General features: G+C 34.5%; 8 protein-coding genes across 11 annotated transcripts; 4 read left to right on the top strand and 4 right to left on the bottom strand.

Moving 5' to 3' along the window:
* Positions 1–1,521: 1,521 nt before the first annotated feature.
* LOC130723190 (uncharacterized) lies at positions 1,522–4,195 on the top strand. The gene is made up of 4 exons (XM_057574150.1): positions 1,522–1,680; positions 2,168–2,980; positions 3,370–3,528; positions 3,763–4,195. The coding sequence occupies exons 1-4, from the start codon at positions 1,672–1,674 to the stop codon at positions 3,997–3,999; spliced, it is 1,218 nt and encodes a 405-aa protein (XP_057430133.1). The 5' UTR covers positions 1,522–1,671; the 3' UTR covers positions 4,000–4,195.
* A 69-nt stretch (positions 4,196–4,264) lies between these two features.
* On the bottom strand, positions 4,265–14,722 carry LOC130723191 (endoribonuclease Dicer homolog 2-like). The gene is made up of 20 exons (XM_057574151.1): positions 14,513–14,722; positions 13,954–14,131; positions 13,750–13,863; positions 13,006–13,140; positions 12,128–12,265; positions 11,744–11,872; positions 11,535–11,655; positions 11,338–11,437; positions 10,898–11,093; positions 10,656–10,816; positions 10,277–10,495; positions 9,935–10,149; positions 9,556–9,827; positions 9,064–9,461; positions 8,878–8,981; positions 7,825–8,015; positions 7,249–7,458; positions 6,079–6,486; positions 5,557–5,841; positions 4,265–4,776 (listed from the first exon to the last, which is right to left on the bottom strand). Exons 1-20 carry the CDS (start codon positions 14,578–14,580, stop codon positions 4,423–4,425), a joined length of 3,996 nt encoding a protein of 1,331 aa, XP_057430134.1. The 5' UTR covers positions 14,581–14,722; the 3' UTR covers positions 4,265–4,422.
* A 2,944-nt stretch (positions 14,723–17,666) lies between these two features.
* LOC130722847 (endoribonuclease Dicer homolog 2-like) lies at positions 17,667–30,014 on the bottom strand. Of its 3 annotated transcripts, none has more exons than XM_057573697.1 (23): positions 29,922–30,014; positions 29,294–29,401; positions 29,013–29,190; positions 28,771–28,884; positions 28,323–28,457; positions 27,294–27,378; positions 27,099–27,163; positions 26,389–26,526; positions 26,005–26,133; positions 25,797–25,917; positions 25,601–25,700; positions 24,455–24,650; positions 24,213–24,373; positions 23,841–24,059; positions 23,506–23,720; positions 23,127–23,398; positions 22,632–23,029; positions 22,409–22,512; positions 21,486–21,676; positions 20,921–21,130; positions 19,544–19,957; positions 19,015–19,299; positions 17,667–18,196 (listed from the first exon to the last, which is right to left on the bottom strand). In XM_057573697.1, the coding sequence occupies exons 2-23, from the start codon at positions 29,362–29,364 to the stop codon at positions 17,855–17,857; spliced, it is 4,143 nt and encodes a 1,380-aa protein (XP_057429680.1). In that variant the 5' UTR covers positions 29,365–29,401; positions 29,922–30,014; the 3' UTR covers positions 17,667–17,854. The 3 variants fall into 3 exon arrangements, with proteins under 3 accessions (XP_057429680.1, XP_057429679.1, XP_057429681.1); XM_057573696.1 differs by having other exon boundaries at positions 29,294–29,396; XM_057573698.1 differs by having other exon boundaries at positions 19,544–19,951; positions 29,294–29,396.
* Positions 30,015–34,792: 4,778 nt separating this feature from the next.
* Positions 34,793–38,269, top strand: LOC130726846 (protein POLLENLESS 3). The gene is made up of 6 exons (XM_057578164.1): positions 34,793–35,215; positions 35,373–35,585; positions 36,469–36,617; positions 36,709–36,777; positions 36,867–37,543; positions 37,634–38,269. The coding sequence occupies exons 1-6, from the start codon at positions 35,006–35,008 to the stop codon at positions 38,035–38,037; spliced, it is 1,722 nt and encodes a 573-aa protein (XP_057434147.1). The 5' UTR covers positions 34,793–35,005; the 3' UTR covers positions 38,038–38,269.
* Positions 38,270–39,766: 1,497 nt separating this feature from the next.
* Positions 39,767–44,907, top strand: LOC130722712 (histidinol dehydrogenase, chloroplastic-like). Its single transcript, XM_057573533.1, has 13 exons — positions 39,767–40,032; positions 40,129–40,181; positions 40,594–40,666; positions 40,816–40,917; positions 41,337–41,438; positions 41,559–41,630; positions 41,703–41,765; positions 41,889–41,930; positions 42,574–42,633; positions 42,736–42,846; positions 43,426–43,596; positions 44,187–44,277; positions 44,461–44,907. Exons 1-13 carry the CDS (start codon positions 39,826–39,828, stop codon positions 44,736–44,738), a joined length of 1,425 nt encoding a protein of 474 aa, XP_057429516.1. The 5' UTR covers positions 39,767–39,825; the 3' UTR covers positions 44,739–44,907.
* Positions 44,908–45,251: 344 nt separating this feature from the next.
* On the top strand, positions 45,252–47,524 carry LOC130722714 (accelerated cell death 11-like). Its single transcript, XM_057573536.1, has 4 exons — positions 45,252–45,762; positions 45,905–46,077; positions 46,930–47,075; positions 47,315–47,524. The coding sequence occupies exons 1-4, from the start codon at positions 45,415–45,417 to the stop codon at positions 47,419–47,421; spliced, it is 774 nt and encodes a 257-aa protein (XP_057429519.1). The 5' UTR covers positions 45,252–45,414; the 3' UTR covers positions 47,422–47,524.
* A 149-nt stretch (positions 47,525–47,673) lies between these two features.
* On the bottom strand, positions 47,674–51,080 carry LOC130722711 (pentatricopeptide repeat-containing protein At1g51965, mitochondrial). Its single transcript, XM_057573531.1, has 2 exons — positions 50,235–51,080; positions 47,674–49,531 (listed from the first exon to the last, which is right to left on the bottom strand). The coding sequence occupies exons 1-2, from the start codon at positions 50,976–50,978 to the stop codon at positions 48,326–48,328; spliced, it is 1,950 nt and encodes a 649-aa protein (XP_057429514.1). The 5' UTR covers positions 50,979–51,080; the 3' UTR covers positions 47,674–48,325.
* A 575-nt stretch (positions 51,081–51,655) lies between these two features.
* On the bottom strand, positions 51,656–56,900 carry LOC130722713 (uncharacterized). Of its 2 annotated transcripts, none has more exons than XM_057573534.1 (11): positions 56,743–56,900; positions 56,527–56,604; positions 54,937–55,032; positions 54,760–54,835; positions 54,575–54,679; positions 54,408–54,481; positions 54,192–54,299; positions 53,962–54,099; positions 52,700–52,805; positions 52,302–52,507; positions 51,656–52,136 (listed from the first exon to the last, which is right to left on the bottom strand). In XM_057573534.1, exons 1-11 carry the CDS (start codon positions 56,812–56,814, stop codon positions 52,068–52,070), a joined length of 1,128 nt encoding a protein of 375 aa, XP_057429517.1. In that variant the 5' UTR covers positions 56,815–56,900; the 3' UTR covers positions 51,656–52,067. The 2 variants fall into 2 exon arrangements, with proteins under 2 accessions (XP_057429517.1, XP_057429518.1); XM_057573535.1 differs by having other exon boundaries at positions 54,575–54,670.
* Between the last annotated feature and the right edge of the window lie 4,383 nt (positions 56,901–61,283).

The raw sequence follows: 61,283 nt of genomic DNA, 5'->3' as shown, positions 1-61,283 counted from the left end.
ACGGATATTCATCACTTTCCTCTTGTAAAAAAAAAAAAACGATATTCATCATACTCACAATTTTGATTAGTTCACTATCATACCTTAATCCCCAAGATAATATATGTGGTGTCATGAGAAGAAAAATCAAAAGAAGACCATGGAATAAAGGAAAGTCAGACAACATTGCACAATACTTTTCAGGAAATTGCGCAAGCTTGTGTTTGACTGAATTTTACAAATTTGACATTCGATAATTATTTTTGAAAGAGACAATTGATAATTTTAATCTTATAAAATTATGAAAATAAAAATATATTTTCTGATTTGGCGGAATTCAATTGGTCGTATGTGTAAATAAATTTTACACTATCAGTGTATATTCCATTTATTCTTAAATATAAGCATTTTGTTTGCTGTACCATGGAAAGAAAAAGTGAAAAACACTAAGGGATTGTTTGGTTGGAGGAGAATGGAGGGGAGGGGAGGGGAGGGGAGGGATTTTTAAAATTTGATTTTGTTTGGTTCAAACTTTAGGAGGGGAGGAGAGGGGAACGGAGGGGAGCAAAATCCCTCCAATCTCAATTAAGAGGGGAAATAAATTTCGGACAAAAATAGCTCTACTCAAATTTAAAAATTCCAATCTTTTATCCTAGGGTTTCCCTTCTTCATTTCACGTTATTTTCTTCCTTCTTCAAACCAAACACTGCTGCCCCCTCTCCGATCTCTTTCTCCGCCGCTTTGATTGATCAATCGGTCATGTTTTTATCTATATAGCCCTTTTTGTTTGATTACTAGTTTTGTTTTTGTTACTGTGTGAACTTGATTGTGGGTCTGATATTTCACCTGGTTTGCTGTGGGTTGTTTTTTCCTTCATTGCTCCACTGGTTTGTTGTGTAATTATGCACCGAGTTTCTCCTTCTTCTTTGGCACTGGATAGCTTTTGGCCTAGTCCCACAGGGTGTTTCTTCCACGATGGTGATTGGTTCTCATCTTGTGATTGGATTCGTGGGGCAGCAGTAGGTGTTCTTTTGCGTTTTTCTTGCTGTTTCCATGTCCCCTGTTCCTTTCTTTCTTTTTCTTTTCATATGTTTTGTTTAAATTGATGAAATAGTTGACATTATTACTGGTAATAAATCTTGCAGTTTTGTTGATGATGGGTATAAAAGTAATTTTAATTATAAAATATCTTCCCACCCCTCATGAATCAAATAAAAAAAAGTTATTTTCCCTTCCCTCTCTTTGTGAACCAAACGTAATAAGTATTAAAATTTCTCCCCTCCCTTCCCCTCCCCTCCCCTCCCCTCCATTAAAATCCCTCCCCTCCCCTCCCCTCATTTGAACCAAACAGTATGTAAAAGTATTCAATATTGGAACCTGAGACCCAAAATTTAATAAGAAACAATAGCATATGTCAATGAAACCTGAGCTTTCTAGTTTTCTTTAATTCCTGGTATATGCGTAGCCTTTATATTCAAATCCTATTTGATTAGAAACATTCAAACTTCATATATTAATGTTTGGCAAAACGTCATGCTTACTTGCTTGGAGCATCTGAAAATGCACTATATATACTTCACCTATGCTATATAAATCTTTGTCTCAAGCTGGTAATTAACAGTACTTGAACAATCGTTTAGAAGTTGAAATCTCGTGCTTACTGTTATACTCCTTTCTCTTGCCAAAGCCCAAATGTTTGAGGTATGTATGCTCCTTCATATCTTTCATAAACATGTTTTACTTCTACCATGTCTCCACAATCCATAGGTTGACTTCATTAAGGCGAATGAACTTACCTATCAAAGCTAATATCACTTCCTTTGGTTGCTCATAAATTTGTCCTATTAGTAGTACTGGTAAAAATTATCATGTAAGATGTAAGTTTGTAACTGCTCCACTCATATATTTTGTAACTAACATGACAATTCATTGGTGAGATAGAAAATTAACACACCGTTTAAAAGTAGAGAAAATATTCATCCAATGTTTGACATGTCTTCTGTTTTCTCTTTCGAATATACTCACCTTAGTGAAAGCTTCAAATCCATATTTGTTTTAGTTTTCTACTTTGTTAGTAAAAAAATGGTTCGCCATATATAGTTTAAGATAACATCTTCTTAATTCAAAACCTTGATCCTTTTGATTTCTTCCAATTAATATTATTGCTAATAAAGAATATGCTAAACAGATCAACATGAGTTTTCTGTCTCGAGGTTGGGTGCTTTCATGGGCACTGCTACTTTTGGTGTACTCATCAGCTGCTTTTGGGAAGACTAAAAACAATGAGAAGTCAGCTGTTTTTCTATCTCCCATGTTTGAACTTGGTCCAGGATCAGTTGCTAATAAACTTTTCTATGATGTTGAGTTTCCAAGAGGCCATATTGCACTCAAGAGTTTCAATGCTGAAGTTGTTGATGAGGCAGGGAACTCTGTTTCTCTCCAAGAAACTTATCTCCACCATTGGATTGTCATAAGATACCATCATCTGAAAAATGTGACAGATCCATCAGATATTGATGTAGTGAGTAACAGTGGCTTGTGCCAAGAAGGTACTCTTAATTACTATTTTGGTGTTGGATCTGAAACAAGAGGAACAGCTTCCCACATTCCAGACCCTTTTGGGATAGAAGTAGGAAATCCTAAAGAAATTCCAAAAGGGTATGAGGAGAAGTGGCTGATCAATTCTCATGCTATTGATACAAGGGGTGTGGCAGAGAGGTTAGGGTGTGCTGAGTGCAGGTGTGACTTGTATAATATTACAACTGATGGAGATGGAAAACCCTTGGGTCCAGATTATGGTGGAGGTTTGCAGTGTTGTCCTGATAAGGCCCAGTGCAAGCTGAGGAAAGGATTTTTGGGTCCAAAGAGAAAGTTGTACCTGAAATACACAGTAAAGTGGGTTGAATGGGATAATTTTGTGGTGCCTGTTAAGGTTTATGTGCTTGATGTGACTGATACTTTGAACAAATCTAAAGGAATGAGTCCACAACATAATTGCAAAGTAAGTTGAATTCTCAAGATATTCTTTTATGCTCTCCAGGGAATATAAAATCATTGAATTAGGGAATTGGACCCAAACAACTTTTGAAAATAGATCAAATATATGCTACAAAGATTTTCAATTAGTTAATCTTGTTTCTTAAAAAATATTATTTAGTCTATAAGTTTACTTGATAGGTAGAAATTATACAAAAGTACCAACACTTAACGTACACTACAATTTTCTCTTTATCTCTAATTTTTTATCCAACCAAATCACATTATATATTATATTGATTACTTCTCTCTCGTGTTAAAAGTTTTCCCACCTTGTATTTTGTATATTTATATGTTATAGTCCACATGTGATTTCTTTGGGTGTAAGTGAGTACCAGAGATTTTTTGCTACAGATTGAGTATGATGTTAAACCTTGGAGCAAAGGCCATGCGAATGGTAGTGGTTACCTTGATGTGAAGAGAGCAAGCCTTCCAATACCAACTGGTGGTTATGTCATCTATGGTGCTGGTCATCTGCATATAGGTGGAACTGGATCAACTCTTTATGGACAGGTGACATTAAATAATTACAATCATTCTAAATGTTTGAATAGTACTTTCTAGGCACATGAATAATATACACATACCAACATGTGAGTAGTTCCAGTGGTACATATTTATTTCTCTTTATGCAAGGTTTCAAATTAGAGTCTTGTCGATGAAAAATAATAAACCGGTAGATATTTTAACTATATAGTGAATACTTGAGTAGAACTTATTTTCTGACATTTTGACTGACATTTTCAGGATGGGAGGGTTATATGTTCTTCATTACCAAGATATGGAACTGGAAAGAAAGTAGGAAATGAGAAGGGGTACCTTGTTGCAATGTCCACCTGTTACCCTAGGCCAGGTTCTGAAAAGATCAAAAATGGTGAAACTTTATCTCTAGAAATTACCTACAACAACAGCATAGGTCACACTGGAGTGATGGGGCTCTTCTATATCTTGGTGGCAGAGAAGCTTCCACACCATCACCTTTGATTATTATTATACTTGTTATGATTAAAATATGTTATGATATTTGTGGTGTATGAATAAGTAAACAAGTTATGATGTAAATAAAGTCAGATTGGAGGCTTGTAATTGGTAAGTACCTATAACTATACTAGTTGCACCTTCAGGATAACTCAACATTCTTTATATATGATGAAGAATGCAAAAATCTGATTATCAATCACTTCTTTGCGATGGAGTTACCAATCATATAATACTTTTGTTTATGTCTTTATCAAGTACGTTATTTTATCTGAGCTCTGGATCATATCATAACTCTCCGACTATGATCTATGAAATGAAAAAAATTCACAACTTATATATTATGCCTGATATTTACTTATCATCTATAACTAGAATGGCCATTTACAATTGCTCAAAAAATACAACACACTAGGCATGTAATGTACATCACTTGCGGTGTGTTTGCTGCAGCAAGCTCTTCAAAATTTCCTTGCAGGCTAGCTTCTTGGCTGTTCTTCTATCAGCAAGACCCCTGTACTTGTGCTGGTGAATGACCCCATCATTAGTTTCTACCTTTATTGTACAATTAAGAACATCCTCCTCGCGGTACAAGTCCTCTTTCAAAGTATAATTTCTTCTCTGGCATAGTATATGCAACTCTGCGGCGGGATGGAGCTTGAATGTTTCAGGTGTCACAAGGGGTTCCAAAAGAGGTCTTATACTTCGCCACACAACCTCCTTATTGTATCCTGAATCAACAAGAATTGCTCCAGCCAGAGACTCTATAATGTCCCCAAGTACCTATCAGACGAAGAATAGGAACAATCTCAGCAGTTACATAGAGAAGGTACTAAACAAGGAAATAAGTTACTATTTCTAGAAATGGTGCACGCCACCTAGTGTCCTAGCAAACTTAAAAGATTGCAAGAGAAGAATTGAAAACCAGAATAATGCTGCTGTCAAACTTAAAAGAAAAATGCCAAGAAGTTTGAATGTATTTTCATGAAACAACATACAAATGGATAACAATGATGAGTTTTATGCACTTTATCAGTTATTACACATAAAATATTCAACTTTGCTTACCCTGTTGTCTCCAATCAAGGTTGGTTTTAGGCATTCATTACAGCTTCCTAAAAAATCTTTCATGCTAGAAGAATTGCTCAAACTATAAATTAGCAATGTAGGCGTAAGGATATATCCACCCTTGATTTAATTTAAAATACTGATGATCTTAATCCATTAAATTTAAGAGTGGATAATACACTCTTGTACACTTTATAGACAAACTGACTATAAAAGAGCTTTACTTCCCTGCTCAAACGCTACTACTACCAGTAAATATAAAGATTAGCATTATTTCAAGCCTTCTACTACAATGACCAAATGCAACTTAGGTCATCCAAAGTAAAGGAATTCCTTAAGGAGGCAAAGTAAGTAATTATAGTCATTTATTTGAAAATCAATAGTTGAGATTGTGATCATACATACACGCTTTATAAAAAATTATGAAGTATAAATTTCAACCATTATTTTTGAATCAGAGGAGTCAAAACTAAAAACCAAATTTTAACAACTAACCTTAGGGAATGGTGTCTCTATGTCTATGTCCCATCCGAAAGTTGATGATGACGACAATTTGTAAAAAACCCCGAGGGCCTCATTAATATGCTTATCTAGATCTTGTGATACATGGAGTATGTGTTTATGCAAGCCAGCCTTAATGGAAGACCATGCATAACAGTCATTATTTACAGATGCTGCCCTCATGTCAGTTAACTGCCCAGATGACATTCCAGGATATTTCTCATACAAATGCACTGTAATGAGATAATCCAATATTGAGTCTCCAAGAAGCTTTAGTCGCTGCATGGCAAGGAGTGTGTCATTTAAAATATGAGATAAAAGAGAAACACAAGCGACAAGAATATACGGACAACAAATTTAATTGATAAAAAACACATGAGCGATTGCTATTTAATGAGGTCCACGATTCAATCAAGACTAGAAAAATGATAGGCTAATAAATATCGAGTTGATAAAAGTTCTTCCTATCAAAGATACATGCTACTTCCTGGTTTAAATATGATACATAATAAGTACCTGATAACATCTAGTCACCTCTGGCAACATGTATGAACCATGAGTTAGAGCTTCCACCAAAAGGGAACTGTCACGGAATGAGTATTTTAATTTGGATTCTAGCAGGCTGATGTGCACTAGCTTCTCTGCACAAGTGCTAAAGTGTCTCTCATAGGGTATGATATCAAAACAGACTTTAATACCAACCCAATCCATAAACAACAGGGCAGCATTTTCCCCACCACTGCTAAGGAAGGCGCCAATTAGTGCCTCAATAACATCAGCAATAATCTTCTGTTTTAAATTTCTCTTTCCACTAACATAAAATTTAGTCCCATCGAAAACCAACTCTTCCAATTTCAAACCTCCAGATTTATCACCCGGAACAATCCAAGTATTAGGATCAAAAGGCTCATTTCGTATGAAGCCCTGCAATTCGAAAGAACAGCAGCCAGACAAGATAATTAATATGTTTTCAAGATGACAATGCAGAACCGTATATCTCAACAATTCAACTGAGAATGGATCCAATTATAGTTAGTGCAATGTAATCCTCATGGCATAAGCATTAAAGTTCAGAGAACACATTACTCATGGTAAATAATGTAAATTTTACAATTTGGCCATCACAAATCAGAGAACAAATAAAATATAAAGCATGATAATCACCAAAATAGTTGCAATTAGGCAATTGATTCAAAGTTTTAGCCTCTTACAGACTTCTAATTGAAACACCAAATCACCTATTATTTGTCATTTTATCAGAAATCATACTGCAGTATGAAATAACCTATACATGTAAAGAAATAAACTTCCAAACCAAAATGCATATAAATATTCTATGATATTTTAGCTCAAAATTGGAAAAGACTAAAACCCAATTTTAGTCCCTACTAGATGCATCATTTATCAATTTATTTGTTCAAGAATAAATCTTGTCAATTAATTCCTTAAAATTTGGAATGCAGAAATATTTGTTCATTCCACCTATTCGTTACTAACAATATTTAATGAATGGAGGGACTTGAAAATTAGGTATTTAAAATTTAAGGATTTAATTGATAAAATTCATTTTTGAGGGACTAGAATGATAACAGATATATGGACTAAAATAGGGTAAGGGCAGCATCATAAGACCTGACATGCAGAGCATAAAAAATGTAATAATAATGTATCAATGAGAGAGGATACCGGAAGTCCACAGCTGCACCCTAACTTACACAGGGCAGCATTAGAAATGATCTTGTCCTTCTTCAGAGTAAGGAGACCTTCATGGTGATTCTGATATGTTTGGAAAAGATGTTGTGTGGCAGCATATTTTAGAAAAGAATCTCCAAGAGTCTCTAGAGACTCATAATTGAAGGTCTCCTGACATCTCTTTGTGGTAAGTGCTTCCAAGGCCTACAATGCAAAATGCAGATACCTTGAGTTCAAATTTCTTTAATATGTTTGACAAGTGATAAAAAAAAATGGAACACACAATCAGATATCACTGAGATAAACTAACCAAAAATGCTACTTAAGAAAGTTCCACTGGACCACACATTTAGATACTAGAAGAGGGTAAAAGGTCAGAAGGAATCTGTTTACATTCATTATCCAGAGTGACCTTCTTTCAAATTTAGTATTTCTTTCATAACAACTCGCACAATTATCAATTATTCGAAAAAAAATACAGTAAAATATCATTTTTCTACAACATTTTGAAAATATAAACTTTTAAGCTTATAGTGATGAGAAAATTTGAGGACTTCAATAGTATTCTACCTTGAGTGTGTGAATTTCATTCAACAAGCAGCTACCCATATACATCTTTAGTTTGTCAGCAACAAGCAACGACTCAAGTCTGTGCATGATGGACGGGATAAATGAGAAGGAATAAATGGTAATGAATGATATCGGTGACATGATTACACAACATAGTTCAGGAGGCAATTCAACAAATGTCTTGGTTGCTTCTGAAAATGAAAAACACGAAAGTTAGGATTCAGATTGGATTACACATTGGTAGTGCATTGAGACAGATAACGCTAAATACAGCTGCAAATTTTTCTACTATATTATATAATACAGCCATGACATTAAAAGGAAAAAAATAAGCATCATAATACTGCTAACTAAATTAGCAGCATCAGTGACGGCAAATACAAATCCATTTCATAATAAGACTATAAATAACACTTGGGAACAAGCAAGTTTAGACACTATTCGTAACAACCAAAGATAACCAAGTTAGGCATCATGGCGCTGCTAAATACTTAGACACCATGAAACTGCAAATTAAATTCTAGTTATTAATAGCTGTCAGTGCTAATAGAAAACATATTCTTAGTAAGACTAAAATTAATTGTGTTCCTCATACAAGGAGGACAGAGGCCACTTTAATATTTCCTGACTTCCACTCAATTATATCGCAGGGCTAGCAATGGAAGGAATACATTAAGTAAATTTCAATTAATATTAATAATGGCCACATAGCCAACCCTAATTTTAAGATTTAGGCATGATCAACTCAGGGCTTGTTAATAGCGCGCTATAGCGGCGCAATAGCCTATAGCATAGCGCCCTAGGGATTCACCGCTATAGCGCCGCAATAGAGCTCGAAGTAGCGTTTTTTGGGCTTGCCGCTACACTACGCTATCCGCCATTAACAACCCTCATCAACTCCTACTGTCCACCTATATCACCCCTATAAGATTTAACAAAAGAAATAATATCTTCCATGCATTTACAGACAACAAAGGTTTGTATAACCGGTCCAATCTCACTAGGCAAAGATTAAAAAACAGAAGAAACAAACTGAAAAATTAAAGATAAAACCTCTATCCTTCTCTTGTCTGCGTCCATGGCAGTAATTTTTAACTTGAAAAATGCGTTTGGCCGTAAGTAGCCGTTGATGTTCAAAATACAATTGTGTGCCATGACTGTAATTTGGAAAAGGATTAATCAGAACACAAGTAGATAAATTAACCTGAGAATACACATCAACCACAAATATTTACTTACTTCTTTTCAAAATACTTCTTGTACGTAATAACTTCACCACCCCTAAGTTCTAGAGGAGAGTTCCCATCCGAATTCGCCATACCAATGGTGATATAAATACAACCATTATGAGGAGTATTTACCAAAGAATTTTGCAGCATGCAACGGCAAGCTAGACCATCTTTGGTCCATATATTGGGTGTGTGATCCTTACAAACAATATCAGATGAATTTACAGAATGAACAGTACGCCAATCAATAATTGTTCCTTGGTCTTTAACAATACTTGGAAGCAGAAGATAATCAATCTCAAGACCATCTTCCAAACAGCACTTTTCTAAAGCAGTTTGCAGCCTATCCGTATTATGATCGAGAAGAATTCTAAGGACAGTAAGCTGGAATTTTTTACATAAAAAAACCTGTAACATTAAAACAAACAAACAATAACTTCATTGACTTTTCCCTACACCTGAAAATATGCTAGATACAACAAAAGGAGTAACAGAGAAATACCATATGTGGGGAAAGACGAATAGTTCCTTTGTGTATGAAGCTTACTGACAAGGTACCTTTGTCAAAACCCATATCAAATTGCATGCTTGCAATTTCTCGATTAAGCTCAGCTCTCGTTGCAAGATAGATGTCTTGAACAGTGATATCATAGCTAAAATTTTGTTTTAACTCTATCAAATAACAATGGTAGGTTGTTTCACTGTGTTTCAAGACCTGATTCACCAATTCCAGTGGTACATAACTTGGCTGTTTCTCATTGTAAGGTTCATTCCCTGTAAGAACAGTTTGAAGTTGAAGATGTTCAAAGAAATATATGGATAAACAGATTTTCATTTTTAAGTACTAATAATGAGGTAATGAATAGAAGACATGACGTTACCGAATTCCACCACCTCTTCTTCTTCAACAGCAATATCAGGAACAAGATTATCTGTCAAAGCTCCGATCTTATGAAGTTGCTTGCACGCTTCAAGACATGCAATATTCTTTAAGATCTTTCGGTCACTTTGTACAGGTATGTCCGGTAGAGGGCAGCTCTTAGGAAGATACAAGGTTCCAGTTTCTCTGTCCCACCTTGGAGTCGGCTTAAAGTACCTGAGATTTTAAATGTAGATGGGATAAATTTGGAAGAACTAGATAAAGAAAATGCAAACGAAAGCATATCTTAGATTCATTGAAGTGAAGAAAAATTAACATGTCATAAGGGCTGCAGTGAACTAACCCATCTCCAGGGAGCCGTGAGCAATACAAGTGTAATAAATCGATGCTAGAACTAAGATTGACAATAGTGCCAGTGCTTTCAACGCGATATGTTTCCTCATGGAATAGATCACTTTCTAAAGGATCGCATGGAAGTGAAGAGTGACACAAGGATTCCTTCCTTCTAATATCCCCACTAGAAAGGTATTTTTCTAGTCTTGAACATGTAACTGAATCCCCACTGTTATATCAGAACAAAATAAGTTGTGTGCGGAAATATTACGTCAACTAGCAAACCAGAGAGATTTGATATCATAACTCTGCATGCAACATGCTAATTAGCACTTGTCTAATAGCTAGAGTAATCACAATACTGGGGATAGAAAGAAAAAATATATAACCTCTTAACCATTAATATGTAATCAGAATGGCGCTTTCTTGCACGGCCACGGGACTGTGTGAAACTGCACACATTGTGACATGGGTTGAATCTAATAACCAAATTGCAACTTTGAACATCTAAAACCTCTTCAAAAATTGATGTTGCAACAATGATGTTGACCTGTATATCAAAATATTCCCCTTGATAAGAAATAGTGTGTGGTGATTAAAATTCAACAGATTATCTAAGAAAGCAACGTACCAATCCCTTGCTAAAATCTTCCACAATTTCCTTGTGCTCTTTCCTGGATTGATTTTGAAATCCAATTTTACATCCTGCAACGAACTTAGTCTTCCACCTATGGTATTTTGGAAGCTCCACATTTAACAGAGCCGGAAGGACAATGGTTGTAATGACCCTTTCCACAAAAACTATGCATCTAAGGTCAGTCAAATCCCTGTAAGTGTAGCATGTATAGTAGATCCATCAAAATTTATTCAGTAAAAAGATCGGTACATAAAATAGAAACAGATAAATTATTGATCAGCTAGTTAAAGCATTTACACATCCTATAAAATCTTCAGACTTTCTAATTACAAGGAAAGCCTAGGGACCAGACCTATCCACAAAAGTAACACACATACATAATTTCAAAACCACAGTAGAATTTGTTTGGATTGAAACCTGGGCATAAGGACAACCTGTACTCAAGTAGAGAGTCAATAAGACAGCAAACTTTGGAGGTCAACAGCTCCCTTTCCACATCATATTTCATATTGTCACCAATAGACCACTGAGAACCTGAGTAAGACAGCATTTTCTAAAATTAACTAAAGAAGGCAAGCAAAATATTTATATTTAATTAGGCTGATTTATTCATGTGTTGTAGAATCATTACTAGATGGTAAGTGAGTTTTCAGTTCCCGAACAGTAGCCAAACCAAATTTGTTAACAATTTTATTTGCAGAGTTTCCACATGAAAGACACCCAGTGTCATTGGAAGATAAGGACTCTGCAGCCTATCACAAAAAAAAACAATTGATGTCAATGATGCAACCATGAACATACATTAGAGTTATAAATTCACTTCAAGAGAAGGGTGAGAACCTTCAAAGTCAACCAAACACCAAGATCCTCCAAGCAATAAATTAAATCATGAAAGATCTGCATTATATTTTTTTCTGCAGACTCGGCTGCTGGTGTTGTGAAATCTGGACTTCTGAGTAAGAGTTCATGCTGAAGAACAAAATATCCACTTAAAGGTAACAGTCAACTATGATCTGATAATAAATGCACAGCATGTAAAGTGGTAACAAACATAAAACAAATAAATTATAGCAATCGTTCATTGATTTGAACACAACATGTTACTCAGTAAAATAAATGACACAAAGGCGTACTCACATTTACCCTTTTAGGACATGGGGAGTTTCAGGTTTTCTTAGTCGTTTAAGAACATACATTGAAAATTATTAGCTTAAGTGTACTTACCTGCTCTTTTAACATGTTGAGATTAATTGCTAATCCTTGAGACACAATTCCAAGTGCATTTGACTTATAAAACTTGAATTTTGGGGTTGCGATTGGTATGAACTCCCTGATTACAGCTTCACTTATACATGTATGAACCTTTGATTAAAATAAAATGTAAAACAAACAGCACATGACAAGATAAACAGTAACACAGAATTGTACTTCAATAGAAATAGAAAAGTGTAATAGTCACAAGAGTAAAAATTGTAACGGCATTGTAAAATAACAACTTTTAGCATTGGTGCACGTTTCAAGGCTTGAGCAGTAAGAACTGCTACCTACAAAACTAGGAAAATAACCTGTAGCTGCTCCATAAAAACAAAGGAAATAATTGCAACTATAAGTTGATGAAATGCAACTATTTATAGTCCAGAGTCCAGACCAATTCTTGTCACCATAAGTCGAATGTCATTTATATGCTAACATTTTGCTTCCAAGTGTATGAACAGACCTAAAAGTACTTTTCATTAGTTAGTTTTCTGAGGAGATAATTGCATACTGCACACATGACTTAAACAAACTTCTCATAAGAACTGCTTATTACTCATCTAATAGCTGACCTTCCAAAATATGGATGGCCAGTCTTGTTATTGACCAAAATAGAAGATGCAGAATATTTTGAAGTTGCCAATGAGCCACGGATCATATTGAACCACACCCCATATTTACACTAGCCTGATGGTAGAAGGTTTAATTCCCACTTTACCCCTCTAACAGGTCTTTGGACCTTATATTACCAATAGAAAAATAAAATATACTAGCATAGTAAGAATTAGTAAGAAATTCAAAGACAGAAACCAGTTAAATAAAAACTATGAAGAGGGGATAACACTTACTGTCATTATAAGTGAATAGGGGTGTCTGCCCCTTGTATGGTGGCATTCGTCTAGTATCAAAACCTTGATCATTTTTAGCTTCATAAAGCTATGCCTCAAGCAATCATTTAATATTTGAGGCGTCATGACAAGAACCTATAACATTCAAAAGCATTACTGACAGTGATTACCAATTATCTATTCACCATACAAAGATAAATTTCAGAAGCAACCATGAACTATCTATCGGTAGACAAGAAGCTTTAACTCAGTACACATTGCAAATAAAGAGGAAATTGCCAAACTAGACAACAACTCAGACACTACGTGCAAGCAATGAATTTCAATAGGAACAATCAGAGGGAAATACAGAATAGAGGTAAGACAGAGAAATTGCTCTGAAAGCACCCAAAGTTGCTCTAAGTTATCTTTTCATTTTTTGTCTCAGGTATTTTTAACTAAATCAACGAAAGTTAATTAATTATATGTTTGTGTAATATAGATGGACTATGTGGAATCCACAAAATCAATAGGAAATGGTCTATTTCTTGTTCTTTTGGAAGGGGGAAGAGATGGCAAGGGGGATTGCATATGCATAACACAAGCATATAAAGTTGAGAAACTGCAAATAGCAGACACCAAAATGGAGGGGAAACAGGAACATGTCACACATAACACAAACGGATAGATTATGGTAATTCAAAATATATTCATATAATAGACAAGGACATCTTTTAGTTCTGATAGATATACAAAAGCCCTCACCTCGTGTTTCGCTATTTCTTGTTTCCACCTATCAGCATCCCATAAATCAACACGCGAATTTCCCCAATAGGCTCCCACTTTTAAATCAGTGTGAGCTTCCAAGGCTTTAGCTTGCTAAAGTTTACAAGCCAATGACAAGAAGGGTGTAGCCATCAAAAAAATGCAACTCAAATTTGCAAAGCCATAATTGAGAAAGTGACATACTTGACCAACCAACACAACTTTGGGAACCAAGAACACTGCAATGAAAGGCGAAGGCTTTCGCAGTTGATAAGCATAGCTGCGAAGTAGCATGATAGCTATCAAAGTCTTGCCTGAACCAGTCTCGAAGTACACTATGGTATTTTCCCGGATAGCTTTATCCAATGCTTCAAGCTGATAGCTACAGAAAAAGAAAAAAATTCAACCCCAAAATCAAAGAGAAGACATTACATTTTACAATCTCTCTCAAGGAACCAATTACCCAAAAACACATGAATGAATGATTTTATATTACATTTCTAACACACCCCCTCACGCAAGAGTCTACTTGTAGTTGAAGCGTGAACAGTGCACAGGCCAATCTACCGTATGCTAAAATTCAAATTTTTATTTTATTTGAAGAATTTAGGGTGCAAACTTCGAACTCTCTATCACTTGGTCATAGACTTAAGCTGTTAGGTAAAGACTACTTACTTGAATGGTTTTATCTACATTTCTAACCATGTCTCCAACAACACAATCAAAATGCATGCACAACTCAATACTAGAGCATGATACTCACCTTCTAGCAAATGGAAGAGCATCTGAGGTGACCTGGTTATCTATTTCCATCAGAAGTGCTTCCTCCATAGTTTCTTTGATAAATCTACAGTCAAATTCTCTTGTTATGGAAGAGATAAAGAGCAGAAAAAATAAAAGAAAACCCCAGATTGAGCAAAAGGGTTGCTAGAGGGAGACGAAAAGGTACAAGCTTTGGCTTCAGATGAGAGAAGTGAAAAGAAGATGAATGTGACTAGTTCATGTCATTTATCTTCTTTTTTATCTGTGTTTTCAACACATCACATTGACATGATTTCTCTTTTTTTCTATATTTGTGAAGCACTCTTTTGTTGTGTATTCAGAGTGGGTGTTGCTTAGAAGGGAAAGCTCATGCAATGCTCACCAATCACCATTCAACATGTGTTTCAATTCTCACACCACAAATACTCTGTTTTTCCATTAATGGATGCAATGCTGCTAATGGAAACCAGAAGCAGAACAAAGAATCAAAGTATATGGTGGACTTTGATATAGAAATTGAATGCTCATCTTGTGACGCGTCTTCTTCTGCCATTTTGCTCCTTTTGGTGCGATGGTACCGGATATACAGCACTGCACTGTTTCATATGGAAACGGCATAGATGATAAAGACAGAGTTTCAAACCAGCATGGTAAAGTTTGGTCAGCTTTTTTTCTCAGAATAAAATTGTTCAAGTGTAAATTAAATGGAGCAAAAGTAAAGTAAATTGAGGTGGAACAAGCATTGTTAGAAAACTAGAACAACAAGGTGCAGCACGATCGGTAGATAGTTTGACTCCTTAAGCATTTAGTCTAAGGTTCGATATAAAGAAGCATGTGTTGGGAAAGGTCTACCCACTTAATAGAATCTCAAACAAAACAAAAAATAAAACTCAAGCAGTTTTGGTGGTTCGGTTTGGAATGACATCAGTCATTGACAAATGGGGTTTAGTGGCAATATTGGCGTTGCTAAGATTCTTAAAGTTTAGTAAATTAGTCTTTCTTAGGGTTCGGACTCTGAACTCTTCATCTTTCATCTCATCCAACTCTTATATCTCTTATCTTTTACCACTTGAGTTACCCTCCAGGGACAAATAATTAATGTAATGTGGAGATAAAGTAAAGAAATGCACGTATGAGTAATGATATATACACACCTCATTTTTTAAACACTCCATTTCCACCTCTTTTTATTTCTATCTCTCTCATCTTATCATCAATCACATCTCATATTTTCTCTCTCTTACTTTTTCTTTTCTTCCTATCTCTCTCACCATTCCACCTCTCCACCTCAAAAAAGAGGTGTGTATTAAACATTACTCATGCACATATTGTAGAATTTCTCTTCAAAATTGAACATTGTAAAATGCAGAGTAGAACCACTTATTTTACTCTATCTAGGCTAAGAAGGTCGTAACCAAAGGAGATGGATGAACTCTCTCTCATCAAACTTTCTCTTGAGCATTTTTTTTTCTTATCAATTCATGCTATAACAAACTGAGCGTATATTATTATTATGTTTTATTCTCACAAACTTTAGAGTTAGATTCAGTGACGAAACACAGTCTAGCTCTTATTAGCATTAGAATGATGAATTTTAACTTTAAACCTTCGTCGCCCTAGGCTTTTATAGGCTTTATAATTATGTGTGTTTGCTTAAAAGTTAAAAAAAAGTAAAAGCACATTTCTTCAATAAAATTCGGTCATTTGGTTCCATTGGAGTTTTTGAATCAGAAAGAAGGAAATGTGCTTTTTGAATTCAATCAGCCGATACCCAAACATGTTCCACCTCTAAGACTTTACCTATTAGAATTATGTTTCGTGATTAATTAGGTCATTAAGTAGCATATTAATCGGTTCATTACTATGCGGGTAGGGATGGCAATGGGTCTCGGACCCATTGGGTACCCGCTCAAAATACCCATAATGGGTAGGGTAAAAACCCGCTATATGGGTATGGGGTTGGGTATGGGTAATTACCCGCAAAAATTAGTGGGTACGGGTGCGGGTATGGGTAGTATAGTACCCAACCCGCCCCATACCCGCACACACTTTATTAATTATTTTTATTATATATACACACTTTGAAATATATATATCAACAAACTAAATTAAAGTTATAAGTTTCTAAGTTACTCTTTTAAAAATGAATGGTTTTACTTATTAAATATTTGGATAGTCTTTTGTATTTTTAATTAATGCTCTTTATTTTATAATAGTAGTTATATATTATTTTCTTTTGGATAATGAAAATTAAATATTCGTTAACTAAACTGTGGGTAATGGGCACGGGTACGGGCATATAGGTACTCAAAGGGTACGTGAACGGGCATTCAAATTACTACCCACGCGGGTATGGGACGGGTACAAGTATCTTTTGAAAACGCGGGTACGGAGATGGGTACTATAGTACCCTACCCAGACCCTACTCATTGCCATCCCTATATGCGGGTTACTCACGAGCACTTAATTCGAGAATTGAGCATCCCTCCATTCCACGCATAGTACACTTCTTTTCTTTTTATACTAGATTTCATACTTACTAAAACCGCCGATAGAGATACCTTAAATTGGACTATCATGAGTGGTAGCTCGATAGTCACAATACATTTCAAAAGCTCTTTTGTGAAACAAATTGAAACTAAAATTTAATTGAAAAGTATATATTTATAGTCAAACACATTTTAAAAACATTTGTCTTATTTTAGTTCGTTACGGTCAAACATATTTTATTATAAAATTATACTTGTGGTGGTTCATAAACGTGAGATTTTCTTATAGTCCAATGCCAGAGCGCAACATGGATAAGAGGTCAAAAATACATTGAAAGAAAAGAAAAAAAAACAGCATATATTGATTATATTCAATAAAACCTGAGCTTTCTTAGTTTTCTTCGTAAATTCGTAGAGTTCATTCAATCCTATTTGGTTAGAAACATTCAAACTTCAAACAATAATGTTTAGTAAAACGTCATAGCTTACAGCATCTGAAAATGCACCATGCTTCACCTATATATAAATGTTCCTCTCAAGTCTCAAGGTTAACACTTGTGAACCATCGTTTTAATTTTATTTTGGCTTAATTATATTTTCAGTCCCTTACTTTAAATGATGTGTGATTTTGGTCCCTTTATTTTTTATAGCTAATCAAGCCCTCTATAAACAAAATTAAACAAATTTAGTTCTTCTTACGATTTCCATATGTATAAAATCATTACATCTTCATTTTCTTTACAAATATTTTACAGTCTAGTTATTTATTATCTATAACTATAAGCCCAGTTACAATTGCTCAAAGAATATACGCATACAAGGCATGTAAACATCACTTGAGTCTTGAGGTATGTTTACTGCTTCAAGCTCTTCAAAATTTCCTTGGAGACTAGCTTCTGGGCTGTTTTTCTATCAGCAGGACCCCTGTACTTGTGCTGGTGAATGACCCCATCATCAGTTTCTACTTTTATTATACAATTAAGATCACCGCCATCTTCACGGTACAATTTTTTATTCATAGTATAATTTCTTCTCTGGCATAGTATATGCAACTCTGCGACAGGATGGAGCTTGAATGTTTCAGGTGTCACAAGGGGTTCCAAAAGAGGTCTAATACTTTTCCACACAGCCTCCTTATTGTATCCTGAATCAACAAGAATTGCTCCAGCCAGAGACTCTATAATGTCGCCAAGTACCTATCAGACAAAGAATAGGAACAATCTCAGCAGTTACATAGAGAAGGTACTAACAAGGAAATAAGTTATTATTTCTAGAAATGGTGCACGCCACCTAGTGTACTCACAAACTTAAAAGATTGCAAGAGAAGAACTCAAAACCAGAATAATGCTGTTGTAAACATAAAAGAAAAATGCCAAGAAGTTTAAATGTATTTTCATGAAACAACTTACGAATAGAATACAATGACTTTGATGCATTTGTCAGTTACCCATACAATATTCAACTTTGTTTTCCCTTTTCTCTCCAACCAAGGTTGGTTTTAGGCATTCATAACAGCTTTCTAATAAAACTTTCATGCTAGAAGAATTGCTCAAACTATAAATTAGCAATGCAGATGTAAGGACATGTCCACCCTCGATTTAATTTAAAATACATAATGATCTTAATCCATTAAATTTAAGGGTGGATAATGCACTCTTGTACACTTTATAGACAAACTCACTATAAAAAAACTTAATTTCCCTGTTCAAACTCTACAACTACCAGTAAATATATAGATTAGCATTATTTCAAGCCTTCTACTACAATGACCAAATGGAACTTGGCTCATCCAAAGTGAGGGAATTCCTTTAGAAGGCAAAGTAAGTAATTATAGTCATCGATTTGAAAATCAATAGTTGAGATTGTGATCATACATATGCACTTTATAAAAAAGTATGAAGGATAAATTTCAACCACTATTTTTGAACCAATGACCCTAACTAACTACTTAACCCTATAAAGTGGCTCGAGTCAAATCCAACCAAAAGAACTACACCAAATTTTTACAACTAACCTTAGGGAATGGTGTCTCCATGTCTATGTCCCATCCAAAAGTTGATGATGACGACAACCTGTAAAAATTCTCGAGAGCCTCCGTGATATGCTTATGTAGATCCTGTGACACATGGAGTATGTGTTTATGCAAGCCAGCCTTAATGGCTGACCATGCATAACAGTCGTTATTTACAGATGCTGCCCTCATGTCAGTCAACTGCCCGGGTGACATTCCAGGATATTTCTCATACATATGCACAGTAATGAGATAATCCAATATTGAGTCTCCAAGAAACTCTAGTCGCTGCATGGCAAGGAGTGTGTCCTTTAAAATATGAGATAAAAGAGAAACACAAGCGACAAGAAAATGTGGAAGACAAATTTAATTGATCAAGAAGAATGTGAACAATTGTTGTTTAATGAGTTCCATGATTCCATCAAGACTCGAAAAATGATATGCTAGTAAATATGTTGTTGAGAAAAGTTGTTCCTATCAAAGATACAAGCTAATTCCCAGTTTCCACATGATAGATAATAACAACAAGTACCTGATAACATGTAGGCACCTCCGGCAACATGTATGAACCATGTGTTAGAGCTTCTACCAAAAGAGAACTATCACGGAATGAGTATTTTAATTTGGATTCTAGCAGGCTGATGTGCACTAGCTTCTCCACACAGGTGCTAAAGTGCCTCTCATAGGGTATGATATCAAAACAAACTTTAATACCAACCCAATCCATAAACAACAGGGCAGCATTTTCACCACCGCTGATAAGGAAGGCACCAATAAGTGCCTCAACAACATCAGCAATAATCTTCCGTTTTAAATTTCTCATTCCACTAAAATAAACTTTAGTCCCATCGGAAACCAACTCTTTTAATTTCAAACCTCCAGATTTATCACCAGGAACAATCCAAGTATTAGGATCAAAAGGCTCATTTCGTATGAAGCCCTGCAACTTGAAAGAACAGCACCCCAACAAGATAAATTAATACATTTTCAGCAAAGTACAGTTTCAAGATGGCAATGCAGAAACCTAAATCTCAGCAACTCAACTGAGAATGGATCTAATAAAAGCTAATCAGATAATGTAATCCTCATGGCATAAGCATTATAGTTCAGAGAGCACATTACTCATGGTAAAGAATGTAAATTTTACAATTTGATCATCTCAAATCAGAGGAGATTAATTTCTATGCACTGACAGTGTGAATAAGTTTTACACAGTCATTCAATCACATCCCTCCATTTTGCTAGCTCATAATTAATTTTGAATTTAATAATATTTAAAATAGAAAATGGAAGGTTGTGATTGAATAATTGTGTAAAACTTTTTACATTGTCAGTGCATAAAATTTAATCTCAATCAGAGAGCAAATAAAATATAAAACTTGATAATCACCAAAATAGTTGCAATTAGGCAATTGATTCAAAGTTTTAGCCTCTTACAGACTTCTAATTGAAACATTGAATCGCTTATTATTTGTCATTTTATCAGTAATTATACTGCAGCATGAAATCACCTATACATGTAAAGAAATAAACTTATAAACCAAAATACAAATAAATATTCTATGATATTTTGACTCTCAAGATGAAAAAGACTAAAACCCCATTTTAGTCCTTATTAGAGGCATCAATTATCAATTTATTCCTTCAAAAATAAAAATTGTCAATTAATTCCTTAAACTTTGGAAGGTTGAAATATTTGGTCATTCCACCTATCCGTAACTGACAATATTGAATGAGTGGAAGGACTTAAAAATTGGGTATTTAAACTATAAGGATTTAATTGATAAAATTTATTTTTAAAGGACTAGAATGATAACAGATATATGGATTAAAATAGGGTAAAGGCAGCACCATTAGACATCATAGAGCATAGAAAATGTAATAATAATATATCAAAGAGAGAGGATACCGGAAGTCCACAGCTGCACCCTAACTTACAGAGGGCAGCATTAGAAATGATCTTGACCCTCTTCAGAGTAAGGAGACCTTCATGGTGATTTTGATATGCCTGAAAAAGATGTTGTGTGACAGCATATTTTAAAAAAGAATCTCCAAGAGTCTCTAGAGACTCGTAATGGAAGGTCTCCTTACATCTTTTCGTGGTAATTGCTTCCAGGACCTACAATGCAAAATGCAGATACCATAAGTTTAAATGTCTTTAATATGTTGGACAAGTGATAAAAGAAAAAAGGAACACACATTCAGATAATACTGAGACTGGACGTTGAAAGTTACAAAGGAATGCACATTTAGATACTGGTTCAGACAGTAGAGGGTAGACGGAGAGAAGGAATTTTTTACATTCATTATAAGAAAAAAATACAGTAAAATATCATTTTTCTGCAACTTTTTGGTTCGTAAGGATAATCAACAAAAAATTATAAAATTGTCTATTTTGGGAAAAAGAAGAACTTGAAAATATAAAATTTAGATTATAATGATGAGCAATGTGTACGAATTCAATAGTATCCAACCTTGAGTGCGTGAATTTCATTCAACCAGCGACTACCCATATGCATCTTTAGGTTGACAGCAACAAGCAAAGACTCAAGTCTATGCATGATGGAAGGGATAAATGAGAAGGAATAAATGGTAATGTCTGATATTGGTGACATGATTACACAGCATAGTTCAGGAGGCAATTCAACAAATGTCTTGCTTGCTTCTGAAAATGAAAAACATAAACATTAGGATTCAGATTGGATTACATATTGGTTGTGCTGGGAAACAGACAACCCTAAATACAGCAGCAACTTTTTTTTCGTATATATTATATAATACAGCTATGATATTAAAATGAAAAAATTAAGCATCATAACACTGCTAACTAAATTAACAACCAACTTAATAAGGCTGTAAATAGCACTTGGGAACAACCAACTTTGGACTGATATATATGGCACTGCTATATATTTAGACACCATGATACTGCAAATTAAATTCTAGTTATTCATAACTGTCACCACTAATAGAAAACATATTCTTAGTAAGACTAAAATTAATACTTGGGAACAAGCAAGCCAGTACAGAGGTAACATTTGAGAAAGCTGAAAATTATGTGCCTCATACAAGGAGGACAGAGGCCACTATAATATTTCCTGTCCCAAAAATCAGTTAACCTGACTTCCGCTCAATTATATATCATAGGGCTAGCAATGGAAGGAATACATTAAGTAAATTCGAATTAATATTAATAATGGCCACATAGCCAACCCTAATTTTAAGATTCAGGCATGATCAACCACCTACTATTCACCCATACCACCTCTGTTAGATTTAACAAAAGAAACAATATCTTCCATGTATTTACAGACAACAAAGGATTGTATAATTGGTCCAATCTCACAAGAAAAGATTAAGGAAGAGAAGAAACAAACAGAAAAATAAAAGATCAAACCTCTATCCTTCTCTTGTTTGGGTCCATGACAGTAATTTTTAACTTGAAAAATGCGTTTTGCCTTAAGTAGCCGTTGATGTTCAAAATACAATTGTGTGCCATGACTGCAATTTAGAAAAGGATTAATAAGAATACAAGTAGATAAATTAAACTGACAAAAAATAATGCATCTGGGTAGATAAATTAACCTGAGAATAAACATCAACCGCAAATAATTACTTACTTCTTTTTAAAGTAGTTCTTGTACGTAATTACTTCACCACTCTTAAGTTTTAGAGGAGAGGTTCCATCCAAATTCATCATACCAGTGGTGATATAAATATAACCATTATGAGGAGTACAAACCAAAGAATTTTGTATTATGCAACGGCAAACTAGACCATCTTTGGTTTGTATATTGGGTGTGTGATCCTGACATCCAATCTTAGATGAATTTACCGAATTAACAGTAAGCCAATCAATAGTTGGTCCTTGCTCATTAACCATACTTGGAAGCAGAAGATAATCAATCTCAAGACCATCTTCCAAACAACACTTTTCTAAAGCAGTTTGCAACCTATCCATATTATGATCGAGAAGAATTCTAAGGATAGTAACCTGGAATCTTTTACATAAAGATACCTGTAACATAAAACAAACATGCAAACAATCACTTCAATGATTTTTCCCTACACCTGCAAATACGCCAGATACAACAAAAGGAGTAATAGAGAAATACCATATCTGGGGAAAGATGAATGGCTCCTTTGTGTATGAAGCTTACTGACAAGGAACCTTTGTCAAAACCCATATCAAATTGCATGCTTGCAATTTCTCGATTGAGCTCAACTCTCGTTGCAAGATAGATGTTTTGAACAGTGATATCATAGCTAAAATTTTGTTTTAACTCTATCAAATAACAATGGTAGGTTGTTTCACCGTGTTTCAAGACCTGATTCACTAATTCCCGTGGTACATAACTTGGTTGTTTCTCATCATAAGGTTCACTCCCTGTAAGAACAGTTTGAAGTTGAAGGCGTTCAAAGGAATTTATGGATAAACAGATTTTCATTTTTAAGTGCTAATAATGAGGAAATGAATAGAAGATATGACGTTACCAAATTCCTCCACCTCTTGTTCTTCAACAACAATATCAGGAACAAGCTTATCTGTTAAAGCTCCGATCTTATGAAGTTGTTTGCATGCTTCAAGGCATGCAATATTCTTTAACATCTTTCGGTCACCTTGTACAGAAATAGCCGGTAGAGGGCAGCTCTTAGGAAGATACAATGTTCCAGTATCTTTGTCCCACCTTGGAGTCGGTTTAAAGTACCTGAGATTTTACATGTAGATGGTATAAATGATGAAGAACAGGATATACAAAAGAAAGCATATCTTAGATTCATTGAAGTAAAGAAAAATTGTCATGTCATAAGGGCTGCAGCGAACTAACCCATCTGCAGGGAGCCGTGAGCAATACAAGTGTAATAAACCAATGCTAGAAATAAGATTGACAATGGCTCCAGTGCTTTCAACACGATAAGTTTCCTCATGGAATAGATCACTTTCTAAAGGATCACATGGAAGTGAAGAGTGACGCAAGGATTCCTTCCTCATAATATCCCCACTAGAAAGGTATTTCTCAAGTCTTGAACATGTAACTGAATCCCCACTGTTATTTCAGAACAAAATAAGTTGTGTGCGGAAACTTTACTTCAACTAGAAAACCATATAGATTTGATATCATAATTCTTTGTGCAGCAGGCTAATTAGCACATTTCTAATAGAAATCACAACACTGAGTAGTAACAAAAAGAAATTTAACCTCTTAACCATTAATATGTAATCTGAATGGGGCATTCTTGCACGGCCACGGGATTGTATGAAACTGCACACATTGTGACATGGGTCGAATCTAATAACCAAATTGCAACTTTTAACATCTATACCCTCTTCAAGAATTGATGTTGCAACAATGATGTTGACCTGAATATTAAAATATTCCCCTTGATAAGAAATAGTGTCTGGTTATTAAAATTCAACATATTATCTAAGAAAGCAACATACCAATCCCTTACGAAAATCGTCCACAATTCCATCATGCACTTTCTTGGATTGACTTTGCAATCCACAATTATTTCCTGCAACGAACTTGGTCTTCCAGCTATTGTATTTTGGAAGCACGGCATTTAACAAAGTCGGAAGGACAATGGCTGTAATGACCCTTTCCACAAAAACTATGCATCTCAGGTCAGTCAAATCCCTGTAAGTGTAGCATATATGGTAGATCCATCATAATAGATTTAGTAAATATCAGGATGAGATGAAAAGATAACTACATAAAATAAAAACAGATAAATTGTTGATCAACTAGTTAAAACAATTTCTGTCCAATATGTATGAAAAAAAAAATTGGAGTTTCACATATTAGGTCACAATGCAAGATCTATGTGAATAAAACCAATAAAAGGTAGGGATGTTCAACACATGTCCCTACCTGAAGCTTATAAAGTCAGGTTCTAGAAATTAGACCAGATATATCTAGCAAAATTCTAGTCACGCCTTCAAGTTGTACCAGCTTTGCAAATTCAAATCAACATTTTAAAAATTGAGGTTATTTGAAACCTTTTATTGAAGTCTTTATAGTTCAATTTTTTTATAATTAGATCAGTAAAAGTTGTCGCTCTTATAACATGTAAAGTTTAGGCCAATGCCAACTCATGGTTACATGTAATTGTAATGATGCTATCTAGTTTGTCTTCCAATGCCGGCAATGTTGCGTCAACAAGATACGAAGAGTCAGCTTCCGAGAGCACCAGAGGGGGGAGAGAGATGGAACCCTCGTAACACCTCTATGTTTGATCCACAAATGTGTTAGGCAAGAAGCTAATTCATGGATTGCAGCTGTGTCACGCATGATGGAATGCCTGGAGACTAGAGACAGTAATAGAAGTAGTAGCTATTGTGCTCCAACTAATTTAGAGGATGGTTCAATTCAAATATCAAAGGATCAACATTTGACAGATACTTGTGACGTGGACGGTCCTATTGAGAGACAATAACACTAAAGCATCTTGTGCTGTTGGTTCTAGTTCAATTTAAGCATATAGAAGGAAAGCCTAGAGGCCAGACCTATCCACAAAAGTAACCCACATGCATAATTTCAAAAACTGCATTAGAATTTTTGGATAGAAACCAAGGCATGAGGAAAACCTGTACTCAAGTAGAGTGTCAATAAGACAGAAAACTTTGGAGGTTAACAGCCCCGTTTCCACATCATGTTTCATATTGTCACTAATAGATCGCTGAGGACCTGATAATAAAACATTTTCTAAAATTAATTCAAGAATGCAAGCAAAAAAATTCTATTTGATTTCACTGATTTCCTCACTCATTGAAAAATCATTACCAGATAGTAAGTACGTTTTCAGTTCCTGAACAGTAGCCAAACAAAACATTTTAACAGTTTTATTTGCAGAGTTACCACATGAAAGAGGTCCAGTTTCATTGGAAGATAAGGACTCTGCAGCCTGTCACGTAAAAAACAATTGATGTCAATGATGCAACCATGAAGATACATTAGAGTCATAAAGTCACTGCAAGAGAAGGAAAAGAACCTTGAAAGCCAGCCAAACACCAAGATCCTCCAAGCAATACATCAAAGAACAAAAGAACTTTGTTATTCTTTTTTCTGCATACTCGGTAGCTGATTTTGTGAAATCTGTACTTCTAAGGAATAGTTCATGCTGAGGAACAAAATATCCACTTTAAGGTAACAATCAGCTATGTTCTGGTAATAAATGCACAGCATGTAAAGTAGCAACAAACATAAAACAAATAAATAAATACAAGAAACCGTTCATTGATTCAAACACATAATGTCACTTAGTAAAATGAATGACACATAGGTGTACTCACATTTACACTTTAAATACATGGGGAATTTCAGGTTTTCTTAATCGTTTCAGTACATTGAAAATTATTAGCTTAAATGTACATACCTGCTCTTTTAACTTCTTGAGTTTAATTGCTAATTCTTCAAACACAATTCCAAGTGCATTTGCCTCATAAAACTTGAATTTTGGGGTTGAGATTGGCATGAACTCCCTGATAACAGCTTCACTTGTACATGTATAAACCTTCAATTAAAATAAAATGTCAAGCAAACAAACAGCACATGAAAAGATCAAACAATAACATGGAATTGTACTTCAAAAGAAAAGAGTACTTGTCAGAAGAATAAATTTTGTAACTGCATTGTCAAATAACAACTTCTTAGCATAGGTGTGTGTTTCAATACCTCTAGGTTACATTAACAAGAGTCTTAAGCAGTAAAAACTGCTCCCTACAAAACTATGAAAATAACTTGTAATTCTTCCATAAAAGCAAAAGGAAATAACTGTTACAAATAATTGAAAAGTATCAAAAAAAAATAACAAATAAGCTAATATAACATTAGTTCCATTTTGCATACGTCTAGACATAAAACCTATAACTTGGAAGAATAGCATCACTAACAGTAGGTAGGCCCTATCAATATTCAATAATCTCTGTAATGTATCTAATTTTGGTAGAATTTAATGCACCAATGTTTGTACAATGGTAACAATAAGATAAGGGGATAACATATTGCCCCGGAACACAATAACATGCATAGAAAGAAGAAAGAAAGAAAAAATGTACGGAAAGAGAGAAAATGTAAAAAAACAACCTTTGAGTGCATTAGAGTCATTAAATCCCGAATATATTTTGACATGGTCAACTCAGAATTTCCAGCTGTATTAAAAAATAACAGAGAAGAAAAATAAAATTCAACATCAGAGAATAATTATCATAGCAAAAAATAAAGTAGGAAAAAACTAGCAATGCAAAGAGAAAAGTAGGAACTTTCTCTAGGATTGTATACCTTTCGACTTAACTGGAGATGCAGTCATCCCAAAAATTCGAGGGAGGTCAGATATACCAGATTGTAATTGGTGATGATAAAACTCCTGCATGTAATCAAATCATGCAAAGATAATGACAACTTGGACAGCCCAAACTACAACCTCATCATGGAGATGATGCATAATAAGGTGATAGCAGCTTACAATACTTGATTGTAATTGCTTTCAAACGAAAGCAAACAACTCTTCCAAACAAAAAATAAACTGAAAAACGTGACTGCAGAACAATATCACCCGTTATAATTATAACCTCATTCATAAAAGCAATATGGTCAATGGTACAGAAAATTTTTGAACGGCATGCATCGGATCAACCACTGTACTACACCTTATGGTCAACATCAAGTCCTTTTTCAAAAAAAAAAATTAAAAATCTAATAGTTTAGAGTCCACACCAATTTCAAATTTTTTAAAAATGTAATAGTTTAGAGTCCACACCAATTTTTGTCACCATAAGTTGATGAAAATGCAACTATTTAGAGTCCAGACCAATTATTGCACCATATGTTGACTGCCATTTATATGATATCATTTTTCCGTCAAGTGTATGAATGGACCTAAAAGTCCAATTCATTAGTTGATCTGAGGAGATAATAGCATACTGCAGACATGACTTTAACAAACTTATCATAAGAGCTGCTTATTACAAATCTAATAGCTGGCCAGTCTTTTGTTGTTATTGATATGCAAGGCATAGAAGATGCAAAATATTTTGAAGTTGCCAATGAGCTACGGCTCACATTGAACCACATCCAGTATTTACACTAGCCTGATGGTAGAAGGTTTAATTCCCACTTTGCCCCTCTAACAGGTCTTTGGACCTTGTATTACCAAAAGAAAAATAAAGAACCAAAAACTTAGATGGGAAGTTGCAACATTTTAATGAAGATCACATCCTAACCAAAATATACTAGCACAGTAAGAATTAGTAAGAAATGCAAAGACAGAAACCAGTTAAATAAAAACTATGAAGAGGGGATAACACGTACTGTCATTATGCGTGAATAGGGGTGCCTGCCCTTTGTATGGTGGCATTCATCAAGTATCAAAACCTTGATCATTTGTAGCTTAATAAAGCTATGCCTCAAGCAATCAAGTAATATTTGAGGCGTCATGACAAGCACCTATAAGATTCAAAAGCATTACTGACAGTAATTACCAATTATCTATGCAGCATACAAAGATACATGTGAGAAGCATCATCATACTAAAATAACAACTGGTGCATGTAATATTCAGGTCAACCAAATATTAGAAGACAGAAAGTGGCCGTCTTCTTTTCCATTTAATTTAAATATAAAATTTGCAGCCATGAACCATATCAGTAGACAAGAAGCTTTAGCTCAGTACACATTGCAAATAACGAGGAAAGTGCCAAAATTAGAAAACAACTCAGAGACTATCTTTTAGTTCTGATAGAAATACAAAATCCCTCACCTCTTGTTTCTCGATTTGCTGTTTCCACGTAGCAGCATCCCAGAAATCAACTCCCATATCTCCATAATACATTCCCACTTTTAAGTCGGTGTGAGCTTCCAAGGCTTTAGCTTGCTAAAGTTTTTCGAGCCAATGACAAGAAGGAAAAGGAGCAGGGTGAAAGAACAAAATTCCTCAATCAGCCCATACCAATCAAAAAATGCATTTTCAAATTTGCAAAGGCATAAGAGAAAGTGACATACTTGGCTAACCAACACAACTGTGGGAACCAAGAACACTGCAACGGAAGTAGAAGGCTTTCGCAGTCTATATGCATAGCTGCGAAGAAGCATGATAGCTATCAAAGTCTTGCCCGAACCAGTATCCAAAAACACAATGGTATTTTCCCGGATTGCTTTATCCAACGCTTCAATCTGATAGCTACAGAAAAAGGGAAAAAAAATTTCAACCCCAACATCAACTCCAGCAACACAACCAAAATGCATGCACTACTCAACAGTCAAGACTAGAACATAATACTCACCTTCTAGCAAATGGAAGAGCATCGGGAACGACCTGGTTATCCAATTCCATCGGAAGCGCTTCTTCCACCATAGTTTCTCTAATTCTTTGATATATTGGTATATCTACACTAAATTCAAGGCAAATATCACACAAAAGTGATCTCTAATCTTGTAATTGAAGAGATAAACAAACAGCAGCAGAAAAAAGAAAAAGGTTTTGTGAAAATTTGATGAATGTGCCTAATTGATGAGTGTCATTATTTTCTCACACCCCTTTATCACATCATTCATCACTCACTCACTACTATTCCATTATTGGTGAAACACTCTATGTCCTTTGTTCAAAGGGGGTGTGTGCTCAGGAGGGAAAGCTATAAAGCCTATAACATCATCATCATCAGGCATGTTCACCAATCACCATTCAACATGTGTTTTTGCATTAAGATTATCTCTTAACATTCAAATTCACACAAACCCTTTATTTTTCTTCCATTAATGGATACAATGCTGCTAATCTACAACGTTTTCTGCATAGACAAACCATAACCAGAAGCAGAACAAGGAATCAAAATTGAAAAGTACATGTACTATTTGCTTATAGTGAATTTTTTTGATAGAATTTGAAATTGAATTTGAATGCTGTTTCACCTTTGTGCCGAGTCGTCTTCAAAAGTTTATGTCTTTCTCTTTTTCCTCTTCTGGGTGCGAGCGAAGCGATGACTCTGGTTGCACTGCACGACACTGCTTCATGTACAATAGAATGTCAGAGAGAGTAGAGTATATAGCGGTTTCAAAAGATTCCGTGACATAATAATTAAGTGTGTTTGGATGCAAATTAAACATGAAATTCAAAGTACTTTTTTTCAGTCTAAAGTGGGAGAATTATGTTTAACTTTTTAGCTTAAAGTAAATACTAATATCCGTGTTCCAAACATAACATAAGTACAAAAGTTTTTTTTTTTACCTAAAAAAATTGGGCCAGAATAAAATTGTTGAAATGAAAACTAATAAATAAAGAAAAAGTAATTAAAGTGTGTGACATCTAGATGACTAAAAAAGTGCAACTATCAAGTCAAGTATTGACCAAAAAATAAAACTATTGACCAAAAAATAAAAAGTACAAATATAATACAATCACTTTATAAAAATATATATATATATATAATACAATCACTTATTTTAAGACTAAATATTAGTATACCTATTAAATGTGGTTAATATCTATTTACTAGCACGAGAAAACAGGCACGACTGAACATGATGGAGATAGTAAAAACAACGTGACATTAGACGACCATACATCATTTTCCTTACTAGTAGCTTGAATTTCATGAAGGTAAATCAACTTTTTTTTCATGAAATCACGCAGCATTAACTTTAATTACTATTATAAATAGGTTTCAAAAAACACAATTACTTATATAAATAGACAATTAGAATTTTCTTTTTGGTTTTCTTTTTTTTGTTACAGACAATTAGAATATAGATCATCATTTAAATTTTGTCAGTCAATTAAAATTATTAGTATTAATTGATTGATTTTCCACAATTATTCAACAAATTAGTAGTACTTAAATTTCTTCTATTGAACAAATTAAAATAATTATAAATGATGATTAAAAATATTCAGTATTAATTTATTGATTTCTTTTTATTTTCTACTTTCCTATATAACCAAAACAACAACAAAAAAGTCTATTTTTGAAAAAAAATTAATTGATTAAAATAAAAAATTTGCCATTTCTATATCTAATTCCTTCAAATTCTTGATTTTTTTTAATTAATTAACCAAAACATTTTTTTGTCAAAATTAAACTAACCCTATTTTTCAAAAAGAAAAACCAACCTATCATGTTATTTATTTTTGTCAAGCCTAATCTTATTCTAAATTAACTAGGCCCAGAGGCCCAACCTTCAGTCCCTAGAACAAAAACACAGTGAAGCTTCTCCTAAAAGGAAACAAGAACCATGAAGCTTCCAGAAAGCTGGTGGTAAAGGTGTTGCAGTAGCACCGCATTCATTGCACACATGATACCAATATCATGTAAACAAAAATATAGAAATATAATAGGATCATTCATGATTCAACTAACAAGCACAGAATATATATGAGATCAAAATTGTCATTATCATAAATCAAGAAATTAAAGGAAGAGTTTAGCATAATGAATGAATGAATATGCAGTTTTTAATTTACCTCTCTAGAGTCTGGACTCTGAATGAATTCCACCTCCATTTGTGGGCTTCTGATTTGGATTCCGGCACCCCATTCACCACTTCTGATTTGTATTTCTAAAAACTTGAGAATTACAAAGAGTATATTGTGTATTTGTGTATACATACACAACAGTGATCTGATCAGATTTAAAAGTAACAAACCTCTAACAAACCTACTAACTCTAAGAGGACTAACTGACTAACAATAAAATATCCTATTGATATGGTACATTCAAATTTAAAATTTAAGGCCAAGATTATTTAGACCATCCCTATTTACTATCCACATCATCCCCTTAAGTGCAAAAATACATTTATATCCCAAATATTTTAAAAAATAACTGCTCCAATTTACAACAAAAAAACCCTAATCCCACCATCTCTTTCTCATTCTCGGCCATCATGTTCATTATCAACCTCATCAGAAGTTCCAGTTGCCATAATGCTCCTAATAGGCAACTAACTTCACCAAGTCAAACACCAAAACCAGAATCTGAAACACAATTCGTAATTTAAATTACGGTAACCTCCGCTACTTAGATAGCGGAAGCTACCGCTACTTAAATAGCGGACGCTACCGCTACTTAGATTGCGGACGTTACCGCAACTAAGTTAGCGGACGTTACCGTCATTTAAGTTGCGGTAGCGACAAAACGTCCGCAGTTTAAATGGCGGAACGAACTAGAACTCATATATTCTACCCAGATTTACGCGAAAAACAGAAGAAAAAAAAATTCCAAAATCACACATATTTTTTTGAGCTTCTATTCTTCTCTTGATCTCACCCACTTATCTTCTACACTAATTTGGAGCTTCAAATACCTCTAAGGTGTGTGATGTATTGATTTAGAAGATGAAATAGGGATGGGAAAGATGAGAGTGGAAGAGGAAGAGGAAGAAGGAAGAAGAAGGCGAGGTTGGGAGAGTTTTTTTTTTACTACTTTGCATGTTTTCTATGTTGGGGGTATTTTTGGGATTACAAAAATAAGGGGATGGTGTGGATAGTAAATAGGGAGGGTAGTAGGGTACAAATAGTCTTGGCCAAAATTTAAACTTAAGTTAATACTCATACACTTCAAAAAAATAAAAAATACACTAGTCATTAATCATTGAGATGTCAATTTGGGTTCCATCCCGCGAACCAGTCCAAACTAACTCGACTTGAGGACAGGTTGGGTTGGTAAAAATATAGCTCGAACAGACCTCAGTCTAGTCGACCTTATTTAACTCACAAGTTAGCTGCGATCTCGTAAGACACCTCCATTGTTAAGAACTGGAAGACTTATGAGTTGGGAATGAGAAGGTTCAAAAATCAGATTCTTGGAGGTTCAAAATTCAAAAGTGCATGTACTATTTGCTTATGGTGAATTTCTTTTATAGAATTTGAAATTGAATTTGAATGCTCTCTCACCTATGTGCAAAGTCGTCTTCAAAACAAAATTTAGTATGGTATTATAGTACTCATTCTCACACCCACGTTTTCAAAAAGTACTCGCACCCGTTTCCATACTTACATAGATATCAACTTAAATGTCCGTACCCATGTCCGTTACCCGCAAATTAGTTAGTGAAAATTTAACTTTTTTCAATAGAAAATCAAAATATAACTTATTAAAAAATAAAAACCATTAATTAAAAATTCAAATGATTATCCGAATATTTAAGAAGTAAAATAATTTGAACAAGTATAAATTTTACAAAATGAATATTGAAGCTATAAATTTAGATTATTAATGAACTCCTAAAGTTGTCGGTTAATAGGTTATTTTAAAAATAAGTGAAAATAATGATGAACCATATATATATATAATATTAACACTTTACCTGTGTATTTGTTAAAAATAAGTGAGTATAATGATGAAGAGAGAATTGCACAATCTAAGTCTCACTTTAGCTGAAATTGCTAATTTGGCAGATAATTTTTTCCTATTTCTTTTCGCATGTTCATAGGGGTGTCAATAATGTAGCTCATGTCATGACTAATTTTTCTTATTGTATTATAGTTAGCTCTTTGTGGCCTTGTGGAACATTCTCCCGATAATTTTTTAATTCAACTTTCATTTTACCATAAAACAGTAATGACATAATGATTTATAAGATAAAATAATGAACTTACATTTAAAATTAAATTTAAAAAGTTCAAAAAAGATCAATGGACAACATTTTGAATAAATGGTAGATGATGCACATCTCCTGCCTGACATGCAACATGCAACGGTTTTCAAGAATATTAATTTTTGAGTTACTCTTAAAGTAAATGAATCCACCTAAATAAAAGTAAAAATAAAAATATTTAAGAGAACTTATTTAATTCATGATAATATTTTATTAGTAATACAAGAAAAATTCAAAAAATAAAAGCATGGGTATTTGGAAAATTTAATCTGATTATACTGATTATTAGTATTTAATCTCGCACTATGCACAAATGGAATAAGAGTATTTTGTCGGCATACATCATACATTTTCATATTTTCTCTCTCATTTTTTTAATACGTATATCACTTTTTTTTTTTTCTAATTCTAGTTACATTCTAATTCTTTTTTTTCTAATTTGTTATGTTCTGAATCAATATGCCAAAACAATTTAATCTTCTAGATGTACATATGAAAAACATAAAATAACAAATCAATTATTTAAAGCTATTTGATATCAATTTTTTATGACATATTTGATATAGTTTTGAACGTAACATATTACATTCATTTTTATTATTATTTTATATAAAAAATAACCATAATCATAAAAAAAATACTTTGTCAACATACATCTTAATTAATCATAGAAAGGTCACAATTGACTTTTATTAATTATTTTGATGTCATTAAAAATATTAAATATCAAATTAATGCAGTAGTTATTTTAAAAAAAAATCAAAATTTATTTTTATTAACTATTCTAATGTTATTAATAAATATTAAATGCAATACTAATACATTAACTCTTTTTGAAAATATGTAATTATTTAATATTTAAATTACTAAAAAATTCGAAAATATAAATATAACATCATCTACCTACTAACTATAGTATGAGAAAGAAAACTTATAAGTAAATACTGAAAGACATATAATGAGATGGTGACACCTGTCGGAGTTGTCACATTTTGGTTTCGGAAATAATATATATAAGTATAACATAAGATTATTGTGGGAAGCTATTCATTTTGGGCTAGAATGTTAAGCCCAAATCCAATATGGGTCCCCCCAATGCAAGCTGTGGCCCAATAACTCCAACGGCTAGTAATTATAAAACGGCTAGTTTCTTTTCCAAATTTCTTTTCCATCTTCACCTTCGATCATTGCATTGCAGTATTGCACCACTCATTGCTCGCGAGTGTGTGTGTTCTCTTCTCCTCTCTTCTCTTCAACCCTCTCTCTCTCTTTCATCTTCCAACGCTTCAAACAGTTCAGATAATTCACACAAGAACGAAGAAGAAGAAGAAGAAGAAGAAGACGAGTTTCATTGAAAAATCACAGTGTCAATTTCTGGTTGAAATCTTCTTCATCACACAATGCCATTTGAAAGAAACTCTCCGGCAAGGTGCTTCATGACGCCACCGCCGCCGCGGCTTTCTTCGTGGAGGTCGACGCCTTCACGCTCTCCCATCATGATGCCGCTTTCAGAGAGAAAGAGATCATCACCGAACAAAGATGATCCTTATCATGTGATTCACAAGGTTCCTGCTGGTGATTCTCCCTATGTTAAAGCCAAGCAGGTTCAGGTAACTTTTCTCCTAATACCCTTTTCTTTCTTTTTGAATTTTTTCTCTTGTGTCACTTTTCTTGCTTCAGTTCTTGAAGTTTCTTGTGATTTTTATCAGTTTTACTTTGTTAATGGGGTTTGTGCAATGATGTTGATTCTGAATGGTTCAATTGCAGTTGGTGGATAAGGATCCTGGGAAAGCCATTTCACTGTTCTGGGCTGCAATCAATGCTGGGGACCGTGTGGAGAGTGCTTTGAAGGATATGGCCTTAGTCATGAAGCAACTGAACCGTTCTGATGAGGCAATCGAAGCTATTAAATCATTCCGGCATCTGTGCCCTCCTGATTCCCAGGAATCCCTAGACAACATCTTGGTTGAACTCTACAAGGTGAGAATTCAATTCTCTTTTACATGTTGCAGGTGTTACCATTCATTAATTTAGTGAATTGATTTCATTTAAATGAATTTGAATAATCTTGAGGCTAGGCCATTATTTAACAACCTGGGAAAATTAACATTTCTGCATGAATCATCATTTACACATGCACTTGAATGATTTTGAGGTTAGGCCCTTATTGAATAACCTGGACAGATTAACATTTCTTGCTGGAATCATATTTGTTTGCAAAAAAATGAGGCTAGTTAGACCCTTATTAATGAATGTGAATGTGACATAGTAGAATTGTACTCATAAGAATGTGGAATTTGTATCTTTAAGTAATAAGTAGGAAACAATTTGGAGAAAGGATTCAAATGGCTATCATGTTGTGAATTCTCATTTGCATTGTAGGACTTTTATCACAAATCTTGTTTTCCATCCGAATTTGACTGCTGAAGGATTTTAGACTGTTTTCCATCATTTGCATGCACTTAAATGATCTTGAGGCTAGGCCCTTATCGAACAACCTGGGAAGATGAACACTTCTGCAAGAATCATCATTTACATGCACTTGAATGATCTTGAGGCTAGGCCCGTATTTAATAATCTGGACAGATTAACATTTTTTTCTAGTTTCATACCTGTTTGCAACATAATGAGGCGCTAGATAGACCCTTATTAGTAAATGTGACATAGTAGACTTGTCCTCGTAAGAATGTGGAATTTGTATCATTAAGTAATAAGTAGGAAACAGTTTGGAGAAAGGATTTAAATGGCTATGATGTTGTGAATTTTCATTTGCATTGCATTACAAATCTTGGTTTGCAGCTGAATTGACTGCTAAAGGATTTTAGAATCATGTGTTTAACAGCTTATGTGTATGTTGGTACAGAGGTCAGGAAGGGTTGATGAAGAGATTTCCATGCTTCATCACAAGTTGAAGCAAATTGAAGATGGTGTCACTTTTGTGGGGAGGACAACCAAACAAGCAAGATCACAAGGGAAGAAGATTCATGTAACTGCTGAGCAAGAGATATCACGGTACATATTTTTCATCCATGCTCTTTGGTCAAGTTTATAGGCCTTGTACCCTTACTTGACATTGAACCTCTCTCTGTCTCTATCAATGTAGGATACTGGGGAACTTGGCTTGGGCTTACTTGCAGAAAGGTGACTATAAAGCTGCTGAAGAACATTATAGGTTACCTTTTTAGATGAAGTGATTTGCAATTTGATATTTTATTTTTCTTTGAATAGTAAAGTAATACTTCTATATTTTTGTTTGTCCAGAAAAGCACTGTCTTTTGAGGTTGATAGGAACAAACAGTGCAATTTGGCAATCTGTTTGATGCAAACGAACAGGATTACAGAAGCAAAATTTCTGCTCCAGGCTGTAACCACCGCTTCTAAACATAGAAAGATGGATGATTCATGCGCTAAATCTTTTGAACGCGCTTCGCAAATGCTGATGGATATGGAGTCGTCATCGTCACAGTGCTCTCCACTAAGTAACTTGAGTGGAAAGAGCTCTGACATGGTTCAAAGTAGGACACAAAATTGGTCTGTGACATCTGAGGGGGAAGTATCTAATGCCAGGAGGAGATTGTACGAGTCCCCTGAACCAGCAAGAAGAGACCTGAAGGTTCCTTACACAAACACAAAAAAATGTTCATGGGGCTTCAATAATGGACCTCAAAGGGAAACTTGGGGAGATGTCCATTCAGATCCAAAACCTTCATTTGGGATTCCTTCTACACAAAATAATTTGTCTTTACCTGCCAATGGAAAGTGGAATGCGAGGACAATGGTAAAGCGTGAAGATAAAACAGCTATTGGTTCTGGACTATACACTTACTCCAATACAGAAACAGATAGAAAGTTTAAAGAGGACAAATTTGCTGTAGAATCAAATGACATGGTTGTGAATGGTGCCAATCAATTTGCAAGTTCTATTGGCACAGACCAAAGTAAGTGTTCTGAAATCTCTATCAAATTGTGCTGTTATCCTTTTTGTCAATTGAACAGCTCTTTGATTAATCTGCATGAACTTGCCTCAGGAAGCATAAAACCAGTGGAGAAGAAGAGCTGGGCAGACATAGTAGAAGAAGAACAAAATGAAGGGCATGACTTCTTTGGGGGATATACTAGATTTGATGGTCAGGAAGGTGCTCAAGTGTTTAATAAAGAAAATGAGAACTCAAACATAGTCTTTCAACGTCCTTGGCCGCTTAGCGAGACCAAATGTATAAGCAAAAAGCTTGAGTCCATGGACTTGAAAGATGGACATCATGGATCCGGCACTGTAATTTTGTCAAGGAAGCCAGCAGTAAGGCGCTCTCTGTGTTTCAATCCTGAACTGGCAAAGGAAAGGGATTCATCATTGTCTGAGGAGAAGAAACCACCAAGGAACAACAGGCTGCAGGTTTTCAAGGATATCGCTCTTCACCCTGAAACCCCATGACCCTTTAGCAGTGAACAAATGTCCTTGTGGATTGAGAAGGATCCAACTGTTGCACTGTTAAGGCTTTATTGGCTTCATTATAGGACCATGGCTAGCTTTTATATAAGGCATTTTGCTGATTAGTTAGCGGATTCTTTCATTCTTAATCATTTTTTTATTTGCAAAAACAACCTTTGTAAATCCATACTCATGTTCCTATACTGTAAAATAACTTTTATCAGTTGTATTGAAACTTGAAGTTCTCAGTTTGGTTGGTGCTTTATACTCACAGATTGTGCTTCAACTTGAATAGTTTCAAAGCAAAAGAATATACTTCTATTGGTTCCTGTCAGGACATGTTGGTCCTAAGTTGTTACAGTTATCAAATATTGATTGACATAGTACAGCAGAATGTATGAAGTGGTGAACAAATTATTTGCCTCTAGCAGTGAACAAATGTGCTTATGGATGGAGACGGATCACACTGTTACACGGTTAAGTCTTGTAGGCTTAATTTACAGTATCATGGTTGGCATTTGTTAATTAGTTTAACTTCTTCTGCTTCCTCAAAGATATGGAAAAACTTCAGAGTCCTAGAGAATATTGGTTCTCAGATGTATGTTAATTTTGACATACTGGTAAATAGAATGTATTAAAAATTGAAAACTCTTATAACAAAAGTGAAAAGTAGCTTATTCAATGTCCTAATAGTGTTTAGGCAGCTATTTCAGATAAAAGCTTATTTGACTACTTGCAAGTTTGTTGGGCCAAAGTAAAGTTTTTAGTAAATATGTTTATCTTACTAGCATGCAGTGTGTGAAAAGTAGCTTATTCAATGTCCTAATAGTGTTTAGCTAGCTAATTCAACTAAAAGCTTATTTGAATACTTGGCAAGCTTGTTTGACCAAAGTGAAGTTTTTAGTAAATATGTTCATCTTACTAGCATGTAGTGTGTGAAAAGTAGCTTATTCAATGTTAGTGTTTAGCTAGCTATTTCAGCTAAAAGCTTATTTGACTACTTGCAAGTTTGTTTGACCAAAATAAAGTTTTTAGTAAATAATATATTAACCTTACTACCATGTAGTGTTTATAAAAAGCTATTTCAACTAATGTTTGAGCTTATAATTTATAGCTTATTGTTTATATACTTTACCCTTACAATTTTACTAAAATTCCTCCATTAAGTTTTATATTTTGGGGAAATTTTTATTTTTTGAAAATTTTTATTCAATTTTTTAACTACCTTATTAACTAGTTTTATTATAAATATCCGAAATTTTGTGTGCAAATAATATAGAACAAAATTAAATTTAAAAAAATAACCTTCATAATATTATAAATATAAGAAAAAATATATAATTAAGTTTTTTTTATAAGCGATATAATTAAGTAAGTTAAATGTAACAAAATATATCAATTAAAAAAGTATGTTTTAAAACACTCTACTACTCAATTGAGTGAAAATCCTGAAAATAAAAAAGATGTCATTGATATAGATTTATGTAATAGAAAGATGCAATTAGTCGTTAAGCAAGTGGTTGAAAGTTCGATTTATAACCCTTGCAAATGAAAAAAACTTTGTACCAACAGTAGACGAATGATTAATCTCATAGTCATCGACTTTTGATGATACATGTTTAACCTCGAAAAAAGAAAGAAAGATGTAATTAGAAGAAAACTAGTGACCTTTGAATGTGTCTATATCAAATTAAATTTGATTAGAAAATATTTTATTACATAAAAAGTTTAGGTTATGAAAAAGAAAAAAAGTCTATTGGCAAGAGAAGAAGAGCAAAGAAGAGTGTTTCAATGGAGTCTGCGCTTACAGCTTCTAACTGGAACCGTTGCTTCCTTCATCCCCTCAACACCACCACCACCACCAGGAGGCCCTTCTCCGCCACCGCTTTCCGCGTCCGCTGCTCCATCAAGTCCTACCGTTTGTCCAACCTTTCTCACTCTGAGCTTCTCAGCCTCAAAACCCGTCCTCGCATTGATTTCTCATCGATTTTCAGTGTGGTGGGTAATTCAATTCGCCCCATTATGTTTTCTCTCTTTGTTTTCAAATGGGGTTTTGTTTTTCACTCTAAAAATTTATGCTTTTTGTCTTTTCAGGTTAACCCCATTGTTGATGATGTTCACCAAAGAGGGGATGCTGCAGTGAAAGAGTAGCTGCTTTTTAATTCTTTACTCTCTTCTTATTTTAGGCACCGTTTGGGAAAACAGTTTAATTAAGCTCTTATGGTCATAAGCGCGCTTATGACATAAGCCCTTATTCATAAGCTATTTTAAAAAATTTATTGAAATAAATTGAAAATAAGTTATATATAAGCATAAGCTCTTTTTCATAAGCTATCATAAGTAGCTTATGAAAATAAGCTTAAAACAGCTTATGACATGGTAGGCCATAAGTTGTTTGCATAAGCTCTCTCAAACACTGGCATAAGCGCTTATGCTATCAGATAAGCTCAAATAAAAGCTCTTCCAAACGGGGCCTTAGTCGTTATTTGATTAAATTGTTTTGTGTTGCAGTTTATATCTTCATTGTGTAACTTCAGCTTCAACTTGGTGTTTTTGTAGATATACTTCAAGGTTTGACAAAGTTGAGCTAGATAAGATAGTTGAAGTTGTCTCGGAGCTCCCGGACCCAGTGGTATATTTGTTTGGATATGCAAAGTTATTGTTGTCAATTGTTGAAGTTATTTGCTGTTATTATATTCCCCTTTTTTATTTTAGTGAGTGCTTGATAGTTGATACTGATTTGGACGGACGCTATGTGGTTCTTGTTTTTGCCTTTTGCAGCTTGATCCACCTGTTAAGGAAGCTTTTGATGTCGCCTACAGCAATATTTATGCCTTTCATGCTGCTCAGAAGTCAACTGAGAAAAGTGTTGAGAACATGAAAGTATGTCAATGCTGATTCTTGCTTCTAGCCTAGGTTAGATGGGCTAACTAGTGGCTTAATGGTTCAAGTGTGAATTGACACTTAAACGTAAAACTTTGAAGTATTCAATGGCAAAATATGAAGAGTATCAGTATTGCTAATTGCTGTAGATATGTATTATGTTAGGCTTTTGTGAAACTGCTATTGGAGCACTAGGTCATTGCAGCATTATCTAGGAATAGTTAAATAATACTAGAAAGATCAAATGTATAGGTTATCTGTTCCAGTTGTGATGATTTGTTTCCCTCTCCTTGATTAGTCTGTTTTCGAATATTCATCTATTTGTACATGTATGCCATGCCATCTGATTGTCATGTCATGCCTTCATGTTTGCTCGTTCTCGGTCTTAGTGTTATCCAATAGTTTTCTGAAAATCTCAGGGAGTCCAATGCAAGAGAGTTGCTAGGAGTATTAATTCCGTGGGTCTTTATGTTCCAGGGGGAACTGCTGTGTTACCTTCAACGGCCTTGATGCTTTCAGTTGTAAGTTGAATAAATATTCAAGTAGCTGTTATGTTGTTCAATATCCTACAGTTTTATTGTGTATATTGATATTTGTCTTTCCAGATTTAGCTGAAGTTTTTTTATTTTGTTGTGTACCAGCCTGCACAAATTGCTGGATGTAAAACTATTGTTCTTGCCAATCCTCCAACTCGGGATGGCACTACATGCAAGGTATTTGTCTATATTGTATCAAAATTATAATTACGATGTTGTTCTGTTATTCTGACCTATGTTTTCCTGCAGGAGGTACTCTATTGTGCAAAGAAGGCTGGGGTCACTCACATTCTTAAAGCTGGAGGAGCGCAGGTTTGAAACCTGATGATATATTTTACCCCTTAACATTTTTTGTAATTTGAATCTAATATCCTTATGAATTTCATTCTATTATATATTAATCTTTGGTTGATATGACATTTTCTTCCATCGTAGGCCATATCTGCAATGGCTTGGGGAACAGAAACTTGTCCAAAGGTAGGTAGCTTCTCATTTAACTCATCTTTTTTGTTGGGGCTTCTCTATTAGTACTTATTGAGTTCACAGCTCTTTGTTGTTATTTTTTTGTTTTGTTTTAGTATACCATAACATAACCCTAATTGCATTGCAAATTCATGATTAGATATAGTGAAACTCATCCCTTGATGGCTATTGGAATCCCCCCCCCCCAGATGTCTTGATGCATGCATTCTCAATTTGTGGTTAATGGTAACATAAATCACAGAGCCTGATGAATACATGGTGACCAAGATGTTATGTAAGAAATTTTCTGATATTCAAGCAGGAAATTAGATACAAGGGTATGCTTTTTAAAAAACATATTTCAATTTTTTTAGGATAAATATATAGATTTTTATAAAAAATGCAAACCTCACAGAGAAAGGAGTTTTAGAGCTCTTATCAGAATCTAGAATGAGTAGTCGAGTAGCGTCTAAAAAAAGCTAGAAGTGCTGTTGTTTTATAAAAAAAATCTTTACACACCCTAAATTTATTATGTAATCTGGTGATAAAACAGCACTTAAGAATTAAGATGTAACCTTTACTTTTCTAACTAAGAATCAATGTACTTATATTCATATATTTTTCTATAAATTTCAATCATATACTGAAACTTTTGCAGGTTGAAAAGATTTTTGGCCCTGGAAACCAGTATGTCACAGCTGCAAAAATGATACTTCAAGTAAGTGTATCTTACATTGAAATCTCCAAATATTAATTACATTTCACACTTTGAATCTTAAGCTTCTTCCTCCTTTCTTTACTTTTTCAAAATCTTCTGCAGAACAGTGAAGCCATGGTTTCAATTGACATGCCAGCTGGTCCATCTGAAGTTTTGGTTATTGCGGACAAGAATGCAATTCCTTCTCATGTAGCTGCTGATTTGCTTTCCCAGGTTTAATGAGTTTTAAGATGCTCCTTTCCTTTCCTTTACATTATTCACTGCTTCTCTTTAACCCTGTTAGGAAGCAAACCCGCGCTCTAGTGTAATTTATACATCATCTAGCTTCTATATCTAGTTTCTACGTTATGTTGTTAGTTTTCCAAAGTTTAATAAAGGATAAATTCATAATATTAATGTGTGGCATATCAATATGGAATTAGTTGAAGATTAATCACTAATATCTAGAAAAAAATCAGCTTTATAAACTAAGGAGATGGTGCACATAAGGATTTCTTCTTTTGTTTGTTTAGAATCTGATTCTGATCAGAGTTCTCTTAATTGACATTGCATGCAAAAAGACCACTAATTGGAACACCCTTTCTCCACTAAGGCAGAAAACCTACCAACATTAAAGCCCAAATGAACCCTAAGTGCTTGACCTCCATAGAATAACCCAAGGCCCAAACCTGACAAAGACCCAAATAAACCCCGTTTTTATTCCCCCAAACACACTTCCAGATTGAGTCCTAACTTTTTTTTTGACTTTCTTTTACATTGCTGATATCTATGCCACAAATTTACAATTTTCAGGCTGAGCATGGCCCTGATAGTCAGGTAGTTCTTGTTATTGCTGGAGACGGTGTGGACCTGAATGCAATACAGGAGGAACTCAGCAAGCAGTGCCAGAGTCTTCCAAGAGGCGAGTTTGCCTCTAAGGCACTGAGCCACAGTTTTATTGTGCATGCACGGGATATGCTTGAGGTCAGTACTGTTGTCCGAGTTTCTGGCTGTATTATACCCACTAAAAACAGTTACAAGATAAGAACAGTAGGTGGGGAAAGTGGAAAATACTTCCTTTGGAACCTATAATACAGACGGTTAGGCCTCTTTGTTGCATAGTGTTATACATAACATAAGTTTATTGTTAGAAAAATATCAAGAGAAGAATGTGAATAGCTAGGAACGACTAACTCAACGCTTTGTCTTCCTATGTCTATATTTATACTGAAAAATAAATCTCAGCACAACAAAGATAGTCCCAGGCTCCCAGCCCAATCATGCAAAATAACCTAAGAAACACATGTATGGAATATTACATGTATCAACTCATGTAATATTTATGAAGTTTGAATGTTAGGGTTTTCTCTTGATATGCCAGAAATTCAGAGTTCATGGCTTTCTTTGGAAGAATTTAGAATTCAGCCTGAAATTATCTGTCAGTTTAATGTTTATTTTTTGAAACAATTAATTGTTTAAACTTGAGTCCTACTTCTCCTCTAGCTTGTTAAGTCTCAATTTATCAACATCTTTATTGGAGTTTCAGAAGTAAATGTTACTTTTCCATCTTCCAGGCCATTACTTTCTCAAACTTATATGCACCTGAGCATCTAATTATCAACGTGAAGGATGCAGAGAAGTGGGAGAGTTTTATTGAGAATGCAGGTAGTATAGCCTATAGATTTTCATCTAGTTGCTCCATTTTTAATTTATTTTTCAAATGTAAGCTCTCATTTCTGCAATCTCTGACATGGTCCAATTCCTGTTAGATAGCCACATTTTGTACCTGTAAATTGTAATGGCAATTCTACGACCCTAGATTTTAATGTCTTCCAAATGCCTCTGCAGGTTCTGTGTTTTTAGGGCAGTGGACACCTGAGAGTGTTGGTGATTATGCAAGTGGGACAAACCATGTCCTTCCTACATATGGATATGCAAGAATGTATAGTGGGGTGTCATTGGACTCATTCCTGAAGTACATAACAGTGCAGTCTCTCACAGAGGAAGGTCTAAGAAGGCTTGGGCCATTTGTAGCAACCATGGCTGATGTTGAAGGTCTTGAAGCCCACAAGAGAGCTGTTACCTTGAGACTTCAGGACATAGAAGCCAGGCAGGTTCAGAGATGATGAATCAATCCATTGTTCTCTATATCTTCTGCAAGATGCTAGCTCTTAACTATTGGCTATGTTTATGTAGCATTTGTAACTTAAATGTTGCCATTTTACATCTATGTAACAATAATTGCATTTTTACTATAATAATAATGTTAATGTCCAATTGATTGATCTTTGGTTAGATCTAATCTAAACTTCCTATGCATAGGGTGTAATAATTTATTAAAGTCACTCTTATTTCCATAGAATCTTCCATTAACTGTGGCCCCCCTATGACTGTTTCCATCACTAGGAAGTACCCACCAACTTGGACCAGTTCTTGTGGCAATGCAATTCCGCTTCCATTTTATATTCACACTCATCTTTTCTTACATCTTATTTTCACATTTGGGTTTTCCTAACTTGTGATAACGTCCACCATACGCATACGGTTTTCCAAACAGAAAGTGGGTGTCTCCTTCCAATACCAAATGAGAAAAGAAAATGGGACCTTCAATTCAAAGTCATCCATGACTATTGTTAGTCTAGTTACACACACCATTCAAAATTTGTCACTTTTTGCATTCCGTGTATTCTGTTCTATATGCTTCACTACAAAACAATACAAGTACGAGATTCACGTGAAGGATGAAGTGAGGGGCACCATATAATATAAGGAAAATAAAGAGAAGGAAGATATTATTCTTCCATGGCTGAGGCTGCAGCAGGTGAACAACTTCACCGTCAGAGAAAATTTGGTGGTGTTCTTCTCACGTGCTTCTGCGCAAGTGCATGCAGCAAGGAACAGCTGCAATTGGCACCTGAGGAGGAGGATGAGATATCAAGTAGAAGAAGAAATGGACCTTCCACCACCATTAATGAAAGGCCTCTTCTGAAAATCGCTGAAGCGTTCAAAGAGCTAGCCAACGTTATCAGCTCCGGCGACCGCTCTGATGTCGAGGTTGCTGCTTTCTCACGCGCGTGTTCTTTCGTGACTCCCCTTTTTGGTAGCATAGGCTTCAACTTCAAGTTCATAGAGATGGATTATGTTACCAAGGTACTGTATAATATATCAGATCCGCTACTTCTCATTTTTCTTTTCATTTTCACTATGGATGTCTGTTTGAGTGTTTGTACTACATATGCGAATGTCTACAAATCATTTTCCTTCATAATAATTAGTGTACACACGCATGCAGGTTAATGATATAGCAGAGGCATCAAAGTCCTTCCTTACATTACCATCTATGGTGGATCAGGACGTGCAAACTAATTCAGTGAGAACACAAGGGAGTCATTCCAGAAATCTTCTCAAAATCAAACGAGGACTTGACTTTCTCAGGGTCCTCATGGAGCAAGTTCTACTTACTGAGTGTGTACATTTTCCCCTTCGTCCGTTGAATTATGCATGCAAGATTAATGTTATCTTTATGTGTACTAAAGTTAGGTTAAATCAAACATTCGTATGTATGTACTATGAGGTTCTCAATCTACTGATTGAGTTATTTATTTTCTTCTCCGTGGACTAATATTTAAATTAGAGAATTTTACAAATTTTTACTTTTATTTTTTGTGAGTATTCCTATTAGTCTAAATTAGACAACCCATGTAGTGAGTTATTAATAACCCCCACCACTTAGAGCTTGCACTTCTTTTTTCTTTCTTTCATTCTTTCATTCTTTCTTTGTTTATGTAATTATGTTATGATAGAAGATATCGAAAGCATCATGCTTCAATGCTTTGAAGACTAGAGCTAGGCAATAATGATTAGAGGAATGAAAATGAAATAAAAGTGGGAAATGGAAGACAAGGAAAAGGACGCACTTAGAAATTTTGATTAAAGTGGCCGCCTGGCCGGTTGACCACTAGTGTCAACTTCAATAATATGGTTGTTTTAAGATATTTTTTTGGTTAAAGTTTAGGTTCATTTTTCATAATTATTATGCATAGAAACTTAAATCGTCATTATCCATAGTAATAATACAGACACCTCACATACACTTATTTTTCTCTCCATCGTTCTCTTTGTATCACATCACATCAATGTCACATCTAACATCATCAATCTCTATGCTAAAGACTAAAGAGTGTTAGAGGATACATATTTAAATCAACAAATAATTGTTTACATATGTTAAGCAAATGGGTCTTATGCATAAGTAAGAACCAGAGTGTTGGTACATGGCAGTGATAGTAAATTCAGCTTCTATGTGTTTCTTGGCAGGGGGAATTCCATCAGGGATGCAGTTTCGAAGGCTTATACACAAATATTTAATTCACATCATGGTTGGGCTCTCAGAAAGGCCGTTGATGTAAGGTTACATTACCTCCCTACAAAGCAGCAGATGTATAGAAAACTTAATGAAGATGGTAATTACAGCACCACATCCATTATATTCTAGATACTTGAAGTGAAAAAGTGATTTCAACTTATAATTGCAGTTGCTTGAAGTGCTTGAAATGTTTTAAGAGGTTTACAGCATGTTAAGTACCTCACATTTTTCTCTCAAAAAACTTTACATTCAGAATTTTATCAATCCTCAATACTAAGCAAGTTAGCATATGAATATCATAGGTTTAACAATGTTATTTAATGTCTTCTGCCCCAGAGTCTGAAGCAAGGGTCCTAATGCAAACTTACATATTGGCATCCCCACCCCTACTCCGATACATCGAGAAGATCTTTCTTGACAGAGAATTGGGCATAGATTGGTAAACCTTGTGTTGTACTCTGTTTTATGCAATATAATCCTCTATTGAGTTTATGAGAGGTTCATTGATGTTTTACAAGAAATAAAATGAGATGGTCCTATATGCTACATGTCGTGTACTTCCTAATGGAGGTGTTTTTGTGGATTGAATAATTGACCAACCTTTATGGATTTATTACAAGAATGATTGACATAGAACACCTATTCAATAAGCTTGTATAAGTTTAAGAAAATAAGAGTGCTTTACAATGTTTAGCTAGCAGAAAATGAAACAGCACTCTGTAAATGGTGGAATATATCATCTGTTGCTTTACATCTTACAACGCCATCCTCAAAAACTGAGTTATTAACTTTAGAAGCCTGGAAATGTCCAGTATAAAACCAATGAAAATAATAGGCAATTTTCCCCTTCTAGATTTCCCCTATATTACAATTCATGTAAGAAAGCAGAATTCTATATAAAGAGTAAATAATGGCTAGTCCTTTCCCCATGAGGCCATGATTTTGATTATCTTTGCAAGGGCAGAGAATGGGCAACCCATGCCAAAGATTATTTATCCACTACAAGCTTGCTCAGACCCTTTCACGAATTAAGTTATCAGAATCTATCAGATCCATAACAGAAAGTAAACATACCTTCTTCATTGAATTCCAAAGTTACAAATTCCTTTGCAAAAAAACTTGAGTACATTACCAACCAACAGCAAGCCATTTCTGGAACATGTGTATAGTCACTGCACTTGCTGGCGTTTGATTGCAACCAAGTTCATCACACTGCAATAATCATGTAAGGTTCTTTACCTCAGCTACACAGCTATAGCTTAGAGCCTTAGACAAAGAACCCTGAGAAAGAAGAATCACAAAATTTCTGCCTGATATGGATGTATACTGAACATTTTGTCTACTACATCATCGTAAAGGGCTAACAACCCATCCAGTAATTGGGTTCTGCCTTCGAACTCTCAATTTACCATGCCCACCACTTTGCAATCGTTCAAGCACAGCATATGTAATTGAATCGGGTGTCAATCCTTGCTGCTTGAGTTTTGCATAAAGGTCCACTGCCTCAGCAGTTCTTCCAGACCTTTCAAGACAATCTAGTAAAATATTATATGTGACCAAGTTAGGAGAGCATTCTTCAGCAAGCATTTCGTCGAACAACCTGCATGCCATCTCAACTTTATCCGTCTTGCCAAAGCACTCAATAAGTGTACTGTAGGTTACAACATCTGGATTTAATCCTTTCTCTTGCATCTCTTTAAATCTCATGTGAGCTTCATCAACATCCCCATTCTTTCCTAGGCAATTGATCAAACAGTTATAGGAAATAACATCAGGCTCACACTTGCTGTTCTCTAGTTCTTCAAAAATCTTAACAGCACTGTCAACTCTTCCAGCCCTGCCAAAGCTGGAGATCAGAATATTGTATGTAAATATATCTGGTGCAGGGCCATCTCTTTTCATCTTTTCATAAAGATCATGAATATGTGATATTTGCTTCAACCTTCCGAGAGCTGTGAATACTGTATTATACATGATAGTATCAGTGGTTATACCTTTTTCATGAATTTTATCCAGAAGATCTATGGCCTCTGTCATTTTCCCAGCACTGCATAAACTCTCTAACATGGACATGTAAGCATATTTATCACCCTTGTCATGAAAGTTCCACATGTTGCAAAATAGTCTATGTGCTTCAGAAGCATGACCCAATTTGCTTAGAGTCCTCACAAGATATGCATATATCTGCTTATTTATATATTTCTTTGATAACTCCACAATACTGTCAAGCTTATTAAGTTGCCCTTCAGCAACCAGAACATGCAAAAGCACAGTGTACGTAAATTCATTAGGCTGACAATCATTCTCCACCATTTTTTTGAAGAGCAGGATGGCCTTATCAACCATACGGCCCTTAGCCAGTGCCTCAATCATAGTATTATAAGCAATCACATTCAGATTGCAGCCCTTTTCTAACATCACTTCAAAAAGTGCCAGTGACTCGTTAGTTTTGCCGTATTTCCCAGTCATTCTGATCATAATGGTGTAAGTGAACACATCAGGCTCGCAATGCCTCCGCTTCATGTCCTCAAAAACTTTATATGCTTTATCCACCTGCCAAAATATCGCGCATACACGATGACCAGTAAACATTATCAACGAAAGAAAAATGCATTTTTCCAAAACAATTTACACCACTAGTACAACTAAAATAGATGTTCATCAATCTATCCACGCAAATCTCTCTCGAAGCTTGCAGGGCAGCTGGCAGCATACCCATATAAAATCTCAGATGAAGAGAAAGTAAATAATTTCACAAAACAAAAAAGTTAAAAACAAAAGTATGAATTGAAGTGTCATTACCATCATTATGAGTCATGACTTGTACTACCTACGGCTGTCTCTACCAAAATACCCAAACCAACCTAACTTTTTTTTTTATGGGCAAATGTTAGTTGTTAGTAATGTTAGTAAATTAGCTCATCCTCAGGGTTCGAACTCTGAACCCTTCACCCTTCATCCCACCCAACCCTCCCTTATGTCCCTTAGCTCTTACTACTTGAGCTAACCCTCGGGGACCAAACCAACCTAACTAATAGTATGTTTGGATCAGTTTTTACTGTCTCAAAATCAATTCTAACACAAGCTACTAACAGAAGCACTTCCAAACATGCAGTGACTGAACTACACACTAGCACCCTATTAGGCATTAGCATTGAAAAATTGAACTTTATCCAAAAGGGTGTTATGTTAGAGTCTCTGTTAGTGTTTGTGAAACTTGCATTATAATCCAACTGATTCCAAATCAATGGCAAACCTTTTCATCCTTGGCCAGAGCATCCAAAAGCATGTTGTAACCGAAAATATCGAGCCTATAACCGCGCCGCTGCATATCCAAATACACCTGAAAAGCTTTGGATGAATCAAGGGACCTCAAATGTGCCTGAAGCAAGCACTTGTAGGTGTAAGCATTGAGGCTAAGGTCCCATTTCTTGACCAACCCAACACAACGCTCTATATCACCGAAGAACCCAATGAGAATGTTCACGGTGGAGATGGAGCCACGCACGCCGCGGCGCTCCATGTCATTGAGGAGGTCGCGAGCCTGGTCAAGGCGGAGCGGGGAGGAGGACTTGGAGAGGATGAGGAAGAGGCGGTTGTAGGTGAAGGATTCATGGCGGAAATTGGGGGAAAGGGAGGGGCAGAAGTGGAAGAATTTGAGAGCGAGGGAAGGGTTTTTGAGGGCTTTGAGAATCTCGGAGGCTTCGAGAGGGGTGAGGGTGAGGGAGAGGGAGTGGAGGTAGTCGGAGAGGTCGGAGAAAGGGTCGGTGAGGGAGAGTTTGGCGGTGGTGGTGGTGTGGGTGGTGTTGGAGAGGAGGATTTGGGTGGCTTTGCAGACGAGGTCGCGGCGGGGGAGAGTGTAGCCTCGAATGTCGGAGGGGAGTGGAGGTGGTGGGGTTACTTCCGCCGCTAGAGAACGGCCGGTTGGGGAGGTGGAGGTGATCTTGGCGGTGTATTTTGTGCTGAAGTGGCGGCGGAGATGGAAGTGGAATGGCTTCATTGGTGCCACTGGCTTGGCTTCTTCTACTTCGGCATTGTCAAGAAGCTACTCTTGCTCCAAAGGGATGATGATTTTTGTTTGGGTTAATTATTTATTTTTTCTCTAATTATATGGGATTTGATTTTCTTGTCACTTCTTAATCATTTCATTTCTAATGTAATGTCAACACACTTTTTTTTATAAGCAACATAACATTTAGTCAGTAAATTAGTAGTACAAATTTACTGGTCATCGGGGTTTGAACTATGACAATTTACCTGCAATTACCATTAGCTCGACTATGTGAGCTACCCACCCCACCCGTAAATGTCACACATGTAACACGTCTACTCAGACCTAATAATGCAGCAACGACCAAGTCCACAACGTCCATTTGGTACAACATTTGTAATGTTGGCTGTGAAGTTCACTAGAGATTTGATTGATGAAAGGAATGTCACTTTTAATGGTTAAAATTCCAAAAAATAATTTGATCATTTAAATTTTTAAAGGATCAACTTAAGAGACAATTTTTCATTTGATCCCATCAACTATTCAAAAGGAACCATTATTCAGTTAAAAATCATTTACGTGGCCAGCTTGCTTCTTCATCATCATTGGAGAAGGAGCACAATGAAAATAAATGGTAAGCTCTAGTTTGATGCACCTTAATCTGGAAACGGGAAGTCACCTCAACATTTCTGAAATTTTATTATTTTACAATGATATTATTGAAATGATTTTAAACAATATGTCAACCACGGGTACACATTATTGTAAATAGCTGTACTAACCAGAGTCACACAACAAATTACTGGGCACAATCAAGATGTGCAAGTCCTGATAACAGGGTACAATATCTATGCCTAACATTTGAACATCAACGTATGATATCCCCCACTGTGAAGACGACTTAATCCTGATTGAACAAATTTCCAATGCACGATATTGTGGGTACAATAAATTGGCGGTAACTAAGGCTTCAAAAACAATAATATAATAATGCACACAGATTAGAGGCATCAAGAGAAAAACCCCCAATCGCGGTTCAATGGAAGCCGGGTTCTCCTTGGTTGGTTGAGAAGATTTGTCTTAGGATGCTTCCATTGCCTAATCAAGCTTGACATTAGAATAGAGAAGCGTGTCCCTAGTGAGGGGCATATTCATGAGGTAACATATCTGCCACAAAACAAATAAATTTGTAAATATTTGACCATCGATCAAATCTCATCATTAACGATCCACCATTGCATGAATATCTTCCAAGTTCCAAACATTTAGCTAGATCTTAATGATATATATTTAATTTATATTAATAGTAAAATTATTTCAAATAAAACTTACCCCTAAAAGAGTTGAAATGAGCAAAATTATTCCTGTTATCCAAGCAAGGGTTGTCCTAACCAGTACCACTTCTGGACCTGTAGCATTCAGTGCTTTGATTTCTTCCAACCATCGAGCAGTATGATGAGGAGTAAAGATCACATCGAACTTCTTGCCTGACTCTTGAGGAGTGGTCGTTTGACAATAGATAATTCCAACAATTTGACCTGCACAACATTGACCATCAACAACTTCAATGAAAGAAAATGAACTCTTTAGACCAATAAAAATTATTGTGGATATTAATTCATAGTGGACCTTAATTCAATAGTTTCTTGTACTAGAGAGAATCAATACCAATGTTGTGATTCTCTATTTTAAAATTATACAGCAATTATTTAAGACTGACAAAAATTGACCTTTGTATGCTTCTTGCAGTGAACCAAATAACTTTGTCAAAGTTGCTAGTAGCAGTTCAACTCCATGCTGAGCAATACTTTCAACTTCAGCTTGCTCTTGGAAAACCTGCACCATAGTAGTCAATCAGATTGGACAAAAAAAGCCATGCATGTAACATCAACAGATATTGTAGGTAAATGTGAACAAAAATATGTATTGGACTACAGCAAAACTTGGTATTTAACAGCATTGATGCTTTTCTATATCATTGGTTAAGTTTACATAACTAAATAACATGTGTAATGTCTATTGTTCTCTATCATACTATATTACTTTTGTTTTCTTAAAACATACATAAAAGCAATAAAAATAATAAAGGAATCAATGCTCCTCATGTCAGGGCCTGAAATTAGAGGTTAAAGATTTGTCGTGTGGGGAGACTCCAGGATAGAGGTGGAGAAATATTATTTCTCACAAGACAAATCAGTAAAATATGTAAATTAGTAAAAACCGTTGCAAACAAAATTCCGTTATCGCCTCCAATTGATATTATTTAAGATTTGCATATACATACACTAATCAAGTCATATGTTATCCATAAAATAAAACAGAGCACTAATCAAGTTTAGGAAAAAAGAATTGCTTGGGCAGACGTAAATACAAAATTTCTCAAGTAGCACAGTTTAAGTTGAGAAAGAACAAGGGCAACAAAGCACTTTGGATAGTCTCGAGTTCAGGTCGGCATAGTTTAAGGAACTGTACTGCCCAAAAGAAGAAAATTATGTTCTTTCCATATTTTCTTTTTTAGAAATCATTTCAATTTCAATTTAATTGGATTTCAAATTGTCCAACAATAGTACGAATGATTTAAGCCTCCTATAACATGATCCATGTAACAATGACCATTTTCTTTTCTGTTAAACAAAAACTGTTAGAAAAAGAAGGGAAGATAACTGGTGGCATAACTGAGGTGAAACACATTCATCACCAGGGAATCCTTACATTTTCTTTGGGGTAGGTTTATTTTCTTAACTCCTCTGTGTTGCTGCCAAAGGTTGTTTTTTCAAAAGAGTACCCATCTTAGAGAATAGAGATGTGAAGGGATTGTGCAGCCTAAGCTGACTTAGTAGGTTGCTTTTTCACCTAAGTTATTATAAGGAAACTTCTACCAATACAAGGCAAACAATACTTTGGCTGGATAAGGAAAATGTACCCTTTCCGAAAATTCAAAAAGAAAAAAAGGTGAAGAATAAGCAAAGGAGAGTGGAAGAACATTTCAGACCTTAATGCCATTAAAGCATCCTGTTAACAACTCAGCTGGATTTTGTGTACTCTGTGACAAATCGTCATGCATTTGAATTGCCCTTTTAACATTTCGAGTGAGAGACAAAAGACCTACAACAAAATTCCTTTCTGCTTTCTGCAAACAGAAACACATAAACCTCCCAATCAGTCTTACCAAAGTCACATATAAGTAGAACAGTATACCTTAAATCCCCAATATATGTATACCTTTGACATATGGAGATTCACTGAGTTGCCATTTGCCAATGGAATGGTAAGCACTCCATTCAATGGCTCTAGTGCATCAGGAGCATACGATCCACCTATCAAGGATGACTAAGAAAACAAAGACAGTCATTTTTTGACATTTAACATGAATACAAGATAATCAAATAAGGAAATAGCTCGTAGACATGTATAATATGATTATGAATCAAGACTTACAAAATCACTTATTTCTCTGTCGGTGATGTCTTCCAATTGCTCATCCAAAGAAAACACAGAAACCTCATTTTCATCTGAATGAATTTAAAAAAAACCGTAAAGCCTCTCACTAAAAATTAGGATAAAACCACATTGGTAGTGCCCATCACCATTTTCATCATACTCACCTGGTAGCTGAATGTTAACTTTCTCTGAATCGATTATGTTTGTACTCCTAATTGAACTGCTGAACATAGCATTATCTTGGACAATTTTTTCAAGACCTGCATTCACTATACATTTATTATAATTACTTTATAAAGAGGACATAATATTGAAATTGATTGTAATACTTAAAACCAAGGCCAGAAACCATTGATTCCATTCACTTCCAGCAAAAACACAGCGCGGGGCCTATTGAATGGATTAGGAATCAGAACCTCATTCAACTGCAAATAGCAAAATATTACCATCAATCAAACCTCTAAAAAGCATGATGTACAAATAAGGTAGAAAAGAAAATGAACATCACTGATGATTTTTTGAGGACCTTGGATGAGCTAGCAGCTGAAAGGGTGGAAGGAGGTGCAAAACCAAGCAAGACTGACACAGCAGCACCAACTTCCTGAAGCAGCATTGAAGGATGCTGCAAAGTGAAATAATACCATCCAATGAGATCATTATTATTGAAACTAAGGGGATCTAAGGGGAGCACAGAAAGGATGAAGATGATGGGAATATTTAACCTTAATTCCAATAAGATCAATGTCTCTCAAAAGGAACAAACTGGAGAGAATTATATTATAAACTTGTTGTAATATAAATTAGAAAAATTGTAGTTCTCAGATATCCTTTAAATTTTTTGGCTATGATTGAATATGTACTTCTACAAATTTGCCTTCATTGTATTCTAATTCATATCAACAAAAATACGAGAAGGGGAAAAAATCTCTTACTTGCTCATTTTCGTTACCTGTTTTTACTCACACTTTTTCCCTTACCATTTTTAACCAAACAAAGGATGTTTCTAGAACAGTTAATCACTTAATCAATTTAACTATCTGGTCTAATTGGTAATGTTTCCAATATAGGTTTTGCTAGTCAGAATTTCTTAAAGGATCCTTATTCAAAGTTATAATGAACTGAGTCATGAGAAAACAAAATTCACATTCTATTTTCACTTTTCTTGAATTTAAAGGATAAATTTATAGAAACTTTAAAGTGCACATGTAAAGAAATTTTTTTAAAAGAAAAGTTCTTCAAAAGTAGTAGACAGTGCAAGTGTCCTAATGTTTTCCCCATCCCTCATAGTGCCATTCCTATACTTGTCGGCTTGTCCATTCTAGTTTTCAGGATTTGTATCAACATATCTACTCATTTGCCTTCTAAAAACTGCTAGCACATCCTTTCTAGCCTCTGAATTTACAGTGTGAAAGTTACAAAATACAGTTTAAAGCCCAAAAAGAAACCCAAATTCATATATTGTTTTTTCAATTCCACAGACCCACAACCAGATCTACTTTGACCTAAAGATGCAGCACTAACCTACTTTATTACCTCTAATACTACCAATTCAAAATACACTTCCTTCTGCAATCAGAAATTTGCAGTGGAACTCTAGAACTCTGACTGCTGCTCAATTGTCTATACACCTCAGTAATTACAAACTAAGAGAACCGGCAATTTTTGTATTTTTTTCATAATCCAACAAAGTTTAAGTAAAGATGCACCTACAGATAGTCATTTTGCCCCTTGATTAAAAAAAATATTGAAGAAGTATTGGTTTCTTTGAAAGCAAACTAACAGCAAATAGGTAATAAAGTAATACAATAGCATCGAAAATCACCCGATGAACAAACTTCCGCGGCTAAAATATAGCAATTCAGTCCTCACATCAATTCAATGTTCCTATTCATTAGTTAACTTTACTTCTCTCAACATCCCAAACTCTAAAGAAGGCTTGCGTTGCTTAATTTATTCAGGAGATTTCAGTTTTTGCATTCAATATCTTATCAATTGCCAAACAAAATGCATTCTCTAATTCGAATTCAAATAATTGACTGAAAATTCGCATCGATCAGTGAGTTGAAAAGGAAGAGAGCATAAGATGCAGGAATGAGACAAGAGATAAAAGCTCAACCTCATCGTTGGATGATCTATCGCGAATGAATCGGTGAGTGGAGCTATCGATGAAGAAAGCGGAACCAGAAGCCTCACCCTGCAACAACACACAAACACAAACATCGAAATCAAAAACAGAGAAAACTATCAGATCGAAACCGCCACCAAATGCAAACGCGCTCGCGCAATTGAAGAGAGTACAGAGAGAACGAGAGGGAAAGAGAGGGAAACGAACCCTAGCGTGATGAGAGAAGAGAGAGAAGGTGAGGAGCAGGGTGCAAACGACGACGGAGACGCGGAACTCCATCTCAGAGAGAGAGATCGATCTGGTGGTGGTGGTGGTTGCACACTTCAGCTACGTGCTTTCGTTATATCTCGCGAAAATCAATCGCATTTTTTTGGTCAAACGTTTGGGCTTTGTTATATTTTTGGATACAAGGCTTTATATTTCGGGCCTGTGGGCCTTCCTATTGTCCACAAGGCCCATGGGTATATGAAAGAAGGAGTTCTCACTATGGGCCTGGAATTTACAAAACAATAAAAAAAATTCATTCCTCAAATTCATCCAAACTTAGAGATTTAGAAATAGAAGAAAAGGAAATGATATATACGGTTATTTGGTGCATCGGAAAGATAAATTACACTATCTAAGGATTGATACCTGGACCTACCCCACTTGAGCTACGATTAGTGATGTAATAGAAAAAGAAGAAGAAAAAAAAATTGGCGAAAATGATGAAAGTAGAAGTAAGGGTGAATCAATGAAAATCATCTAAAAAAAAAACAAACATAAAGGTTGTGTTCTAGTGAATGCTGAGGTGTAGATGGATGGAGGAGGATAGGTGAGGATTACTTTTTGCACCATATTCTTTCTCATATTAATTCTGACTAATTTTATAACTAATTGGCTTGTCATTAATATTTTGAAAAACATTTATTGAATAATAATCAATGACACACTAAATTGTTTAAAAGTCATTCAATATTATATTTAAAGGCTCATAAATGAAAACATTATTATTTGATATTTTCATTAATACTTTCTCAGTCAATTACTAATATATTTAGGAATTAACTATAACGAAAAATATTTATTGAATAATAATCAATAACACACTAAATTGTTTAAAAGTCATTCAATATTATATTCTAAAGGCTCATAAATGAAAATATAATTATTTGATATTTTCACTAATATTTTCTCAGTCAATTACTAATATATTTATGAATTAACTATAACATTAAATATTTTAAATTATATCATTTTTTTAGTAGTATTGTAATTAACATAATAAATAAATTATATTTTTTAATGGAAAATTTTTTAATGAGTACTTTTTAGTAATTAATACTATATAATATATTATAATATAATAAAAATATAATATAATATAAGTAGAGAGAGAAAGAGAATATTATAATATAATAAAAAACAATAAAATATAATATAAGTAGAAAGAGAAAGGGAATATTATAATATAATAAAAAACAATATAATATAATATAAGTAGAGAGAGAAAGAGAATATTATAATATAATAAAAAACAATATAATATAAGTAGAGAGAGAAAGAGAATATAATATATTTTATATAATATATTTTTGAGTAATTAATACTCTAATATACATATATGATATTATAATATATATAGAAAAAAATATACTTGATATTATAGAGAGTCATTAAATGTAGTCAAATTTATAAAGTAGTGAAAATTATAATTAATTAATTTTCTTACTAGGTAATTATATTTAAAAACTAAATAGTATAAATTTATCATATTTATTTTAGAGCCTTTAGGGATTAATCACATGGCTATCAGTTGTGCGGACACCTTGGAAAAACAAAAATATTAATTTACTATATTTAAAATTAATATTTATTAATTTTTTATTTAAATTGATTATTTTCAAGTACTTCAATCATTAATATATCTTTACTTAATAATTTATCAGATGAATTTTACAAATATATTATATTTTTAATTATACGCACGTGATTTTTACGAATGTATTTAATCACATCTTTCTATTTTCCTTTTTAAATATTTTTTAAGGACCAATTTAATTACACATGGCAAATTTATAGATATTAATTGGACTACTATGTACAAAAATTATACACTTTAAGCATAAAATTTTCCTTAGCATTAATTAATTAAGATACCCTAATGTTAATATCTTTTTTTAAAGTATTATATATTCTTGCATTTTATTTTTGTTTGTTAAGTTACTCCTACAATTCCAACTCAGGTGTGGTGAAGACCAAAAGTGTCCCCAAGAGTTTAGGTCCAAAAGTGTCCCCAAGAGTTTAGGTAGTTGGGTGTGCTCATGATCTAGTTGGCTGGTGGTTGGTTTAATTTACTGTAATTGTAATTTGTCTTTTTTTTTTTCCCGTTTGTTCTTTTATGTATTGGTTTAAAGTACCCCTTTTACTTCATTTCAAAATATAATTCGTAATTTATTAAAAAAAACCTATGGGCTGATAATGTTTAGTATTTTATGAAGGTTCCTTCATTTATTATCACATAATAACATTTATTACACTCATTTATTTACAGTCTTATCTTCTTTACAACTCTGGATGTCCCCAGCCTATATATTGTGTGTCTACCCAACATTTTTCGCTCTTACATGTGTGAAAATAAATTACACATTTGCATTCACCACCACACATAGAGAAAATAGAGGGAAAATAATCCCTACCAATAAGAGGTAATCTCATGCATGATTATTCCTTTTTTTTTGTTAATTATTGGCACACTGATCTAATCCTAATTGCTAATGTATAACTTCTCTAAGAATTTCACAAATCTTATCCAAAAACTTAGGGAAAAGGAAATTAAGAAGATTTTTTGTTTTTGTTTTTTCTAGTCTTTGCAGGTGAATTGAAAAAATGAATTTGTCTGGAGGTGCTGATGGTGCAACTGCTGATGAACAAGAGGTTCAGAGCAAAGGCAAACAAGCCTTTCGTCATTCTCCCAGTCATACAACTCACCTTGAAGCGTAAGATGATTCTTATTTGTGAAAAATCCTTTTAGATGATCTTGCACTAACCTAGTCTTAATCCATATACCAAGATTTGTAAATCATACTAAATAGATTTTTTTCCATCCTAACTCTTTAATATTGTATGAAAATTCAATTTTCCCCAATTAACTTCGGATTTAGTTTTTTGTTTGGATAATTTATTTTTAACTAGCCATTATTTATCTTACTGTTTTGGAATTGAAATCTTTTGTCTCAATCTGGTGTCTAATTCTTTGTCCATCGATCAACTTTTGTCATGTTATTTAAAAGAACGCACATTTTTAATTAATATAGCATAATTTGAATGAGCAAAATTATGTAAAATGATAACAAGTGAGTATAGAGAATCTTAATCCCATGTTGAAATGATAATTAGTAGGGAGTGTTCATCGGATCGGATCGACATGCATAATCCAATATTGATACAAACAATTCTGCTTCATAACCTGTCTTTTTTTCCTCATGTTAATCAACTGGCTCTAACCTAATTGGGATCCTTACTTTCAAAATTAAGAATATTCAAAAGATGCCCCTTCCCTACTACAAGTGAAAGGAATAAGATAGCAACAGAGCTCGGGCTTGAACAGAAACAAGTGCGGTTTTGGTTTCAGAACAAGAGGAGTCAATCAAGGGTAATAATATATTAGTGTTTTTAATTTCTTTAGAGTAATTGACACGTAATTCAAAATATTTTACATGCTTTAACTTAATTAATTGGTATGCCAATGTGATACTGAATTACTGATCATAATTGGATGTATGTTGTGATCGATCTTTATAAGGCAAATGTACTGCAAGCAGAGAAGAATGCTCTTTTTCATGAAAACGAAAGACTGAGAAGTGAAAATATCCAACTCCGGGAGGCACTGAGGAACCTAAGTCATTGGGTAACATATGGTCATCAACACCAATACCATAGAGTGCATCAACAACATTCTTCGAATCAAGTCATTCCTGGAAATCACCCTCTCACTCAAGAGGCTAGTATTCATTTATTTCTTTGATAATTATTACTTCTCTCTCTTTTAATTTCTCCCTTTCTCACTTTGATGGGTGTCTACATAATTTAATATTTGTGTTTACAATCACGAACTTTAACAATCAATAGTAACACTATCACACATACACCTCATTTTTTCCTTTATCTGTCTTTTGTTGTTGTCTACCAAACATTTTCGTTTCTCTTATCTGTTCAAACTTCTTTTCAGCGTGAGAATGTGACTAAACATCATCAATGGAACATGTCTAATGGAAGCTCAATGCCAAGACTAGATTTGCAGCTAGCAATTCCAAATGGACCTTCATATGACCCACCACCAGGAAAAGCTCTAACATCGGTGATTGAGAATGTTCATGAAGTTGGTTATTTATCATCAACATACACATCGAATCAGGTATATCAATGTATCGATTTTTTTAATTCACTTTCTTTCTCACATTCATTGATTTTTCACCAAGAATTCATTCATTTTTCCTTTTTCTTTTCTATTCTTCATTTTCTAACATATCACATAATATCTCTAAATTATCTCTTTTTTATGTGACCTTTTTTAGCGTGAGAAGATGACTAAATGTCTTGAATCGAACAGAAGCTCAATGTCAAAAAGAAAGTTGCAGCTAGCTTTTCCTACCATATCTTCATATGACACGCCACTAGAAAAATCTCTTGCAGTGGCACTTGAGAATGTTCGAAAAGTTAGTTCTTTGTTGTTAACATCACATCGCATAATATATCACATTTATCAT

This window comes from Lotus japonicus, chromosome 6 (assembly GCF_012489685.1).
Source record: "Lotus japonicus ecotype B-129 chromosome 6, LjGifu_v1.2".
NCBI classification, from domain to species: Eukaryota; Viridiplantae; Streptophyta; class Magnoliopsida; order Fabales; family Fabaceae; genus Lotus; species Lotus japonicus.
This window is presented reverse-complemented; position numbering and strand designations above follow the sequence as displayed.

Bases quoted from the DNA above. Each gene is read 5' to 3' on its own strand.
- LOC130723190 (XM_057574150.1), top strand. The intron at 2,981-3,369 runs GTAAGTTGAATT...TTTTTGCTACAG, and splicing joins GTCCACAACATAATTGCAAA to ATTGAGTATGATGTTAAACC. The intron at 3,529-3,762 runs GTGACATTAAAT...TGACATTTTCAG, and splicing joins GATCAACTCTTTATGGACAG to GATGGGAGGGTTATATGTTC.
- LOC130722847 (XM_057573697.1), bottom strand. From the start codon at position 29,364: ATGGTGGAAGAAGCGCTTCCGATGGAATTGGATAACCAGGTCGTTCCC. The intron at 27,164-27,293 runs GTATACAATCCT...TTTTTAATACAG, and splicing joins ATCTCCAGTTAAGTCGAAAG to CTGGAAATTCTGAGTTGACC. The intron at 25,701-25,796 runs GTAATGATTTTT...TTTTATTATCAG, and splicing joins GAAAACGTACTTACTATCTG to GTCCTCAGCGATCTATTAGT.
- LOC130722711 (XM_057573531.1), bottom strand. From the start codon at position 50,978: ATGAAGCCATTCCACTTCCATCTCCGCCGCCACTTCAGCACAAAATAC. The intron at 49,532-50,234 runs GTTTGCCATTGA...ATATTTTGGCAG, and splicing joins CTCTGGCCAAGGATGAAAAG to GTGGATAAAGCATATAAAGT.
- LOC130726846 (XM_057578164.1), top strand. From the start codon at position 35,006: ATGCCATTTGAAAGAAACTCTCCGGCAAGGTGCTTCATGACGCCACCG. The intron at 35,216-35,372 runs GTAACTTTTCTC...GTTCAATTGCAG, and splicing joins TTAAAGCCAAGCAGGTTCAG to TTGGTGGATAAGGATCCTGG. The intron at 37,544-37,633 runs GTAAGTGTTCTG...AACTTGCCTCAG, and splicing joins TTCTATTGGCACAGACCAAA to GAAGCATAAAACCAGTGGAG.
- LOC130722713 (XM_057573534.1), bottom strand. From the start codon at position 56,814: ATGGAGTTCCGCGTCTCCGTCGTCGTTTGCACCCTGCTCCTCACCTTC. The intron at 54,680-54,759 runs GTTTCTGGCCTT...ATAAATGTATAG, and splicing joins GGAAGTGAATGGAATCAATG to TGAATGCAGGTCTTGAAAAA. The intron at 52,806-53,961 runs GTCTGAAATGTT...ACTATGGTGCAG, and splicing joins GATGCTTTAATGGCATTAAG to GTTTTCCAAGAGCAAGCTGA.
- LOC130722714 (XM_057573536.1), top strand. From the start codon at position 45,415: ATGGCTGAGGCTGCAGCAGGTGAACAACTTCACCGTCAGAGAAAATTT. The intron at 45,763-45,904 runs GTACTGTATAAT...ACACGCATGCAG, and splicing joins AGATGGATTATGTTACCAAG to GTTAATGATATAGCAGAGGC. The intron at 46,078-46,929 runs GTGTGTACATTT...GTTTCTTGGCAG, and splicing joins GAGCAAGTTCTACTTACTGA to GGGGAATTCCATCAGGGATG.
- LOC130722712 (XM_057573533.1), top strand. From the start codon at position 39,826: ATGGAGTCTGCGCTTACAGCTTCTAACTGGAACCGTTGCTTCCTTCAT. The intron at 42,847-43,425 runs GTTTAATGAGTT...TACAATTTTCAG, and splicing joins CTGCTGATTTGCTTTCCCAG to GCTGAGCATGGCCCTGATAG. The intron at 44,278-44,460 runs GTAGTATAGCCT...ATGCCTCTGCAG, and splicing joins GAGTTTTATTGAGAATGCAG to GTTCTGTGTTTTTAGGGCAG.
- LOC130723191 (XM_057574151.1), bottom strand. From the start codon at position 14,580: ATGGAGGAAGCACTTCTGATGGAAATAGATAACCAGGTCACCTCAGAT. The intron at 9,462-9,555 runs GTATTTCTCTGT...TTAATGTTACAG, and splicing joins TTCGTCTTTCCCCACATATG to GTTTTTTTATGTAAAAAATT. The intron at 7,459-7,824 runs GTAGAATACTAT...TTTGCATTGTAG, and splicing joins ATGAAATTCACACACTCAAG to GCCTTGGAAGCACTTACCAC.